Genomic DNA, 71,611 nt, shown 5'->3' with positions numbered 1-71,611 from the left:
TCTGTGGCTTTCTTTGAAAATGAGTATAAATGCCATTTCTGTAAATTATCCAAAGAAATCCTAAAAACTGTGGTAAATCATTATTATCTTATACATTGTGCTCTTCCAAATAGTTGGAAAAGAATGATAATTGAAAGAAAAGCTTGATTAATATCTGTTAGATAAAAAACATAATATCAATACGACTGTTGTTACATGTCAAGGAGCAAGCTAATTTTATTTTCAATTATATAAGTTGGTGATTTCTTTCTTCTAGACATGATAAAAGTTTGTGTATCTGTAGCTCAAAATTTTGTTTTTGCTCAACAGGGCAAATAGGTTATGCCATTGTTCCAATGATTGCAAGGGGAATCATGCTGGGCCCTGATCAGCCTGTGATTCTGCACTTGCTTGATATTGAACAGAAAATTGATGACTTGAATTTGCTAAGAATGGAATTGCTTGGTTCTGCCTTTCCTCTTTTAAAACGTATGTCTCTTATCTGTGAGAGCTAAACTGAGGTAGATAGAATTATTCTTTCCCTTGAGGTTTCTTAAATCTTGTCATGAATATGTTTCAACAGAAGTTGTTGCTACCATCGACAACGTTGAAGCTTGTAAAGATGTCAATATTGCTATTATGATTGCTGGATACTCACGAAAGGATGGTTTAGACACCAAGGATTTGATGTCAAAAAATGTATCTATTTACAAGGATGTAGCTTCGGTCTTGGAGCAGCATGCTGCTGCGGATTGCAAGGTAAGAAACCCCATAAATGTGCTTCAATGTTTAGGTATAAGATTCTTGGGACACCCATCTCTGACAATGGTTTGATTTATATTTTTTGCTGAATGACACTGGTTTAGAATCTTATTTGTTCACATTACATAGATTTGAATTATTTGCATCTGTAGCTCCATTTACTTTAAAAGTCATGAAATCGGATGTTCAAGATGTTTTGAAGTAAAAATACTTTCTATTCCTTGTAGGTGGGATGGCACTTATCCATGCACAAAGTGCTTGAGAGTTTAGGGAAGGGGTTTGAGTTGCAAGATCAGCATCATATTAATGCATATATTTTTTACCATCTAAAAAAAAAACTTACTTCTTTTTCCAAAAAAAAAATAAGAGATTGGTTTCAAAATGAGTCTGTTAGATCATTGTGTTTATATATGAAGGTGCAAGAAAAAATTAGCAATATTATCATTATATGTGGACACATATTGTTAGCAGGAAACTTTCCAGTTATGATGATGAAAATAAAGTCCTTGGCATCAACGTTTGAAAAGAAGGGCATGGGTCCAACAACCAATGTGTTGGGAATAAAAGTTATAATGAATAAAGATGAAAAACTCTTATATCAAGATTAGGAAAATTACTTGGAGAAAGGTGCTCAAATGATTTAACATGGATGATTCCAAATTGCATCTGTCAATAAAAGAACTATCCAACTAAATGACAATCCAATTGTGCCTTTTTGAGTTTGTTTCCAACTTATTTATAATTAAATCAAGTGAAACCAAATTTCTAAATGTTGATGCCTTTTCATTGCTTTTATTATGCAGGTGCTAGTTGTTACCAACCCAGCAAACACCAATGCACTCATCTTGAAAGATTTTGCTCCTTCAATTCCAGAGAAAAACATCACGTGTCTAACACGACTTGATCATAACATAGCATTAAGCCTAATAGCTGAGAAGGTAAAGGTTCCTGTTAGCGATGTCAAGAACGTAATCATATGGGGCAATCACGATGCAAAACAATATCCAGACATCAATCATGCAACTGTCACCATAAAAAATGAAGAGAAACCTGTTAAAGAATGCATTTCTGACGATCATTGGTAGGTTAAGATATCCAACATGTTTACTTATTGCCACTTCACATGTTTAAATTATTAGCAGACATAGGTTGATAAACTACCTTTTTGACTTTCTAAGTGGGAGGTACAGCAGACATAGGGGTCAGAACTCAGGCCATTTACTCTAATGCTATAATAAACTAGCACTTTATCCCAAAAATTTAAAATATTAGAAAATGATGAATTTAATTATTTAACCATTATTCTAACACAGCTGATTGCTAATTCTTATTAACATTCATAATTTTGGTAATTGTAGGAATCCTTCTCCTGTTTAAAGTCTTTGGTTGTATTTGATATGCATTTGCGCCTATTCATCTCTGCAGTATGTTCAAAAAATAAACTGTTGCATCTTCGTGGGCTACGATAGCCAAAGAAAATGTTAAAGATGCTGTGACCTTACAATCGTTGTTACACCTTGAAGAATGTGAAATTTGGTGAAGCATCTTCGTGGTGGTAAAAAGAGATTGCATCATTGCCAATCTTAAGGGAGACGAAAGATAAAATGATTCAGAGGATGGGGGGAGCAATCAGAGAAAGATCAGTTTACAGAAACTGATACGAAAACTTTTTGAAGATGAAGGTGAGCCACAGTCTAGAGAAGTTACTCAAAGTCCTTGGCAAACAAGCGTACAACCACAGGATACTAGAGGAGGATTGATCTAGAATAGAAAAGGAAGAAATCCCATAAATACGAAGGTTGACAATGTAACAAAAACTTTATTCCAAGCGTGCAAATGCAGCAATTGCAGAGGATAACAACATAAAAGAGCTGTCAACATATGAAGAAGCATCTCAAAGTGAAGAATGTATAAAAGCAATGGAAGAAAAAATTCACATACTAAAGAAGGATCAAACTTGAGACATTGTGGTAAAGCCCAAGGATGTGAAACTCATTCTTGCAAATGGGCGTTAAAGGTAAAGACTCATGCATATGGATTGGTAGGGGGATACAAGGCTCAACTCATAGTTTGAGGATTCTCTCGATAATATGGGCTAGACTATAATGAAATGTTTAGCCCAGTTGCAAAGACAACCATTGTACGTGTCGTGTTAGCACTTAACAAGTAAATCTTGGAAGCTATGGCAGACGGATGTAAAGAATGCTTGCCTGCATGGAATATTGGATTGAGAAATAAAATTAAGTAACCAAAAGGATTTGAGAGCAAAGTCCAACCAAACTATGTACGTAAGTTAAGAAAAGCTCTTTACGGATTTAACGAGTGCTAAAGGCATGGTATGGTAAGATTGCAGAAGTCTAATTTAGAAGTTTATCTTTGGGTACTTCTATCACTTGTTGCTCCCTTTTACTCCGTACCCTCTTCAAGAGAAGTAGAGATTGATCATCTATGAAGACAAAAAGTGCCCCAGGGAAATTATGGTTCTCCTTAAGTTATCATTCATATTTTAGGCAATAATCTATCAACTAGTTTGTACATGTTAGAATTATGGTTAAACAATTAAACTCAGCATTTCTTAATAGCTTAAACTTTTAATAAAATTGGTAATTTATCCAAGTATCAAAACAAATGGTTAGGAGTTCGGACACTATCACCACTTTACATTCTGTTTAAACAGTCAAAACTTGTGCCCAAGGATCCCAATCTTTTTTTATACTTGACCTGGTCTTGAACCCTGTTAGGACCTAGATTTAACATTGAAGAGTTATTAAACTCCAATGTTTTAGGTTGAAGTAGGGTACAGTAGTTTCCATGTTGAAATTTTAGGTTGCAACCCTTTGCAGGGTGATGTTGACAAGCTTCACATCTCTATGCATCCTTGTCTTCTCTTTACTTCGCTTCACTCCCAATAAGTCTCCATTTTTTTTCGTTTGTCATAGGTTAAAAACCGAGTTCATCACCAATGTGCAGCAGCGTGGCGCAGCCTTTAACAGATCTCAGAAAGCAAAAAAATGTGCACTGTCTTGTGCAAGTGCAGCTTGTGATCATATACATGATTGGGTTTATGGTACTCCCAAGGTTGATTCTCCTTCATCTCAAATAGCATTTGATCATGCAGAATTTATTTGCTTTTATATTCTGTTTTTTATTTTTTTATTTTATTAGTTATTAACTTTTGAAATTTTCCCTTTGTCTTTGGAATTCAGGGAAAATGGGTTTCCATGGGAGTGTATTCTGATGGTTCTTATGGGATCCCAAAGGATATTATTTACTCTTTTCCTGTTAAATGTGAGAAAGGGAAATGGTCAATTGTGCAGGGTAAGTTCTGTGGCTTCTATATGTTGTAAATGTTGCATCTTCTTTCCTTGAGAGTAGAACTTTCACTTCCAATGTTTCAGAAGCTAGAAATCACTATAACCTGCGGAGGAATATATGTTGTTTGTCAATTATTTCTTAGATCTAAGTAATGGTTTAATTTTAGCAAACGTACGTAGTTGTTGAAGAGAGAAGGATATATTTTTTGAATACTATGGACTAAAACAATGAATGCACAGAGCTCAGCGCTCCCAATCACCAATGAGCAATCGATGATGACTAAAACGAGGCTAAGTATTATAATTGAAGATTCATGAACGAGTATTTATAACTATGAGAACCTACTGCACTTTTGTGTCAACATTTTTTATTCCAAAATGTTTGTGAAATGGTCCAGATTTTATGTTATTACTTGCTTCAGTGCCTCAATGTTGTCAAGGAGCCTTATAGCTCAACTAGCATTTTTTGGTGTTTTCAATTGAAACATTCAGGGTTCAAATTCCTTCTCCCCTATTATAACTATCAAATCATTAAAAAGAAAAAAAAGTGCATTCAATGTTTGGAACTTATTTATGCAATGGCAGGGCTCACAATCGATGCACTTACAAGGGAAAAGATGGATGTAGCAGCAAAAGATCTCAAGGAAGAAATATCAATGGCCAAGTCATGCCTGGACTAAGAATGAACCCATCTTTTCTTGGAGAATAATGAAGAAGACTCAATAAATACATGAAAAAAAAAAAAAAAGGAGTTCCAATTTCCATTCTTAATTTTTGTACAGCTTTTATCTGTCAGTTACTAGCTTTGAAAAAATGGCATAACAGGATGTGTCGTCGTGATTTTATTTATTTAAAAGTCGCAGACTCACGCAATGTGTAGAAATATATAATTACTAGCCGCGAACCCGCGCTTTGCAGGTGATAATTATTTTATAGTGGTTTTATTATTTTTTTTTTTACAATTTAAACTAATTTAATAAAGAGTAAAGTATTTCGTAATCATATTTTTATTTATTATAAGAACAATCATAAATATAAATTTTGTCGTACCAAAATGAAAACAATACAATTTTTCTCAAAAATTCAAAAGGCAAGTTAACGAAAATATTCATTTTTTAATTAAAGTTATTTATAACATTTTGTGAATCATTAAAAAGAATATAAAATTTGAAAATTATTCTTTTAGTTTTAAACAAACTTTCTCAAACCTTATTTTTTTTGCCTACAATCTAAAACACTGAAAAATGTAACTAAGAAAATTAATAAAACTTAACAATGATTAATTGGGCCAATTAGGGAAAAAATTTGTTATAATTTCATCCACCCAAAACATATTATCAAATAAACAATTATTAGCAAGATCTAAGAATTAAATTTCTATATATGCATTGTTATAAAATAATAGTAATGATTAAAATAAAATTGCAAAAGCTAAAATTTGCTATCCATCCGATTATTTTGTTTGGTTAACCTTTACTTTTCTCTAAATAAATGGCATTATAGTGTACTTCTAATACAACTATTAAGAGTACTTTCTCCACACCACCGCGCACCCTTAGTGTAGTAGTCACTCTACAAGTATAAATACTTGTGGGGTGTGGGGGCAAGGGTCAGGGTTCAAGTCTCTAGAAGGGAGCTTCACACATATATACACTTAGACTAGGCTAGAGTAGAAATTTTATCTTGTGTCCCAAAAAAAAAGTACTTTCTCCACCACAAAGGACTAAAGAATAAACAAAAATTTGTAAAGTCTCATAGTTTAACATCTAAATTGAGCACTATAAAAAATCATGCTATGTAATAGAAGAAATATCAATTTACAACAAATAACAAATTATCCAAATTATGTTATGTAATAGAATAATATTGTATTTTTATATGCTATATTTAATTATTTATAACGCAATAGAATAACATTTAACAATCAAAGAGAACAAAAAAAAATTTAAAAACAAAACTAAATCGTATTAACCCAAAGTAGAGTTTTAAAGAATATAAAAAAATTATCAACCTAGAGCAAATATGCAAGAAAAATAAAAAAATCCACCAAAATTTTGAGAGAGAGAGAGAGAGAGAAACAACCTTTTTGTTGTGAGGGAAAATTATGTATAGATTGGAAGAGGTAGCGACAAATTTATAGTAAAAGAGTGTGAATAAGAAAAGACAAAAATAAAGGAAGATGAGGAGAAAGAGAAAAAATGATATTAATTTAAAAAGTAGTGGGGAGATGAAAAGGTAAGGGAGAGAGAAAGGTTGGAGAAGTATAAATATTTAAAAAATAAATAAATGTTAAAAACAATTATAGGAAAATTGGAAAAACGAAAAAGAAAAAAAAAGGATAATGACGTGGAAGTTGATGTAGCTCAATTGGAGCATAGTAACAATAAATGCTACACCTCAGTTTTTAGAAATATATAGATTTTGAAATGTGGTATAGTGTATAATTTATTCTCTAAATTTTATTGTAAATAATTTGTTCTCCCTAAAAATTAAACAATTTCTAAAAGTAATTTCTATCTCTCTATTTTTACAAATATATGGTTTTATTATTTTTTGTGTTTTTTATTGATATTGTTCATTTTTGAAGTGGTCTATATTTTTCTAATTATTATTATTATACATTATATTTTTCTAATTTATTTTGGTACAATCAAAATTTTGAAGTTTTAAATTTATCATTCTCTTAAAGAGATTATCATGATAATCAAAACTTATCACATAATTACAACTAAGATTACTTAAATAATTTATAGGCACAATTAAATATATAGACAAGAAGATTGTGTTTTGATATAAACTAAAATTCTCACTTCCAAACTAATAATTAACTCAAACAAAAATCAATCCAAAACTATAGAGGTAGAAAGAGGACTTGTGATGAGGAACTCAAAAAATATAATACCAAAATGTATCAACCTAAAGTAGAGATGTTAACTAACATAAAAAAAATCATCAACCTAAAGTAGAGAGAGAGAGAGAGAGAGAGAGAGAGAGAGAGAGAGAGAGAGCATAATGGGCCGAATGGACCAAATTGGACAGAATGGACAGAATTGAACTAAATTGGACCAAATGGACAAAAGCAGACCAAATGGATCGAGTGGATTGAATTAGACCGAATGGACTGAAGTGGACTAAAATGGACCCAATGGACTGAAATACTACACTACAATGATGTGGCTCAATAGGAACGTATAAATACTATACTTCAACTTTTAAATACTATACATAGGTCCAGTTAACAGATGTCATTAAGCCATTTGTTAATATATCATTTTAGGAGTTTTGATACCAAAGAGAGAGAGAGATTTATTTTTCATGTATTTGCAAACTTGAAGACAACTTCACCAAACACCTTCCCAATAATTAAAATTGTCACCAATCATATGTTTTCATTCACTTCAATATTGTAGGACCCTTTTTTTTAAAAAAGGTTCCTTAAGCCTAAGCCCAATACAATCCTGTGGGTTTGTTAAAGGGTTGGAGGAGTTGTGAGATACTAAGGGAGGGAATTGAGCTCGGTCCCACTATGGCCAATTAGGTAGTTCTAACAAACCAATATGTGCACAAGTAGGTCCAAGAAATGCAACAATATAGATATACCCTAGATTGAAGTACAGCCCCCAAGTAATACTACAAATAAGGGGCACTATTTTTCTGGGAACTTGACCTAAGTTCTATACTCTCTCTATTATTGCCAATTTTCTCCCTTGCTCTTTGCTTTTCTTTCTTTTACTATTTCTCTTTTTCGTACTCTGCTTTTTTCTTGTTCCTCTTCTACGGTCAATTCCTCCCCTTTTATGCTAATCTTGGTTGGCCTAAAATTACTATTTTCTCCCTTCTTCTTAATCTTATCGTTTTCCCTTGGACCAAGGCCCTGTGTGCTTTTTTTCTCATCTTTGTTCTTGTTTCGTTTTCCTAGGAACCCATGTCTAAAAGTATTTTGATTGCTTTCCTTTCATGGAAGTTAACTTTCCTGGGCAATCCAAGTGTCAACCAAGGTCAACAAAAGGGGTTTCTGCTAAAGACTGAGAGAGGGGCATTTCAAAGGTTCCTTTGGGTTGATGGTGACTTCTCATATTGAGTTTCTTTCCTGGAAGTGGTGAAGATGCCCCTTTGAGATGGGTGAGCTTATAAAGCACCCAAGCATCTTTCTTTCTCCATCATTCTCCCTTTGGCCAAGGTCCTTCAAATTTCTCCCTTATGGCCTACTTGGTTTTTTATAGGCCAAAAACGTATTTAACCCCTTGTGATAGATTAAGTTGATTAATTAGCTAAGTTATTAATTAATCAAATTAACATGCAAAGCGCGTGGTAGCACAAACAAATCACCAATTAAACTAAGTATGCAGCAGAAATTAAATGACACGGTGATTTGTTTACGAATGGGGAAAACCTACATGGCAAAAATCCCACTGGGTGATTTTAAGGTCACCACTCCCGAAATTCCCCTATTATCACAACAAGCGGTTACAAGTAAAGGAATCTCAAGTACCTTACCAACCTACAGTTGAACCCTTACCCCAATACCTAATTAGACTTGTTCTATAGTGACAATTTCTCCTTTCAATGCACGACTCCCAAGTACGTGACTAACCAATTGCGCGGATCCCAGTACGCGACTTCAATCACCAACTAGAGAAGATTGTTGGCTACAAAGTTCTTTAATTCATCCACACGATGAAGATCAAGAAGATGCTTGGTTACAAAACCCTATTGTGCACATTACACAGCAACTTCTTCACAAGAGAGATGAACTAGGGCAAGAACTTTGTCTCTAGTCACAACTTGCTTGAACAAGGATTTTTCAATACTTGTGCAACTTATGAATACTTTGACGGCCCTTAAAATAATTATTTTATATGTCTAGGGTTAGGAGAAAAGAATGCCAAAAGACACATCCATGGATTCCAAGAAAATCATATCAGAATTCTAAAATTCATAATTCTCGATAGATAGAAGCTGTTGAGCACTTGTCGAGAAGCTGTCGAGTCTCGGGACTGGAACAGCTCTTTAAACCTTGACACATGCTAATTGTCGAGATAGCTGTCGAGTTTTAATGAACTTGTACTTTTCAGCTTGTTTCTTGGATAGACTTGATGACTTCAACACTTGATCTTGAAACACAGTTTCTTAAAGCATAAAACTCATCCTAAATCTACCCAATTACAAGTAAAGTGCGTTTTGTCAAACGATTAGCCAATTACATAAAAGAATGACATATGTTCTAAACAAGTGAAACACATATGTCCTAACAGTTTTCACCCCAAGCCCCAAGGTTTGTTGGGATCATTTGTCATTTTCAATCATTTTCTTTTTGGGGACTTGGTCTTTCATGGCCCTTTCCCTAGTGAACCCCTTTTGGGCTCCCTTATTTACTAGGTAGGTCTCATTTCAAGGACCTCTTCACTTGCACCCCTTTATAGGGTCATTTGCACCTTATTTTCAAGGTCATTTCTCTTCTTTCTTTCATTATTGGACTTTGGCCCCATTTTACTTAACTCTCCTGCCTATTTTGTAAAAGCATTTCCATGAGTCATGGGTCTTTCATATCCATGCAAGGCCCATGGTCTATTTCCTTGGGCTGGATGAGAGGCGGAGCTAGGGAGGGGCCATGGCCCCCTGACTTTTGAAAATTTCCAATAGTGGCAAAAAAATTATAAATAATCCAAAAATATACAAAAAGAAATTGACTTCCTAGCCCCCCTCCCCCCCGAGAATAAGATTTTGTGGGAAATAAATACTAGATTATTACTCCTAAATTTCAACTTTTAAAACTGATTTAGAAAAAACTCAAGAAAATTTTGAAAAAAATTTTCCAAAAAAAATGCAATTTGACCAACGTTTTTAGCCCATAACCTCTCTAAATACAAATAAAGAGATAACTTTAAAAAATTTCATATAAAAAATCCCTTCAAAATCCAAATACTCATAAGAAAATCCTTACATACCTCTCATAGCTACTGTTTACTAGAGAGAGAGAGAGAGAGAGAAAAAAAAAAAAAAAAAAAACCCTACACCTACACCTCATGTCGTTAGTTCAATTCTGCCAATGTTCCTTGCAGCCCGATGAGCTCCAATCAATGACCGGCAATCTGCAAATGAGGATGCGAATCTAGCCTCCGCTAGGCTCCTTTGGTATCTCTTCTATGTGTTTGTGTTATATGTTTTACTTTAAAACTATAGTAGTTTCCAACATCTTCTTTTCTTTGATTAAAAGCATCTGATTGTCTACAACTTGCTTGCACTAGTAACTTAGATTATTTTATTTTATTTTATATTAAATTATTCTATTTTATTTTATATCCTGATATGATAACAGTGGTTTTTCATATATATAATAATATTAAAAGTCTTGGGATACAATTTTTGTGTTATAGTTTTTGTTACGTCTCTAAATTTATCAATTGTGAATACTATAGAAAATGTAGTTAATTCATGTAAAAGTGACGATCCATCACTTATTGTCAACTACTTCATCAAGTTGTGGCAAATGTTTTAGTAGTACAAAATCTTTATTTATATATCACAATAGTTTAATGTGTAAACAATAAAGATATTGAGATAAATTGTTTGATAATATACACTGTACTCTTTAATAAAAAAAAATTAAAAAGATATATAGAATGCGTTTGGATCCAACTTATTATGGCTGCGTTTTGCTTATTTACGTTTTCTCCTCTTTTTTTTTCGTTTCTGCTACTGGGGGGACAAAACGCGTAGTGCGCGTACTATTCATATATTTTTTCAGCAATTTTTTATTAAAAATAGGTCCCGCAGTACTATTCACACATTTTTGCTACACTATTTTCAGTTTTCAACAATAAATTCTATTCAAACGGACCCATACTCAGATTAAAATTTAATATTTATGTTTTCAAAGTATTAATAATAATTTATAAGAAAATTTTAATAACATGAAAGATCGCTAAGAAATTAATTTAAAATTAATTATTACTAATTTGGAACTATGAAAGAATGTAGGATACAACTTTATATAGTTAAGGGTTAGACAAGTGAGCTTTATTATAATTAGCTTGGCCCCCCTAGCAAAAATTCCTAACTCCACCACTGGCTAGATTTGTTCCCTTAATTTTTTGGGTATCAACAAAGTTTATATCAATTGCTTCCAAGGTCCTTAATATAAAAATAGTAACTTGAAGATGGCTTCACCAAGCACCTTCCCAATAATTAATTTTGTCACTAATCCTATGTTTTCATTCATTTTTTAATCAGTCATTTAAAGTTTATATTAATTGCTTCCAAAGTCCTTAGTATAAAAACAGTACATCATATTAGGACGTACTTCATTGCCATTGGTAGTTGATCATTAATGTCATGCCCCGAACTCCTAGGGGTCCAAAGCATGAGAAAGACGTCTCCAAGTACCTGTAGATTTTTTTCCTTTTTTTGACAATTCAATCCACATAAATCATATCAAGTATCAACATCAAGAATTATCATGATAATTTCATTAAATATACTTTCAAAGTAAGTCAGAGCTCTAAACATTAATTACAAAACCATTGGTCACAAAAGAATAGAGGTCTAAATAAATAATTACATATCAACAGATTGTCCCATCAGTGGGAATAAAGTCACAACCACTATAACATACAAAAGAATGAGTCAAGCCTATTCAAATATGTACATCATCTAATGTCTCAATTACAAAAGTTCAGCCTCCATCAGTAATTAGTCTAACTACTGTTAGCCACTAAAAAAACAAAAGCTGTCTCAAAAAATTGTTGTCTACTCTGAAAAGTTTATAAAAATAATTGAATGAGACAGAGCCCAGTAAGCAGCATAATTAATGGAGATGGAGGAAATGCAAGTTTCATGATAATGAACAAATTACAGGCATGCTAATATTTGGGAATTTCCATTTGAATTTTGCAAAATAAATTTCCTTAACATCATGACAAGAATGATAGACATATTGTAGCACCAAGCTTCCCAAGTAACTATGAAACCACATATTATTCATTGTGAGCCATAAAATATCCAATACCATTTCAAAACTAGAAAACCTCACCCAAGATGCAACAAGGACCAACAAGGACGGAGTTATCACCCAGACATCATACCGCCACAAACAAGTTAGAGCCCAAACACACTAACATGATATGTACCTCTTTTGGCGTGTGGTCTATTGGCCTTGCCAAGCCTCACCCACACCCTCAAGGATTTACCTATCCCCTCCATGGGTAGCAGGAGATAACACGTCATGTAGTACCTCTTTTGCATGTGGTCTCTTGGCCCTGCCTAGCCTCACGCACACACTCAAGAATTTATCTCTTCCCCCATAGGCTACAGGGAATGACGTGTCACACAGTACCCTTTCGCATGTGATCTTTTGGCCCTATAGGCAGCAGCCTCACCCACAGTGTGAGTCTCCAACTTAGCTTGTTGTCACCAAGACGGGGTAATCACTAACATCATAGCACAAGAGCAAAGCCACATCAAAAGCTCGTAAGTTCAATGTATTCAAAATACATAGTTTACTTCCAAATAGTTTCATAAGGTATTACAACAACCAAATATCCACAATATTCTCAAAAGTATTTCTTGTCAAAAATGTTTTGCATCAATATTTCTCAAATAATACAAGACAAGATAAATAAGCACCTTTAAGTTTCCAATATACCATAAAGTCCATGAATTCCTTATCATAGAAGATGCTCATATTTTCCATTTCAACAATCCATGCATTTCCTCAAATGCAATACCAAATATGATGCATTTTTATATATAATAATAATATATAATAGGGTCACAACACAACACTTTTAAGAAGACATAGATCTGTGGGTTTCAGCTAGCTCAGCTGGTAAAATCTCTGATGATTGTATAAGAGATTTGGGGTTCAATCCCCGCCTACACCAAAAACTGATTGGTGTTTTGGTCTGATAATAAAGAGCTATTATTAGAAGCAGACACCATAGGTTGAAACTCTCTCTCAAAAAAAAAAAAAAAACATAGATCCATATATAATTTCCCAAAATATGTTTGACCCAAAAACGACATTTATGCAACATGATTATTTTCCAAAAACAAATCTCATTAAAAAGCTACTTACCTCGCAACCCGCAAATCCTAATTTTCCAAGCTTCAAATGAAATTAGCTAGAACCTCAAATAGTAGAGATGAGAGAGCCTAAGCTTTTCCTATGAAGTTTTCGGGTGATCCTTGCCGGAAAAATGAAGCATGTGGTGGTGTGGAGTGTAACGGTGGGAGAGTGAGGGTGAGGAGTGTGTGTGTGTTGCGTTGAGAGAAAATTAAAAGAAAAGAAGAACCAAGAATTAATGTGTGACCAGCCAAAGTGAGAAAAGAGATATTTGGAATTGAGTGGTACGGAGCAAATGGGATAGGGGGGGGGGGTCACGTGGTCTTAAACATCTGACCACCTTTTTTTTTTTTTTTTTTGGTATTGAGCTGGGCTATTACAATTACATAGTTAAATATTGAACAAAATTTGGCTCCAATCTGTCATAATGCACATGAGCAACATATCATATTTCTAGTGGGAGTTGAAGTCTAGTGAAGGTTGACACTTAAGACTCCAAACATGTATGAAGCTAAATATTTTTTCTTAAATATTATATTAAATGTTAATTAGTTTCTATTTTTTTTTTTTTTTAGAAGAGTCACATTTTTTTAATATATATAGATATATATATATATATATATATATATATATATATATATATTTGGTGTTAAATTTATGATGTTTAATGCATGATATGCACTTTATTATCGAGTCCAAATCTTCTATCTCACTTTTCCTGCTCCACTCTATTTTTACAAATAAAAACTTGACACATATACATATATTTAATTAAATTCTCTTTTTTTTTTTTCTTATTTTAGATACCTAAAATAAATAAAAACCAACACATCCCTAGACCGCCGTTAACTCCTTCTATTCTGTGTGAACACTATCGTTGGCCTACCTTAAAAAGAAGCCCACCTCACAGTTTCCTCAAGATCTACGACTTTGTCTATCAAACCAAGCCAAATTGCTTTTTTTTATTTGAATTGAAAATTAGAAAGCATAAACTTCTAGGCTTGCAATATGTTGTGATTCAAAATATAAGAAGGAAAAAGGAAAATTTTCGGTGCCTTGATAATTGAAGAGGAAAGCTACGGAATACTTACAAATAATTTATTTATTTTTTCAATAACATGATGTAATTAACCCACTTTCTCTGAGTCTTTTGGGTAAATATTGCTAAAAGTGAAGTTTTTTGGGGTTATAGTCACTGTTCCAAGTTATTTGGGAAAATGAGGAGAGAGAGTGAATTTCAGCAACAGTGTTGCCGAAATTCTCAAAAAAGTATGAGAGAGAAAATGAAAAATGAGGAGAGAGAAATTTAGGAATTTCAGCAACAGTGTTGCCGAAATTCCTTCTGCCCAACGCTGCCCGTTCAGTGAGTGCCCATGTGCAAGTGCCCAAAAGGAAAAAAAAAAAAAAAAAAAAAAAAGGTTTGTGGCAATCCCATTGCCGAAAATGGAGGGAAAAGGAAAAAAAATGAATTATGGCAATGAGATTGCCGAAATAGGGGGGAAAGGAAAAAAAAAAAGGAATTGTGGCAATGGTATTGCCGAAATAGAGGGAAAGAAAAAAAAAAAAAAGAATTATGGCAATGGGATTCCCGAAATAGGGGGGAAAGGAAAAAAAAAAAAAAAGAATAGTGGTCATGTAGTGCCAAAATAGGGAAAAAAAATGGTGGCCATGTAGTGCCGAAATAGGGAAGGAAAAAAAAAAAAAAAGGAATTGTGGCAATGGTATTGCCGAAATAGGGGGGAAAAGAAAAAGAAAAAAAAAGGGAGAATTGTGGCCATGGTGTTGCCGAAATAGGGGAAAGAAAAAAAATTGTGGCAATGCCATTGCCAAAAATGGGAAAAAAATTTAAAAAAAGGAAAATCAATTGTGGCAATGGCATTGCCGGGGGAAAACAACAAACTCAAGTACGCTGAGTGTTTGATTCTTGTCCGTCTGTCTAAAATAAATTCAAGTACCGTTTGATTCTTATTCAAAGTACATAAATTCTAAAACGTACATGAAAGAAAGTTATAGAAGAGAAAAAATGATTGATGTGTACTGTAAATAAAAAATAAAACTGAGATTTTTGTAGAGATTCTTTGCAGTGGCATTGCCGAAATAAAAGAAAAAAAAAACGTTCACAACATTTTTTTTTTTACAATATTTTTACAATAAATTATAGGTAGTTAGTTGTTATTGGTTCAAATTTGAACCCAACGCTAAGATACTTTTTGCCCTAACAATAACAACTAGTAACAACCTGACACTTATAATTTGTTGTGAAAATATTCACCTCTTCCTCTCATTCTTATTTTCTGCCTGAAATGATTCCATTCATCCTTCCCAATAAAACCATATCACGCCTAAAATTTGGTTTCAGAGATTCTTTTTACTTTTTATCTCTCCTCCCTGTGACAAGTCTCCTCACAAAGTTGATCTTTTTGGCTTTTTGTTTTTTTATGAACTGTGTTGTATTTGGTAAATATTTATTAATACAATTTAAAGTACATAGATATTCTTATTCAGATTCTTATCCATGCATGGGAGAAATTTATGGAAGAAAAAATGATTGATGTGCACGGTGTAAACAACAACAAAAAAAACTGAGGATTTTGCAGAGATTCTTTGTAGGATTTGCAGAGATTTATAAATGATTGATGTGCACTGTAAACAAAAAAAAACAAAGACACTTTGAGATTTTTTGCAGAGATGGTCCTTGCTGTATTTGGTCAATTTCTATTAGTACAGTTTAAAATCTAAGAATTTAACTTATACGAAACTTGCACCTTATTTAAACAACACTAATATTACTTTAGTTTTCACGTTTCTTATTTTCCACTCTTTTCCCCCTTAAAATTATATCAGCCTTCTTCTTCACTCTTATTCCCCTCATAATTCTATCAACCATTTTCAATCCATGCGTGCCATACATTCTACAAACAACTATAAGGAACAACACTTGCAAATACCTATCCGTGGTTATCATTTTACAAGGTGAGTTACATCTCTTTAAGTAGTTACTTTTCTTTTTATAATATTCATGTTGATATGTTTTAGGGGCATAGCTAAGCATGAAAATTTTGTTTTTGTTAAATTATTTGTTCATGAAAATCTTGTTTTTGTATTATGTGTTTTGCAACAATAATTGATTTGTATGATATGTTTTAAATTATGGGTCTTGCCTAAAATTTCATATAGCAAAAATAAATTTCAAACTTGACATAAATTTTTCTTAAAAAAATTCTTACTTTGTTAGCCTAAAATATACATGTATGCTATAAGAAAACCCCCAAAAAAATAAGGTTAGTATATGCCCCTAAATCAAAAATCTAAGTTTTAGTTATAATAATAATAACAAAAATTATACGATATTATAAATATTTATCTATTATCGTAATGATGCATGAGAAATATAATCTGTCTTATTTTAGAAGAAGCAAAATGAAGAGAAACATAAAATAATTTACGTAACCATAACAGATCATTCTAAATAATTTTAACTACTATGATAGACAATAATAAATTATCAGTGAATCAATCCTCTTTAATAGAATTCTCTTAACTCTAGCTATTTAAACATTGAATATTTTTAATAGATTACCTTCTTGTATTGCATTTTAATGGTTGTGTAGTGTTAATATATTAATACTACTTTTATATTTTAGTGTGAATGACAGAAAAGTTGTTCATTTTTTTCATCCATTCTGGTGGAATAATTAAACATGGCGAAAATGGGGTTTATTTCCAAGGGCCACCTCCTTCTATGCTTTCATTAAGCAGAGGTGTGACATTTGAAGATCTATGTGATAGAGTAGCATCCACGCTTCATATAAACAGAAAAGATTCAAAACTTACTATTTGGTATAAATTTCATTTTCAATGTCATCCACATCCTGTGAATTACCAACAAGTTTTGGTAGAAGATGATAATGGTGTCAATGCAATATTTGATATGTTAGACTGCCAATATGGCTTTGCAGGTGCAGAGTTGTACGTGGGTGTGGAGCCCATAAGAAGCCACCAAGATGTTTTTCCCATTCGATAGGGCAACGAAGGACTGAGTGCACCATTCAGTTATTCACATGGAGGGCACTTTCATGATCCATATGCCACTCATACTGGTCATTATTCTGAAGATGTGGCTCGTTCCCCAATCAACATTGGTGGTGCTGACTATCATGCTCCATATACCCATGTTGCAACTGAGGACCAACATGCTCCTTATCGGCCAATGAACACCAATGATGTTAACTATGATAACCTAACTGAGCATGTTGCACCAGAGTTTGAAGCTCAGTATGACCAAACCGCCACTCAGAGAGCTGCTAATGATCCCAATGATACACACCGCATAGCTGCTACTACTGAAAATGCAGTCCATACATTATCAGAAAGGATGTGGGCCATGGATAGTAATAACCAACTTGATAACGACGAGGTCCTTGATGATGTTGGAGATGAACAGGAGCTTCCCAATGAACCTAATCATGAAAGCAGTCCAACAATGGCGTTCCATCAACCTTCATCGCTGAGCTTTTCACAGAACACGTGGGATAATATGATTGATTCAACCCCACCATTTGAAAAGCCCATTCAGAGTACTTGGGACCCTACCCAAGAGTTTTATGTGGGATTTCCTTTTGCTGATAAGGATGAACTACAAGCTGCTGTTAAACAATATCACATCAAGAGAAACCAAACATTTAGTGTAAAAGAGTCAGATCCAGCATGTTGGTCTGTACGTTGCAAAAATTGTTCTTGGCATCTTTGAGCATGCTTCCGGGCTATGCATGGGTTCTTTGAGGTTAGGAAATACAATGGTCCACACACATGTACGGAGTCCACGCTCACACAAGATCACGAGCAATTAGACATTCATATTATTGAGAAAGATTTGAGGGATATTGTCAAAGATGATCCAAACATAAGGATTTCTTCGCTTCAACAGAGTCTTTACAATAAGTACGAATACTGGCCTTCTTATTTTAAGGTGTGGGAGGCGAAACAGAAGGCAATTGGTAGAGCATTTGGTGATTGGGACAAATCTTACCAATTATTGCCAAAACGGTTGAAAGCTTTGACTGATTCAAACCCGGGCAGCAGGGTTATTTGGAGAACGGTACCTGCTACTGTGCCATATTCGAAAGAGTATTCTGGGCTTTTAGTCCATCAATTGAAGGTTTTCAACATTGTAGGCCAGTGATTAGTATAGATGGAACTTTCCTATATGGTAAGTATAGAGGTAAGTTATTGATTGCATCAACTTGGGATGGTGACAATAGACTTTTTCCACTTGCCTTTGCCATTGTGGATGAGGAATCTGATGATAGCTGGTATTGGTTTTTGCGTTGTATTCAGAATAATGTCACTAATCGAGATGAGTTATGTGTCATATATGATCGCCACCCTGGTATAATGTCAGCGATACGGGTTATATGTGAATCGACACGTTCGCATCATCGTTTTTGCCTTCGCCATGTAGCTAGCAATTTCAATCAAAAAATTGGGAATAAAAACTTGAAGGCTATGGTAATGTGGGCAGGCATGGAGAATCAGCTACGAAAGTATCAAATAACAAGGGATAGAATTACTCAATTAAATGCAGATGGTGATAAGTATTTAAGGAAATTACCAGTGCATAAATGGACATTATCACACGATGGTGGACATCGTTATGGGGCAATGACCACAACTTTGTCTGAAAGCTTCAATGGTGTTCTAAAGAGTGCTAGAAATCTGCCCATAACTGCGTTAGTCAAGCTTACATACCATTGATGTATAGCCTACTTTGCCGATCAGTATACTAAGGCACGCACAGAGATTGCAGCCAGTGAATGCATTACAGCCTATGCAAAGAATAAATTCAATAAATGGGAAAAAAAGGCACCAAAGCATTCAGTTACTGTGTTTAGTCATGAAGATGGTCTATTTGAAGTCAGAACACCAATAAACCCTTACTCTGCTTATAGGGGTAATTATCGTCATGAGGTAAATTTGAGGGAGAGCACTTGTACTTGTCAAAAATGGCAAGTTTATAAGATTCCATGCTCACATGTCATTACCGTGTGTAAATATCAAGGCATCTCTGCAATGCGATATATCGACCGCTACTACTGTTTGGAAGAACAAGTTGCTTGTTATGCACCTAGATTTTGGCATGGTTCCAGACAGTGTACATTGGAATGAGCCTGATTTCCCGGTCTTGTATCCTAATGTGAACTTGCGGCATGCAAATGGTCGACCAAGATCAACTCGGCTTCTAAATGAAATGGATTTAGGGACAGAGCATCAACCAAGGCCACTGTGCAGCCTCTGTATGCAAGAATACCATAACAGAAGAACATGCCCCACTCGAACTGTGGCTGACTCCACTAGTGGCCAAACTGAATGACCCAACATAAGTATTCAATCTACTTCAGTAGATTGGTTGGACTGTTTTTTTTTTTTTTTTAGGAGTTAGACCATATTGTTAGTTTGTATTATTTGATAGAACAAGTTGGTACTAATTCCATATGCTACAATGTTTTCTATCACTGCAAGTTTGATTGGGGCGTATGTTTATTTTTATTTTTATTTTTGTGTGTGCATGTGTGTGTGTGTGTATATATATTGCGTATTATAGTTTAGGGGTTCGATAACACCTTCAAATATATACTTTAATGGAGTGCTTGGGTCCTTTACCATGTCTGAAAACTTCAAATAAGGAAATAAATCAAAGGGCCACAATCTAAAGAGGAAAAATCATATTTGAGCACTAATCAGTATTTTAGACGTATCTCTCTCCTCAAAATTCCAATTGACTTAAGACTAGATGAGCTGGAACCGTGACTTAAATATCTACAACTTTTATGTTTTGAGTTTTTTGAAATTCACATTTTTTGAAGGCCGAAATTAACTCACAAATTACTGCTATAAATTTGGACGAAAATTAGACGGTGAAAGTTTTATTTTTCTTTGACACTTTTACAAGGGTTTGGAAGAGAGGTTGTGGATTGGAAAATTATATTAAATAGATGTATGATTAAATTAATTGGGCACTAATTTCAAATACCAAATATGTGTACACATTTCTTATTTTTGCAAAGATCTTACAGTTAGTAGTAAAACGTGATATATATACTATCTAGGCATAATATTTTTTGCTACAATGATGCATAAACAACGATAATACTTTAATATATTTTTAATAATTGATCAGTGATTTCCACGATGGGGTACATGAAGTTTTTGTTGTGTTCCACAACGTGGAGGATGCCTATTTACTCGTTGAGGGTACCTTCGTGCTTGCACAGGACTATTCCCCATGCGCCTTGGCTGTGTTTTAATATCAAAATCTGTTTGATAATTACCACCCTCATCACTTTCATTATCTGATGACACCTCCATATCTTCTGCATCTTTTGCATCTTCCCCACTATTCTCATCTGAGGCATCTTTCTCAGAGTCTATTACAGATGCCTCTTCCTCAGAGTTCGGAGCACATGTCCATGTATTTGGTGGTGTGCAGAAATCACCAACATGAGGGGATGGTTGGGAAGGTTGTTCATAACTAAACTGGCTATCTTGGCCATAATTGTATTGCCCAGAATAGTATGGAGGTGGCGATGGATGATAAGAGGGAGGTATTGAACTAGACTGGGGATAGTGGTCATAACTAAACAAACCCTCTAATCCTTGTCCTATGGAAGTGGATAATCCAATTTGTTGATATAAAGACATACAATACTCGTTGACATTAATTGGATTATACTCATTGAAGGTGGTAGGCTCATTATGGGCAGATGTGGATGGCCCAGCTTGGGTAGAGGTGGATGGTCCAGCTTGGGTAGACGTGGATGGTCCAGCTTCATCATTTCTACGTTGTCTACCCTATCTTCCTTGGTGCCTCTGTCGTCGCCCAAAGTGTGTCACCCTTTCAGTAGGGACGGAGGAAATATCTGCTTTCATCGATAACTTCACTCAAGTAAGGCCCTCTACTATTGCCGGAAGGACTTGTTGTGCAGTCAGGTCAGCCCTCCCTTGGTTTGCAACAGCCGAAGTTAACATATTATTAATTTCCGTTTGCTGCCACATAAAAAGAAAAAAAAATTATTAGTGCAGTATTATTGAAAATGCTAAAATAATAACCTGGTACATATGGGCAGCCGCTTCTGGTGTCATAAATAAGTGGCCATGTTGGTGGTACCATGTTGTGTAGTCCACATCTAGATGGAAATTTTCATCCCCAACTATATTTTGAGCTTGCTCGTTCCAAAGTCGGTAGTAATGTGCATGATGCCTACACCAATCAACATCAGCCTTTCCTGTCAACTTTACACAATGCACAGATTTATCAAAATTGTTAATAGGCCAATTTGGACATCTTTGCAACAATCCAAATTGTCTCATGACTCTCTCTGGATGGTAATACTCAACAATGTGGAAACATAATAATGGCGCTGTTGTAAGCCATATATGTTTTCCTACAAAACACCATGGATGCAAATAATTATCATATGGTGTCCAAATAACCTGCGATTTCAATTACAATAACTATGTTATAATCGATCAAGACAATAATATAACTAGTAAATTAACCATTGATGCATTGTGACAACATATATTACATGATCCTTATTATATGTGTTGTGATTAGAACGGTACACATATAGAACATGCGTTGGTGTGTGAGTAAAAGTTCTCCTGGTATCCCTCCTATACACAATTAATGATTGCCACTGATTTTAGGGTTTGGAAGTATCAAGGATAAACGCTACAGTATACAATATTGTATAGAAATAGAAAGTAAATATTATACCTGCAACCGTATGGGTCGTCACCATTTAAATTTATTGGAATTATTGGAATTGGGGTCAGATATGGAAGATGCTCCCATGCCCATAATTGTAATATGAAAACAGGATCTGCAACCTCCGTGGTTTTTTTAATAGAAGCAGTACACAACTCTTTATAAAGGAAAGTAAGTGTGGCACTACCCCAGCTATATTGCCCAGCTACACCAAAGTCTACGAATAGCTTGAGAAAGCAGCAATGCAATTTATTTTGGCTCTTATTTCCAAATTATAAAGCCAAGACCTGGAACATGTATGCCCTAGCATACTGTTGGGTTGTTACAACATTGGCACCCTCTAGTAGGTTTAAGAATGTATTCCTAACCCATGTTATTTTAAGGCTACCATATGTCAATGCAGTTTCAGGTGATGTCACTCCAAGTAAATTCTGACAAACTAGTCCCCATTCCATATTAGTGGGCCCGCACACTGCATTGCCATCAATAGGCAATCCTGTAATGATTGCTATATCTTGCAGAGTGATTGACATTTTACAATTTGGTAGGTGAAATGTATGGGTTTCAGATTGACACCGCTCCACCAAAGAAGTGATAAGACTCCAGTCAATATCTATATGTGGTAGGCGGGTAACATGGTATAGTCTACATTGATGCAAATATGGGGTGATACGCTCGCCTAACTGCCGGGGGGGTGCAAACCGTTGGGGTCGCACTCGTAACGTAGAAACCTGAATTTTTTTTAAAAATGTATAATGTTATATTGCTAATGTTGAAATTATTTTCATGTAAATTGAATAATTATAGATATTATTAGGATATTAATAAATTTGGATCTCGCAACGTACATTTCCTTCCATTGCATCATTAGAAATGTGATATTGTTGTTGGGTTGGCAGAGAATGATCGAATGACCCAGGTTCAAATATATCATACATTAAATGCTACAATGAGTTAAACCATATCTGAAGATGCGTTTTCACAGTATCTTTAATATATAAATACTGAGATTAAAAAATTACAATATCTGAAAGTATATTTTTTACAAATCATCTAGATAAAAAATTACAAACTAAGCAAATAATTTCCAATTAAATTAGAGGCTGAGAAGCTTACTACAATTGTGATACGAAGTGAAGGAATGTAAGAATTATAGAGTGATGCTTGCAAGAAAAGAAAGAAAGAAAAAAAAAAACATAATCAGATAATCATAAATATCTTCTAAGAACAAAAGAACAACAATAAAATATAATAACATTAATATAACCATACATAAAGCATATAATTAATTTTTATGTCAACTAAACTTTAAAGAAAATGAAACACAAATGAACAATTTATTGTACTAAATAAAAAAAATACACATAAATATCTTTATTATAAATCAACAAACATATTATGCAATATATTTTTTTTCCAAGTAATGATGTAATAACTGATAATAACAAAGTAAAATTGACTATAAAAAGATCACAATAATACAATTTATTACAATTTTTATGGTCATATACTACTAATAATAATAACAATAAATAATATTAAATAATTTCAAAATTAACAAAACATATACATAAATTTAATTAGATAGAGAGTTGAGATGGTTACGATAATTGTGATACCAACTGAAAGAGTAAGAATTATAGAGTGATACTTGCAAAAAAGAAAAACACAATTAGATAATAATAAATAAACACAAAATAACAACAATACTAAAAATATTTGTAGTCCTAACCATAAAAAATTTATTAATCTAAAATTTGAATAAAAACAACAACAACAATAATCATAATCGCTGAAGCAAAAAGCAAAAAAACTTACATTAACCCAAAACTTACAATTGTGTACACTGAAGCAAAACTGAAGAAAAACTGAACAATCAGATAGAAGTGTTTTGTAAGAAAACTTCAAGCAGAGATGAAAAATAGAAGTGTTTTATGAGAAGGAAGGGCTTGCCTTTTATTACAAAGATGTGAAATAAAAAACAAAAAAAATTCATTTGTCACGGAGGCTAACTGAGCCCCGGTCTTTTTGTTACATCAATTATATTTTTTGCAGAGATTCTTCTTCAAGTCTATTTTGATTCTTAGCAAAGTTTGATTCTTAGCAAAGAATCTCAGCAAAGAATCTTAGCAAAATTTTATTCAAGTATCGTTTGAGTCACATCAATATAAATTTTTTTCTATAACTTTCAAGTGGTAGAATTTATGTACTACTTGAATTTGTCTAAGCAGATAAGAATCCTTCTATTTCGGCAATGTCATTGCCACAATTGGTTTTCTTTTTTTTTTATATAATTTTTTTCACATTTTCGGCAATACCATTGCCACAATTCCTTTTTTTTTCCTCTTTTTCCCCCCTATTTCAGCAATACCATTGCCACCATTCCTTTTTTTTTTCCTACCTATTTCGGCAATCCCATTGCCATAATTCTTTTTTTTTTTCCCTTTCCCCCTATTTTGGCAATACCATTACCACAATTCCTTTTTTTTTTCTTTCCCCCCTATTTCGGCAATCCCATTGCCATAATTTTTTTTTTCTTCCCTATTTCGGCACTACATGGCCACCATTCTTTTTTTTTCTTTCCCCCCTATTTCGGCAATCCTATTGCCATAATTCTTTTTTTTTTTCTTTCCCCCCTATTTCAGCAATCGCATTGCCATAATTCTTTTTTTTTCTCTCTCTCTCTTTTCCCCTATTTCAGCAATCCTATTGCCATAATTCTTTTTCTTTTTTTTTCTTTCCCCCTATTTCGGCAATACCTTTGCCACAATTCCTTTCTTTTCTTTTTTTTTCCTTCCCTATTTCGGTACTACATGGCCACCATTCTTTTTTTTTTTTTTCCTTTCTCCCCTATTTCGGCAATTCCATTGCCATAATTTTTTTTTTTTTTTCCTTTTCCCTCCATTTTCGACAATGGGATTGCCACAAACCTTTTTTTTTTTCCCTTTTGGGCACTCGCGCATGGGCACTCACTGAACGGGCAGGGCTGGGCAGAAGGAATTTCGGCAATAGTGTTGCTGAAATTTCAAAATTTCTCTCTCCTCATTTTCCATTTTCTCTCTCATACTTTTCTTAGAATTTCGGCAACACTGTTGCCGAAATTCACTCTCTCCTCATTTTCCCAAATAACTTGGAACAATGACTATAACCCCAAAAAACTTCACTTTTAGCAATATTTACCCAAAAGACTCCACTTTCTCTTACAAATGTTTTTTTAATATTTTTAACTTTTTAGCACTCCTTTAAGGAGAAAATGGCCCATTAGCCCTAACGGTTGAAGAATATAGTTAGTAAGCACTTGTTTGGAAGAATTTGTAATACTAACATCTCGACTCTTATAGAGTCGATTTTCAGCCTATAAATCGACTCTTACATACCCGATTTACATGTTTTGATCAGATCTGATGTGGCGCTTTTCCACGTGGCGGCCACCTGGAAATCGACTCTTAGAGAGTCGATTTATATGCGAAGAATTAAATACTATTATATGCTGCCAGTTGGATGAACGGGAACTCCAAGTAGAAATCGAGTCTCATAGACTCGGTTTTTATAAAGGAAAATCGAGTCTCAGAGACTCGATTTTCAATGGTTGGTCTCCTTTCTGCCACGTGGTTAGGGCAGCTTCTTTTTATCATACCATACCTATTTTCTGGGTTCTGCCGTTTGCCACACCTAAAAACCCAGCAGCTCTCTCTTCCTCTGTCACTCTCTCTCTCTCTCACTCTCATAGAAAACTTCAAATCAAACTCACCCTCCATTTACACATTCTCATGTCAAGTAAGGTTTTTATACACTCTCTCTAGTTGTTAGTTTTTTTTTTTTTTTTGAATAGTTGTTAGTTACATAGATGTAATGTTAGGGTTTTTTTATGGGTAATTGTTAGTTACATATATGTAATGTTAGGTTTTTTATGGGTACGTATCATTAGTTTTTTTGTTTGGTTTGTAATTTTTCTTTATATTTTTTATAGAATGATTTGAATATTTGTGCATTTAGTTTTTTTTTTTTTTTTAAATTTGCGTATGATTAATGAATTTTGTCTTTTGTTTAGAAACAAATGGTAATGATGGAGTATATATGTTAATGTGGGGTTTGTAGATGCATATGATGTAACAAGTTAGTGTATATATGCTAGGCTTTTTTTTTATTTTTTTTTTTATAAGAAGTAAGAAATATTTAAGATATATATTTGTATTGTTAGGCTTTTATCATGGCTATTTTTGTTGTTGTTTGGTTTAATATTTGTTATTATCTTTTTGTTAGAATGATTTGAAATTTTGTAGTGGGGGTAAGTGTTGTCTTTAGTTTTTTTATTTGTTTGAGTATGAAATAATAATGATTGAGTGTGTTTGTATGTGATGTGGAGTGAGTATATGCAAATGTGGGGTGTGTTGGATGTAAGAAGTTGTAATTTTCCTACTTTGAGTACATAAAAATGTTTTGTAATTGTGTTAAAATATGTCACTAACATATTACCCTTGACTAATAGGTTCACAATCTCTGAAGAATATTGACATAAATGTATACTACGGTGGTCCCCTTTTCAATCCTGAACAGATTGACGGATTCGCATTTCAAGGGCCGAGTATCGAATGCTATTACATGATGATACGTCGTAAGTTGAAGACATTGAATGATTTGAAGATGAAAATAATGAAAGAACTGAGTTTGAGCCCTACTTGTTATGACATAAATATTATTTATCGTTACCCACAAGAAGTCCTCCATGAGCGGATAAATTACAAGTACATGGCGATCAAAGAAGATAAACATGTAAAGGTCATGTTTAATAGAATCCATAAAATGCCCCAAGTAAATGCTGCTGAGTTGTACGTAAGTTCCGAGCCGCTCGCGGAAGTTGATGTCGAGGAGTTGCAGCAACAAACAACTACATCTTTGCAATTAGACGATGGATGCACTACAATGGGAGGTTACACATTCCCATCTCAAGATTATGCTGCCAATACTAGTGAAACACTTCAACCTCAAGAGACATATTTAGGGGTGGAGGACGAAGATCATTTTGTGAATAATGATGAAAATCTCGATGATATGGATGAGTACGAAGAGAGGATTGAGCGAGGCGACTTTGAGAAGGATGTGGATGACCATGAACTTGCTTCCAATTTTGAAGAGGAAAATATGGAGTGCCATGATGAAGGTGATGCGGACGATGATATTGGTGTCCAGCATGTTACAAATACGACCACTACCTACACACCTCCTGCCGAGTCATTCTCCGCAAATACTTGGAAAAATATGGTTGATCCTTCACGTCTTCAAATACCATTTGTTTCTACTTGGGAAGATGGGATGCATTTTAATAAAGGGTTGACTTTTGCAAATAAAGAGGCGGTGAAGCGTGCATTGATAATATACGCAGCAAAGGATAATAGAAATTTTATAATCCGGAGGTCGACCAAAACTAAATTGTGCGCCGCGTGCATTGACACCAACTGCAAGTGGTACGTTGGGGCATTCATGAAGGCTAAATTAAATGGTCTGTGGATTGTCACGTCTTATGTGGGTCCACACAGTTGTATACCCTTTGGCCTGCAAAGAGACGGTAAAATGATGGATTCTAATTTTGTTGCATCAGAAATTGTGGGGAAATTGCGAGAAAATCACACTGCTCGTATTGATGAGCTCTGGGGCCACATAGATACTAAGTATAATCATAAGCTCTCTTACTATAAGGTATGGGATGCAAAACAAAAGGCAATTGCTAAGATATTTGGAGATCGGGAGGAGTCTTACCAAAGGTTGCGAAAGTTGTTGTTGGCATACTTGGATCAGGATTCGGGTACCCAGTACAGCTATTGGACCATACCTAGCCCCATAGATGGTACTACGTTACTGCGCTATGTATTTTGGGCATTCGCTCCATGCATTGCTGCATTTAGATATTGCAGGTCAGTGATCAGTATTGATGGGACTCATTTGTATGGTAAATATTGAGGGGTGTTGATGATTGCAATGGTAATGGATGCTAACCAAAAGGTTTTGCCTCTCGCCTTTGCTGTTGTGGACAAGGAGTCAGGGGCTAGTTGGGGGTGGTTTTTAGAGTGTCTTAGGAATTCGATAGGGCATGTGATACCTAACGAGGGCATTTGCATTATTTCTGACCGACATAAAGGTATCAAATGCGCCATTGCAGAGTGGCCTTTAGGTGATGATGGAAAGTTACAGGTACATCACCGATATTGCCTTCGACATGTTGCTAGCAACTTCAACACACACTTTGATGACCCGACTCTAAAGGCATTGGCCTTGAAAGCTGGATATGTGACTCATGACGCTAAATTTAAGTCCATAATGCAAACTATTAAGGATGTCGAGATTAATGCACTGAGGAGGGTAGACCCTGATGATCCCCATCTTGAACGCTATATGCCATACACATATCTAATGAGTGAGGATGTGGAGAAATGGACCCAGTCACATGATGGTGGAAGACGTTACGGGGCAATGACAACCAATATCTCTGAGTGCTTTAATGGGGTACTTAAAGGTGCCCGCGGTTTGCCCATTGCTGCAATGGTTGAGTTCACTTGGTGCAAACTTATTGCATATTTCCATGATCGACATAAACAAATTACTTCTGATCGCTCTCAAGGTAAGGTGTGGAGTGATTATGCAATGGGGATCTATAACACAAATTTGCAGAAAACTTCAGGACACACTGTGCGGGAATTTAATCATGAAACTGGTGTATATCAAGTGGTTACCCCGTACAACGACCATAGAGGTGGAGGGGGAAACCACAATCATGAAGTGCGCGTATTTGCTAGAACATGTGGTTGTGGAAAGTGGCAAAACATTAAGATCCCTTGTTCACATGCAATTAAAGTTTTGCAACAATTGCATCTCAATGCGACCAGCTATATTGACCCATGTTACAGTTTGGAGAACGCCATTCACACATATTCACATCAATTTGTGGTGCCAACGTCAGAGTCATTGTGGAGGGACGTTCGCGGACCACGGTGGGTGCCTGACCCAAGTCTGTTGCGGGCCAAAGGTTGCCCTGTGAAGTCAAGAATAAGAAATGAAATGGATGGGGTACGGCGAAAACGGGGAAGCCGGAACCCAGATTCGGACTTGAGGGAGATTCAACCGAGGCAGCGATGCGGAGTGTGTCATGAAGAGGGGCATAACCGCAGAAGATGTCCCAATTCCCTTGGGGGTTCGACAAGCGGTTCCCGTGGGGCTTCGACAGGCGGTAGTGCTACAAACTAGGCAAGTGCCTTTGTTGTTTTGATATAATATGCTCAGAATCTTATTTGGTTTTTGTTCTTCGCATTTAGGAACTAACAACTGCATTTTAATGTTTTTCAGGCGAGCGGAGGCTCGATTTTGGAATGGCATTATACGTGGGAGTTGTAGTTATCTTCGGTATGGACAAGTGCTACGCGACCATGTTGTATCAGTATGGACAAGTGTTAGGCAACTATGTAACATGGGTTGTATCGATTTAGTTGTTATTTTGTTTATTACTGAATGTTGTTGTAATTGAAGTAGTAGCTATCCATTGTACTCGTTACATTAGTTGCGTTGTGCAGCTTTTGCCTATAATGCCAGCAACCGTACTACTTTGGCATTAGTAGCACTTACTTTAGCAAGTTCAACCACAGGGGCCTTGTTTGAAGCAACGATAGCTAGTTATCAAATTGTATGCCGGATGTACTCTGGTTAAATTTGTATGGTCTGTAGCTAAGAGGGCAACTATACTGCCCATGCCCAGTAACTATTTTAATCAAATTTCTTGCATTCAATGTACTCTTCAATTAATGTTTGTATACATTGCCCATGTGATGTGTTCTGGATTTGGTTTACAGTTGCAGGGGGGAAGGGAAAAAAATTTCTGGTATACTGCTGCAGGGCATGCCAAGGCCTTGGCTGCGTGCCTTGGCCTTAGCTGCTGCGTGCCCATGCCTTGGCCTTGGCAGCACGCCCATGGGGGCTGCCTTGGCCTTGGCTGCATGCCCTGCCTTGGCCTTGGCAGCACGCCCATGGGGGCTGCCTTGGCCTCGGCTGCACGCTATGCGCCTTGGCCTTGGCTGCTGCATGCACATGGGGGCTGCCTAGGGCCTGGCTGCCTTGGCCTTGTGCATGCCTTGGCCTTGGCAGCGTGCCCATGGGGGCTACCTTGGCCTTGGCAGCACGCCCATGGGGGCTGCCTTGGCCTTGGCTGCATGCCCTGGCCTTGGCCTTGGCAGCACGCCCATGGGGGCTGCCAAGGCAGAAAGGCCCTAGGCAGCCCCCATGTGCATGCAGCAGCCAAGGCCAAGGCGCATGGCAGGCGCAGCGTGCCCATGGGGGCTACCTTGGCCTTGGCAGCACGCCCATGGGGGCTACCTTGGCCTTGGCTGCATGCCCTACCTTGGCCTTGGCAGCACGCCCATAGGGGCTGCCTTGGCCTCGGCTGCACGCCATGCGCGTTAGCCTTGGCTGCTGCATGCACATGGGGGCTGCCTAGGGCCTGGCTGCCTTGGCCTTGTGCATGCCTTGGCCTTGGCAACGTACCCATGGGGGCTACCTTGGCCTTGGCGGCACGCCCGTAGGGCTGCCCCGAGGCCGGGCCCCAGGCGGCCCCGTGTACATGCAGCAGCCAAGGCCAAGGCGCATGGCGTGCGCAGCGTGCCCATGGGGGCTACCTTGGCCTTGGCAGCACGCCCATGGGGGCTGCCTTGGCCTTGGCTGCATGCCCTGCCTTGGCCTTGGCAGCACGCCCATAGGGGCTGCCTTGGCCTCGGCTGCACGCCATGCGCCTTGGCCTTGGCTGCTGCATGCACATGGGGGCTGCCTAGGGCCTGGCTGCCTTGGCCTTGTGCATGCCTTAGCCTTGGCAGCGTGCCCATGAGGGCTACCTTGGCCTTGGCAGCACGCCCATGGCTGCCTTGGCCTTGGCTACGTGGGCCTTGGCCTTGGCAGCTCGCCCGTGGGGGCTGCCTTGGCCTTGGCTGCTTGCCTAGGAAGACTAACAAAAAAAAAACAACCCAGTAGAAATCGAGTCTGTAAAACTCGATTTCTAGTGCAAATCGAGTTACAAAAACTCGATTTGTATACAACTTATTTACGAAAATACCACTGAGATTGAAATCGAGTGTCAGAGACTCGATTTCCACTGGGAATTTTTCCAGTGGCAATTGCCCGTAAATATTTTTCAACTCTCTGCCTGGCGTACTCGCTGGTAGGGAACTCGAGTTCCACTGATGGAAATCGAGTGTCTAATACTCGATTTGTATACGACTTATTTACGAAAATACCACTGAGATAGAAATCGAGTGTCAGAGACTCGATTTCCACTGGGAATTTTCCCCAGTGGCATTTAATCGTAAATATTTTTGAACTCTCTGCCTGGCGGACTCGCTGGTAGGGAGGTCGAGTACTGCATATAACTCGAGTTTCTAACACTCGATTTACAATGTAAATCGAGTGTTTAATACTCGATTTATGTAACTTATTTTTTTAATTTTTTTTTAATCGCAGAACTATAAAAAGATGATGTAACGAAATTCTGCGAAATTCTATGTAAAGAAATGGAGGTGATGTGGAATCTGGTGCATGTCAAAAGAGTGTTCAAAAATAAAAAGGTTTTCTCAACACCTTGAAAATTGTTTAAAAAAGAATTATAGGAAAAAAATAATTTATGCACCTTAAAAAAAATGGAATTTGTAGAATATATGGTTGTTCACACTTAAACTTTTATTGCCAAGACTCCAGATAACAATGAAGTATGACAATTACAAAATATCGAAGTATGAAATTCCCAAATAAAAATTTGTTAGCGAGTATTTTTTTTTATGCATTTCAGGTGATGTTCACCAACAGGAAGGAGATAGGTGAACTCCTAGAAGGCTTAGTCATTAGCAACAAGGATACCAAGGTTCCCAATTTTCCCCAGGTATTTTAGATCTAATGTTTATATGTACTTGCATTTTGTTAGTGTTTTTTTTTTTTTTCCCCAGAAATTATAGCCTTGTAGCACTTGCATATTTTTGCAGAAGATACATCTCTTATGGGGTGAGAATGATCAGATTTTCAACCTGAAGCTTGCCCAAAACATGAAAGCGTAGGTCTAATAACTCCCTATTGAGATCACAACACTAAATTTGGGCTATTTAGATACATGACATCCCCCCCACCCCTCTCTCCCACTTTTTTTACAAATAGAAGTTCTAATTTTGATTTGTAAATGTATTTTTAAAGGGGAAAAGAACAACTAGTAGATTAAATTAAAGGAGATTGACAGTAGTACTTCTACCTATCTACCTATAGATTGTATAGTGGATGGATCCAGCACAATGCAAAATACTACATTAATTGGAGGGATGATGTACAGTTATTGATTAGAATGAAGTTTTCTAATTTTATGCTCTCTCAATCTTTTCCCATGGAACAAATGGTAGTGTAATTAGTTATTTGTGTACACAAATAATCAATTCTGCAATGATTTTAGATGAGTTTTACTCTGCTATTGCTACCATGTAGACTAACAGGGTTGATGATTGATTATTCAAGAAATATAGATATATATTTTCACTGCAACATAGCTTGTAATTTAAATTGATGCTTTTGTGGTAACAACCCATATATTCTTTTTCATGATTTGGATATATATCTTTTATTGTGCAATGGAGGTTGTCTACATGGTAAAAATGTCTCACAAAAGTTAAATCTATTATCTTTTAATCTTATTATTAGATTTTCATATAACCTGACTTCACAATGTGTTATAACTTTTTGCTACGTAAGCAGTATTACAAACCCCACAGCCACTTGCGTGTGGCTTATTACTTGCATAATATCCTTGTTTAAGAAACAAGAATAATTTGTACTTGGTAAACATCCTCGTATTTCTGACAACATTAGTTCAACAAGAATATAGTACTTGGTAAATAATTTGTGAGGACTTGCTTATTTCCTGTACTCGGTTAATATTTTTCTGACTTTGTTTCACCCCTGCAGTACAGCTTTTGAGGCCTTCAGCTGGGATGATCAGACTAAAGCTCGGCATAGGAAAGGTGTTGACTTCCATTTTGTTGACTTGTGCTATCATGCTCTCTCATTTGCTGTTAGTCCTGCAATTTCTTTGAGTGGCTTCCACACAACCTTTCTCCTGCACATAGATTAGGAAGTTAACATAATATTCTCTGGTTAAGGTGTAGGAAGACTGTAGCAAATAACTATTGCAGAAAGTCCAGAACTCAAGTGTTGTTGAGGATAGGCTTTGGTTTAATTTGGCCAAAACACCACCTTTGTACATGCAAAACAAACGACTTATAGGTATGGATAGCCTACCAGTTTCCGCACTCGGCAATAACCCTGACTTTAGGCCTTAGGGTGGGAAGCAAAGCGAGAAACTGCAATTCTGACTTCGACAGAACCTGTGAATAAAGGTATGCAATGCAGGAAACTATAAGTTTTGATTGCATTCTTTGTTGAGCTTCTTGTTAATCATATTCTGACCTGCGAGAACCTGCTTCTTGTTGAGCTTCTTCCCACGCCTTCTAGAGTCTAAATCCACAAGCTTGCCCAATACATCTCTTATAAATTTATCTCACTACAAACCTCCCGAATAAGCAACGCAAATCTGCCCTCACATATTCTGACCCTTATGCAGTCGCTCTCTGTCAACTGCCCATTAGTGGGAATTCCAGGAATCCTCAAATATATGTCAATAAAATTCTGAACAGAACTGCAAAACTTTTCTGCATCAAGAATCTTCAAAATATCTTGATAAGCCACCTGTTGTTGATTGGAAACAACAGAAGCCTGTCAGGGGCAAACAATACTAAGGTCAAGCCACCCAAAAACAATACAAAAACAAACACTTACTTGCTTATTACTCTTCAATACAAACAATGAGCTCTCAGGGGAAAGCACAGGATCAAAGTCATTTCGAATTTTGAGCTGCAACATGGTGTAGCAGCAAATTCAGCTCTCAAAACTCACAAATTAGTACTAAAAAGTGAAGTGTGTTACTGTCAAAGATTGGTCCAGAGCTAACATGATTTTATTTCCCCCAAAAGTCAAAGTGATTTTCGGATATCAGGATGCAATGCATAAACCCCTTCAAAAATGATCTGTTCAAATTAAACAAATAAGATTTTCTTGTTGAAAGAGAAATCAAAACAAGATAAACTAGCATAACTCCATAATTTTTAAACTTCTACTTAAGGATTTCAATTTAAGCAATATCAAATATCCATACCAAAACTGAAAACTGTGACACGTATTAGACAATGATTCTCCTGCAGAAAAATTGTTTGACCAGCAATATTATGGCTAGAAAAGTACAAAGCAAAACTATCTTCCTCAAGGACATTTTATGCCTTCTTCACACCCTCAGATAGCTTCTTCATATACTAACGTGTACACAATTAATCAGAAGCACAGGAAATTGGAAGCAACTATATTGACAAGGAGAAACCACAAAATTCACAAATCCTTGAAAGCTATCTGATATGGGACCACAAGTGAATAAGAAAAAAAAATCATATTTTACATTTTGAATCATGTGGGGTGGGTGTTAATATGGTAATGTTGATTCCAGAACGGAAACTACTTGCCCCTTTAACTTCCCTATTTACTTCTGCACTCTTATCACTATCTCTTGCCTGCCTTTTCTTTCAGTCTTTCTGCTGTTCTCTGCTTCCTTTTTATATTTTTTTGTATCTTTCATGATCAAGAAGCAAGGAAGACCATTCGGTGCTCCAATACAGTCAATTTCTCTTCTCTCTTCTTTTAATGTCAAAAGGCTTTGAAGAAAAACTTGCACCCTTCCTTTCTTGTCATCTCTATCTTTACGCATTAGTAGTTTAAAATAAAAATAAAAGTTCTTATCTTTATCTGATGAACATAAACCTTCAAGTCAGATAAGGTAGCTTAGACAGGCAGCCTTAAGCTCCTGATAAACTGAATCCCTTATGATATTCATGCCAACTCACACAATGAACTGCACTAACAAACACACACACACACACACACACACACAGAGTAACATTAAGATACCACTACTGTGAACAATCTACAATGAGTTTGATAACATACCACTCCACAATCTTCAGAAACTTCAAGTTCCTTGAAGCCACTCCGAGCACCAGTCTCCAAGTCAAATATGGGTACTTTTGTTCTTCGACCATTTCTTATGTCACCAATATTCTGCCAGTGAACCATAAGAATGCTAACACAAATAATAATTGAAATGGGAATGAATTCCAAACCCAAAATAAACACACACACACTAGTAAAGGCTCAAAAAGAGAAGGAAACACCAGTTTTTGATCAACATACTGGTTCTTGAGCTTTAGATTCTTGCCGTTGCATTGCCAAAAGATTACTTTCAAGTTCAACAATTCTGGGATTTGTCTGACATTATTAAAGAGACCATTAATCAAATGATAAGTTATGTACACAGAAGATTAAAAGACATTCGTTTTATAAAAAAATACATAAGATAAAAAGACAATGAAATACAAAACATCCAGTCGGACCATGACATGAGTTCAAATCATTTAACTCACAGAAACAGAAACTTAACAAACTGAGATCAGTTCGAAGAAACTAATTTTTCGATTCATTATTTTAATCTTTAGTCTACTTACAAGGAAACATATCTAAAATCACAAACCTCAACATTTTCATCCCTTGTACATTATTACGGCAAATCAAAGCTAAATCCTCATATATGAAACCAGTTCCATCTGTATGTATACAAGGTTTCTCAGGTTTTTCATAGACAACTTTACCATCTCGATCCTGCAGTTAACCCATAGAGGAAAAAGGGAAAAAAATGCATATTGAAGAGAAATGGATAAGAAAAAAAATTTGAATTTAACCAGATTCATAGTAGACAAGAAATTTCATTGAAAAGATAATTCTAAGATCATACCATGCAAAGTACATCTTCAATTGTTTGGATATTAACAGATGCTAAATCAACTTCTACCTTTGTAGTCTTGGACAAGATCAGAGAAAACCTGACTTCACAGTAAAAGTAACTTTCAAATCATTATAAAAAATTCTTAGATATGGCTCTCAAAAGACTCATTGGATTGTCAACATACCTAGCCATATAATTGGCCACACTAGGCAATCGATGTGCATGCATGAATGAAGACCTTGCTTCATAAACCTTTTCAATTGACTCCATACGAATGAAAAAACACTTGACAAATGAAGAAGTTGGGTCTTTTTTCTTTCCTTCTTTGCCTCCATCCTTAAACACTAATCAATATAAAGAAAACATAAATTACACTAGATCTTTTAACAAGTCAAAATTGAAAAGACACATGTTCTATTGGTTAACATGTCACTGGCAACAAAACGATTAACTTGAATGATGTAAGAAGCATGAACTATATTGGATGATGAATGTAAAAGAACTTGAATGAAGGCAGCAAGAACTATCCATTTGAATCTTGCCTCAAGGGAAAAGAGCTTGTCAAACAAAACCACAGTAATTGTGGAAAAGTTATACATGTGTCAAAGTTGCTTACAAATCAATTGTACTTTCTAGAATTCTTTTCACACTAGCTGCACATCCTCCACACGTCATTCCCTGCCATACACACACAACACAGAAACACAACCAATAATAAACATAAGACAAATATATGAAGTATGTGCCTATATAACATAGAAATCTGTGTCTCAGTTCAGTGTCTAATTACCTTTTTGGAACCTTACGCCGTCGCGTATAATGAGGAGGAGGTCTTGCATGTCTTTCGTCAGATGCCTCAGGCCCAGCATTGTGTCCATGTTTGTGCCCTCCTGTCCCACAAGGAGGTGCCTTTGCTATGCGTTTCGGCCGACCTCCTGCCTCTGCAGGTAACCCAACAGGCTGCTCAACGTGAACATGGGGTGGGTCAATGCCCGAAGAAGGGCCAGTGGATGTACTGTGGGAGGGTGGCTGCGGGTGCATGTCAGGAGGGGTTAGATCAAGACCCAGGTCGAAGGAAGGAATGGGTGACAGCTCAGGAAATGACCGTGGGGTGGGTGGACGGATGTCAGACCCAGGACATGGATGTGGAGTGGGTGAAGGGATGGTGGTGGGGCTAGAGGATGGATGTGGGATGGGTGAGGGGATGGTGGGGCTAGGGGATGGATGTGGGATGGGTGAGGGGATGGATTTGGGGTGGATGGGTGGGGATCGGGGGTAGGGACAACTCTCGGGGTAGCAACAGACGAACGAGACCCACGTCCGACAAGAGCTCTGCTTGTGCTTGGGCTTTGAGTAGGCGCTGCCGCAGGAGTAGCTGCCTCCTCATTCGGGGCCTCAGGGATAGGAGGTTGTACACAGCCAATCTCCTGCACTGCATTTAGCACATCAGTAATGTCCTTGTGGTCCTCGGTGCCCACTGGGTGACGCCTCAACAAACGGGCATATCCTTCAATCTGACATGAAAAAACCAGGTATATTAGTAATGCAATACCAGGTATATTAGTAATTCAATCGATAATAAAATAAACATTGGTTTCGAATTGGTTCTGGTAGTAATAATTGCAAGTTATAGAGTAGACAAAATGCTAATTAAAAATTCAACAGATAGAAAAGTTACCATTATAATCAATCTAGCACCGAGGACATTAATGAACCTCCGAGTTACCCTTTTGTACCAACCGAAGTACTCGTGTTGTGGAGGCATATCACCAAGCACTGCCTCACAACGCTGTTGAAGGCGATTACCCCACTCTGTAATATGCGCAGCACGTTTCCGCATCCAATCAACGCCAACCTTCCCCCTCAAATCAATGGCATGAAGCGCTGTATCGGTGTCAACATTACGGGGAATTCTTGGATCATCCCGAATTGACGAACGACACGATCCGGTGTATGTTTCTCTACTAGGTGGAAACATACAAGTGGCACCGTTGCCGTCCACACGGCCCTCCCTGCAACGCACCACGGCGGAAGGTCCTCGAATTCAGCTTCATACGGCTGCCACACCACCTACGACAGCCAAAAAACAAGCAACACATTAGGCGACAATGTTTATATGTCAAAGTTCACCAAACCTATATCTTGTTCCTAAACATATTAAATAAGGCATTTTCATACCTGGCCTGGCAACATTGAAGCTATTTGCTAGCGGTACCTGTCCAGAAAGATGTGGGCGGGCCTGTTTTTCTTGTTTGGGACACAACCACCTACAACCCAGAACAAGGGAGCATATTAACCGATATAATTTAGGAAATTTGACACAAAATTATAGTGTATAACCTCTATTTCAAATTGTTTAATATAGACTTAAATAATTCCTAGAAGCTTTTAAAATAAATAAATTGAAGTTACATGACGTGTATGAGGTAGAAACTTACTTCAGGGACAGTGAACCACGAACTGGAGGACCATAAGCATCCACTGGCATGCCATTAGTGACTGTCGGGCACAAATATGGGAACCTGGCCCATGCCCAATACTGGACTAACAGCAAACACCCACCAATCTGATTAGCTTTCTTATCGCTTGCCCTGCATAACTCTTGGTACAACCATGCAAGGCAAGCACTTCCCCAGCTATACCTTCGTGGGTTGCGAAGGTCTTCCAACTGCTGCACCCACATTAGATGCACCCTATCGCCGGATTTGTCCATGAAGATTGTGTCCCCTAGTAGCACTAGGATGTAGCATCGTGCGTACTTATGCAACTGATCCTCTGTGGCATTAGGCGGCAATGGATTGGCAACAGCTTCCAAAAGCCGTTGGATGAGAATCCTCTGGCCATGAAGTTCCTTTCTCTGATTATTTACAGGTTGGAAGCCAAGGAATTCGTCACACACATTCTCCCATTCTTTTTGCGTGCTCCCTGTAATGACCTCGCCGTCAACAGGAAGCCCGAGAAGAACCTCCACATCTTGCAATGTGATGGTGACCTCACCATGTGGCATGTGGAAGGTGTGAGTCTCCTGCCGCCATCGCTCCACTAAGGCCGTTATCAGGCCGTGGTCAATCTCTCTACCCGAGGTCCTGAGGAGTCCCTCCAAACCAAGTGCCTTAATGATGTCAACGACTCGGTCGTCCACCATTGGCTCTCGGTCGGAGAACTCTTCAGTGCGGACACGGCATTTAAGGGACCCTGGATCCTGCACAGAACAAAACCATGGATTAATATATGACAGCAAGTGCGTGTACATTGTATGAATCAAATACATGCAATTCGTTAAATATTTAGTGTTGTGCTTTACCTGCCCATTCCAAATAGCTTCTGACCGATGGTTGGCCTGCAACGTCAACACCGACTGGTCAATGGGGCCAGGCTGTGCGTGGTCAATCTGTCCAGCATTTGCAGCAGCCCTACTGCACAATAATGATAAGCAATTAGCACGTAATAGACATTGAAAACAAAAAGAAAAACAAATGAATATTAATTGGTGCTGCACTTGGAATTGATTTTAATTTTTACAATGAATCAATCATTCTTAATTAAATGGAAGTTGTTCCTATATTTTATTGAAAAAATCTAAGTACCATATAATTATTCATTGTCTTCTTACTATTTTTTTTTTCAATTAATTATGAAATTTTATTTTCTTGCTGTCTAAGTTGCTACTTATACTGTGGATTTCTGAAAGGGTATAGATTTGAGGCAATGTTGTTTTTGAGGATTTTTGTGTTTAAATCATAGTTACTTAAATTCAGAATGTTGTTGGGAAAAATGGGGCACACTATGGGTTCTTAGCCATAACAATTACTAGTCTTCCTTCATTCTGTCATTGTCTAGAATAGAGAAACATAGCAAATAGTTGACTTTGTTTTTCTAGTGCTCCATCACAAACTAATTCTGATAACACCAGTTCTTGTCTATTCAACATACAGGGCCTCAGGCTTATAGGGCTATCAGATTTTCTTTATAAGATATAAACCCTTAAGTTTGTTTAAATTTACTATTGCAATGTTAGTTGGCTATGTCCATGACATTATTAAAGAGAGAGAACTAGTCAAGTAGTCTATACTTGTACTATCCAAATGAGTTAACAAATTTATGGATTCATGCAACCCGAAGCATGATTATGAACTTTAGTAGTTACGTCTATCAATATATATGTACTTCAATTTATAAATTAACCCTCCCTCCATAATTTAGTAGGAAGTTTCCTTTGTAGTGTATTGTAAGAGTGAAATACAGTCTGTAGCATTTCATTAATTGTGGAGATGATACTAGTTAAGATAAGATCTGAGTTGGCAACAGGTCAGAACAAGATCTGAGTTGGATAAAAGCTTATCCAGTAATATTTGTTTATTAAATTGAGTCAAATTGGTTGGTTCTATTTCAATTCCAGTCCATGAAATTCAATTATTTAATTAACCAAAAGAAATGTGAATAAATTACTCATTCCTTAGTGAACCCCTCCATGCCTTGATTGGCCCTTCTTTACCTAAATTTCGAAGATGTTAACAAATAAAATTACTCTCAGGCCGTCAGAAGTAATGAAGTATGACACTAGTTCTACTTGGTGGGTCCTAGATGTTCTGTGTATAGATTATTTATAATTTAAATTGTCTTGCTGTACCTAAGTAAACTTGCCAAATTTTGATGTGTTACATTGAATGATATATTTTGTGTTTTGAATTCTTTAGTAACCTAATACACCTAGTAGGTGTCAATTGTTATAAACATAACCAGTAGTTTGATTCTGACTGACATTTCGAGATTTTGCCTTCTCACTTATAGATGGGCTCGGGATCATCGGGATGATGCAACCAATGGTGCCCACTCCACTGCAGAACAACACAATGAGAGAGAAACTTTATCTGCCACAGAGATGCAAGATCAGATGGATCAATTCACTTACATCATGCAGCAGAGGTTTCTGTTAGGGGAAGATCATGAACATTTAGATTATTCAAAAATAGATAATGATGAGACCCTGGATGATCACTGGCAAAGAGAAGCCAGCCATGATGCTGAAAGGGATAAGCTCAATAAGGAGGTTGATGATTTGAGAAAGGAAACTCCAAAGTCCTTTTGGAGGAAAGATCTTGCTGCTTTGGATGGGCAACTCGATGTATGACTGAAAAATTAACAATTCCTTGTGATGATTTATTTATTTTTGTGTCTTTCTGTTTCTTGACTGTTTAGTTTTATGTTATTTAGGAGCTTGAGAAAAGTGATGCTTAGTCAGAGGAGTTAAGAAAGAAAATGAGAGGCAAAGCAAGGGGTGAAGCTGCTATGAAGTCTACTAGACAAGCACCCAAGAACCCACAGAAGAACAATAATAAGAAGGCAAATAATGCAGAATCTACCCGAGGCTGAAGCTATATCCTTTTCACTAGTGCTATAATTCAACCTTTTAAATTTTCGATTGACTGAATCAACTTTCATGGAAAATCAACCCTGTAATTGTGACCGTCTGGTCATGAGAGAGAAAAGTGGAATCCCAGAAGATCAATTAAAAACGGACATCATGATAAGTTATCCTAAAATCAGGAATTCTGTGTCTTCCATATCAACAGTTAAAAACTACTTTTCAGTGCCCGACAAGTTTGTCTTAACAGAAGCACGTATTTCAGATAACACCAGGGGGCATTGCAGATGCGAAGGACTAAGCTTACGGCCCTTCTGCAGCTCCAAAGTAGCAATATAGTGGAATATACATTTTCCTAATATCTACTTACTGTAGTTTACTTTAAAGTTGTAAATCATGAATGCTATAACCTGTTGGTCTGATTCATGAAAGCATTGATGAGCTTTAGCTGCCCTGGACTATGCTTTAGATACATCTTAACTTCTTTGGTGAATATAGTAGCCATATTAAAAATCAATGGACTTCATTATTTCTTTTCAATGGTAATTGTGTGAACAGGAAACTGACCCCATGTTCAGAAATGGATATTATTGTCATAACGAATGTGACCGTAATAATTATCATCATCACAGCCTGATTCAAGAAGCGATAAAAATAGAGAAATAAATTGAATAGAAATCTACCACAATATCAGTCTTGAAGAGCAATCATATTATTTCATGTATCAAACATGTGAACAGAAATTTGTGAAGATCATATTACTCTCTATTCGACAATCAGTTCAATCATAATTTTCGAACAAAAACCACTAAGAAAAAATCACACAATTAAGAAAAACATACCTGAGAACTGAGTGAGAGTGGAGAGAGTGCTTGAAAGTGGAGAGAGTGCTTGAGAGTGGAGACTGAGTGAGTGACAGCTCAGGGGGCGAGTGAGAGAGGCGCGAGCGTGAGACGGTGAAGAGCTGTGAGACGGAGGAGAGCCGTGAGAGGGTGGAGAGCCGTGAGAGGGTGGAGCTGCGAGCGTGAGAAGGTGGAGAGAGGCGCAAGAGGGAGAGTGAGAGGGTGAGTGACAGAGAGTGAAGAGCCACGAGAGTGAGAGGGTGAGTGACAGAGAGTGGAGAGAGGCGCGAGAGAGAGGTCTGTGAGAGGCTAGACTTGGGTTAATTTTGAAAAACCCTATTAGAAATCGAGTCTCAAAGACTCGATTTCCAGGTGGATCAACTCACTTCAGTAGCTTCTTCCACGTGTTGTCCACGTCACCTGGGAACCGAGTATTTAAGAGTCGATATATAAATTGACTCTTATAAACTCGATTTCCAGGTGGCCGCCACGTGGAAAATCGCCACATCAGCTGTGATCAGACCATAGAAATCGAGCATATAAAAGTCGATTTATAGTCTCAAAACCGACTCTCTAAGAGTCGAGATGTTAGTATTGTATATACTTCTCAAACAGTGCCTACTAACTATATTCTTCCATAAATATGATTAATTGCCCATTTTCTCCCTCCTTTAATATATTTTATTTAATAACTGAGTCCATCTCAGCGAGTACAATTGCGGGTATTGCACCTGGGTATTGCACTTATATCTGAATCCGTATATCTTAGACATTAATGTCTAGACGTTTATTGCGAATTTCAGTCTGTAACGAAAACCCAAACCTTCACCCCCCCCCCCCCCCTCCCCCTCCCCCTCTCTCTCTCTCTCTCTCTCTTTCTCGCTCTCTCTGTTTGTGGCTTGAACTGCAACTGTGTTGCTGTGGGAATCAGACGCTGGCTTATGCTGCTTCGACATCTCTCGCTCTCTCTGTTCGTAGTCTCTGCCACCTCAAGTCTCTCCCTCTAAAGCTTGGTACTTTTTTTTATTTTTTTTATCTGGGTTTTTGTAATTCGTTTGTCCAATATGCATGTTTACTTCTTCTTTTTTTCTTGATTAGTGATACTATGCATTATAAATTTGGTTTGCAATTGTGGATTACTTTGTGGGTTTTGTTTTTTAGAGAGAGATTTAACAAAGCAATGTACTACATAGCTTTGCTATATTAATTCTTGGGTTTGATACTATGATCTTCCTCACTGTTGTGCCATTAGCTGAGAAGATAATTTATGTTCTGGGTGTTATTTATCTGTTCTTTAAAGTGCACTCCACATGCTTGATGAAATGTCTGAGTTGAGTTGAATTTTATGGGTAATTTAAATAGGTTGGATAAAGTTCTTGCATTGGGTTCAGCTTCTATCTGCAGACTGCAGATAGCCATTTGAATGATGGGAATATGAGGTGTTTCTCTTTTGAAATCCCATTTAGTAGGCTAGGAGCAATTTTGCCTAGGAAGGACTATTGTAACAGTAGATGGTTAACAGGTTGTGGGATGTAATGATAGTGTTGGGCTATTGGGGAAACACCACTTTTGCAACTTAAAAAGCTTTAAGAAATGTTTTTTTTTTTCTTTTTAGCCCAAGCAAGCTAGAATTCATAGACACGGACACGAACATGGGTAGGGGTACGATATGACAACACGAGCAATTTTTGAAAAATTATAACATGATATGGTAGATAGGACATAGGTACAACACCCCAAACTAAGTATCCGTGCATCCTAGAAGTAGTGGCTATTATATCATCTTCCCTATAAATAGGTTTAAGCTTCAACTTGGATTGGTGATTTATATGAAAGTGTAGGCGTAATAACACGTTCTTCTTCCATTTATCTCATGTTCACTTTGTTTTTTCATTTACCTTTTTTAAACTTACAATTTTCTATCTTAAATGGGGTACAAGTTTTCTTCTCTAGAATCAAACTAACAGTGTTGGGTAAGAAATTAAAGTTTTGAGAATAAGGTCCAACAGATTCAAGAACCCAAAATAAGGTTTGCTCTAAAATTTCTTGTGCAATTTTCAAATTAAATATGGCCTCTTAGTTGAAGATGAGAGTTGAAACTTTCAACCTATAAATTAGTTTCCCGAGTTCCACCACATTCATTTGCCATTCACCAATTATCATAATCTTAGTTTGCTTATTGCAATATGAGGACATAATGTCGTCTAGATTTACACTATTGGGCCTACATTCATTAACTATTCTGAAGAATTTTTCATCTGTCTTCCATATCATTACCACTGTATCCTTGCACATAATGATGATGATTTGAACCTTTTTCACTAATCTCATATAAAAAGGATTGTTCAAAGTGCCTACATATAAGAACTTTTGGAGTCACATTTACTTAGGTAGATGTCATAGGCTTAATTTTAAGAAGACACTATATTAAGAGCAGTTATATGTTTATATTGCGTAGTAATTCTTTTGCATTCTAAAATTATTAGTACTTATCAAAGCAAATGTAAGAGCACTTTTATATTAATGGATTTAATTATAAATTGCATTCATGTAGCTAAAGTTTTTTGTTATCATTTTCAAGTCATAGTACCTTCAAATAAACTAGATAGTTTTAATATTCATTTAAATATACCATGCATCACACAAGTTAGCGACTGGTACATTATATATAATCGTTACCAGTGACTGAAATGTTAGGGAATATAATTGTTCATAAATTATCCTTAGCAAGAGAACAAATCTGAGATATTATACATGTATCCATACAAGTTTCATCCTTTTTAAGCTTTGTTTATTTTAATATAAAGCATTTTCATCAAAGAATGGATTTGTAAACAAGTTCAAGCCTATCTTTAGGTTTGATTTAGAAACAGGCCAAGCTTAAATAATAACGTATTTATAAACAAGCTCTTAAATATAAAGGTCGATTGAAGTATATATAATATATTATTAGGCAGAAATACCTTTTAAGCTCCTATATTTTTTTTTTTGGAAGGGGGGGGGGGGTTGTAATTTTTCATTCTGGTCTTTATGTTTTTAATGCATTCAATTTGGTACTTGTTTTTCAAAAAATTTCATTTTGATCTTACTAATGAAAAGGTCCATTTTAGAATAAAAATTTTTAAAAATACAAAATAATGAATTTAAAAGGAAAAAAATGAATAAAAGAAATCGCCATCTTTTCTTGCACTTTCTTGGCGGCAACCAAACACAATATTAGAGAGAAAAATATACCTTGCTGTCATTGATACGAAGGAACAAAAGCGAAAGGTCTCATCTCCTCTCTTCTCCTCTGTTCTCGGCATTGCAAGGTAAAGCCCTATAAGAAATTGTATTGTAGAATAGTCTTTGTATTTTTTGTACATTTATTGTGGAATCTCCTTCATTTGAGTCTCTACTAGACCATTATCATATTCTCCATCCTCAACCAATGGTCAATATTCGATCTAGGGCTTGGAGGAGTTCTTCAATTGTTGGACTGATTGTGGAAGATTTATGGTCTGTGAGTTTTCTGACTATTCAAGGAACATGTTTTGCTTCGTCTTCCACCCCTTCCCTCTTATTTTTCTTAAACCTTGCTGACCTATATACACATTCAAGGTATCATTTTTGTGAGCTTTTGTGGCTACATTGTTAAGCATAATAGTTTTGGTGCAAACAGAGGATTTCATATTCCATTATGGAACTTAGGATTTTATTTGCAAAAGAAAAGCCTTTTCTTTCAATCTTTTGATCTGATTGTTTACCCAAAATCCTTGTTTTTGATTCTTACTTTCTTTCATTTACAATTCTCTTTCATATCCACTTCCTTCCTAGTGGGTTCTGTTAATTCTTGCGAAATTCACCTGGAGATTGGATGTTAGCCATTTTGAAGATCATTCTTTTGATAAATTGCCAAAGAGAATACTTGGTGCTGTTTCTCCACTCAGCAAACTATGACCTGAACATATGTGATTTTGGGCCAGCATGTTATTGATGCTTGAAGGTCCTAGTGTGGAGATAAGCATGTGAGTTTGTTTTTCTTGAGATTTGAAGCATGCCCCTTTGGTTTTTATCTCATTTCTATAATGGGTCTTGATCACAACATGGTTCTGAGCTTCAATTCTTTTGGCTTGGCTCTTGTGGTCAGTTTTATGAGATTGTGACATCAAGCTGTCCTCCACAATCGTATGGTGCTACAGATTTGGAAAGAGATTCTCATCTTTTCGCTGTGCATTTTCCTGCACTTACTGCATCTGTTGTGAGGTTCACAGGGGCTGGTGGTTGCTTGGTTGTTGGGACACTTACTTCTCTTTCTGCAGCCGTGGATGTTGCACTTTTTTTTTTGCTATGGTGATTTACTCAGTTTGCAGCTGGGTTTCATTGGTTTCTGTTGCCATTGGTATTGGCATGTCTTCTAAGAATTTGATGCCAGATTTTAGACTTATGGTTTGCTACCTCACTGCATTTGAAAGGTTCTGTCAATCCATGTCTAGTACTCTAGGCACTCTAGTATGTTTTGGAGCTATGGTGCTTGTCTATTTTAGAGCCCTGTTGCTCATCATATTTTTGGAGCCGTGGGGCTCACCTTTATGCAGAAAGTTCTGCATCATTTCTGGTTTTAGTAGAAAGTTCTGCATTGTATCAGGTTTCTGCAGCAAGTTCTGCATTGCTTCCGGATTTGTTTCTGGTTTTGTTGTTCTCCATCGATGTGTTGGTGTTTGTGGCAATACTTTGTTGGGTCTATTGTTCTCCAGCCAGTGTTGGTGTCTTTGCGGCTGTCATTCCAGTTTCCGTCATTGCCCTTTTTGGCATCTTTTGTCTGCGATCAGTGGCACCTCTCACTGGCACCTTCACGTTGCACTTGATCATGGCATCTTGGAGCTCACATTGAGCCTTTTACTTCTGCTATGCAGGATTTCGTCTTCTTCATCCAGATTCATGTGTGTACACTCCATCTTGACTCTTGAGGAGGCCTATTAGAAATTTATTGTGGATTTGTCTTTGTATTTTGTACATTTTATTTTAGTCTACACATTTTCCATATTTTCCACATGTGATTTTTTTAATTAGTTAGGAATTACCAAATTAGTTATTTTGTTAGTGATATTTTCTTAGGCTACCACTTGTATATATACTAGTGCTTTGATGTAATTTACACACGTTGATATACAAGCTAGGTTGCACGGACACCGACACGGATACGGTGCGGGGAAATTGTTGAAAAACAGGGGTACGACACGTCTAGGGTACGACGATTACTTAATTAATTAATATTTATATTTAGGTATTTTATAAAAAAAAATCTAGATATAATTTATATTTATTTTAGAATTTAAATTAACTAAGAACAGCAAAGAAGTACAATATCACTCATAAAATAGCAAATACTAAACAACAAAACAATTAGTCACTTACTAAACCCATATAGAAAAACCCATAAAATTAGAAATAGTCAATTACTAAACAACAATGTCAACAAAACAAATAGTTAAATTACTAAACCTATAATAGAAAACGTAGAAGGCTAAAACAGTAAAACCAATAAAAGAAAACGTGTAAGGCGTTGTACTTGATTTGTTGACCCCTTGTACACTCCCTGGGTGTCCCTTTTTGATATCAAAAGCTTATTACTTATCCAAAAAAAAAAAAGTGTAAGGCTAAATTGCAAAAACAATAAAACCCAACCAAAAAAGGAGAGAAAAGAACTGAGAAAGAAAGACCGGAAGAGTGACTTGCTCAACATCGACGGAGTTGTCAAAATCTTGCTTCTTTTTTTCTTTTTTTAAGATCTGCCGTGTCTAGGACATACCGGCATGTCGCGACCGTGTCTGGGCTGTACCCAGATTTTTAAAATAAAATAAAATAATTCTGGTTCGCATTGGGTACGGATTTGGGAAGTGTCTTACTATACCCGTGTCCGACATGTGTCGGACGCGGGTACTTGGCCAAAATAGGCGTATCCGTGCAACATAGAATACAAGAAGTTATTTATTTTACTCTATATTTTGACAAGCCCTAAGCTCAATTTTTAGCTTCACCAAACCAAAGCATGTATTAATTATTATGGTTGATGATCAGGCATTCAAGGTTCTAATTACATCTAATTGCAATTTTTTTTTTCTTTTCTTTTTTGTGTAAAACTGAAAAACCCTAATAAAAATTATGTCTTTTTGTTTCTCTTTTTTCTTTTTCTTTTCTAATTTTTTGTTGTCTATTCTTTGTATGTGTGTGTTTCTCTTTTTAGAATTTAAAAATGGATGAGACTATGAAGCAATTCCAAGAGGGCTTAATTGAGCTTGAAACTGAAGCTGAGCATCTTCTTTTAGCTCGCCATCAGGTATTTTTCTCAAACTCACTGCTTTGTTTTGGAACATTTTGTTTGGTTGCTAAGAAAGTGTGGGAAAATACAAAGACATTTGACATTTGAAGCTTGAGGGCAATTTCTATTCACTATTTTAAGAAAAGTCTGTTAATTTAGAACTCAAAATTGAAACATTAATGCTTAAGAACACAAAATTATAAATTTTTGCTGTTATTGGGGATCTGAGAAACAAAATTGCAAAGCTCAACTAAGTCCAATACAAGTTGTTTGGCTTGGTTGAGTTAATAACCCTATTTTTTATTTACTTGAAGAAAAAATTTTAATTTGTTGTTGTTGTTGTTTGGTTGTTTTTTCCCTCTTTGATTAAAGTTATGTTTACCTAAAGAAAGGGGAAGGGAAGGGAAAGGAAAGGAAAGGAATTAGAGAAGAAAATAATTCAAAATTCTTCCTTGGAAGTAAACAAAAATTTTCTCTTTAAAATAGGTGAGATTTGGAGAGAAAAATTGGTTGTAAGGTGGGCTATGACTTGTGGAGTTTTGTTTTCCAATCTTTTGGGATGCATAGGGTTTAGCAGAGAAAGTGATTGATTTATTGCTTGGTTGGAGAAAATGGGTGGTAAACATTCATCGGACATATGGAAAATGTTTCCTTCGAGTTTGATGTGAACTATATGGAGAGAACACAATAGGCATACATCCAAGGATGAGAAGAACACAGGAAATAAATTGCTTGTATTTTTTCTAGTTCCTTATTTGGTTGGTCTCTAGGCATGGGGTTTTACGAATAGGGATTCTATTGTTGCGTTTTTAGATACACTGCCTTTTGTATGTTATGGTATCCCACATTTTGTGTTATGGTGTCTTAGGTGGGAAAGGAACAGTAGATGCTTTGAGGGGATGGAACGGTTGATTCTTGAGATTAAATCTCTCCTCCTCCACTCCTTATTTGCTTGGTGTTCTGTTTTCACTTATTTTTCTTACTCGAATTTTTTTGTTATGCTTGATCATTCTAATTTCCGATCTTGATGTAATCCTTTCCATGTACAATCCTGGTGTACTTGGGGCTTTTGATTTATGAAATATCATTATTTATCAAAAAAAAAAAGATACACTGCCTTTTGTAGATAATTTTTTCATTTCTTGTAATTCTTTAGGCTCTTCGTGTTCATTTTACATGAAGTAGCCTCTTTTTAATAAATTATTACTACCAATTGTTAAAGATGAGAATAAAATAATATAGAGAAGTGGTGGCAAAACAAAGAGAAAACACAAGGGATTATGTGGTTTGGCCAACGGCCTACATCCACAAGATAAAGCTATGGTGGCTACATCTTTACTGTATTCTCAAGTGTTGATTACAATGAACCATAGTAGGGCTTATATAAGAGCTAGGGTTACTAGAATTGCATTAAAATTAAGAATTAAAGCTGGAATTACAGAGAATCTGGGGAAACAAAGTTTCTGTCCAGGTCTGAAACGAAATTAAATTCACATCAAAAACTGATTGTACTCTTACATAGCAAGCCTATTTATAATTTTTAACTATTAGGAAATAAAGTAGCTAATAGTTACATAAGTCAAAGCTGTAATTAAAGAGGATACATGGCAAATATGAGAAGTCAAAATAAGGGGCTGCTGGCTGCCCCAAGAGGTCAGAAAGGTAGGCTGGCTGTTTGGCTTGTAGAGGGTGGCTAGTTGTCAGTCCTAATGGTAGAGGGGGGGTTGGTTGGCTGGCCTAAGGATAGAGGGTGGCTGCATCAACAATATATTGGGCCTCTTGACCATTTTACATTAACATAAACTCAATGTCTTCAACACCTATAAAAAAAAAATTATTTCTTCTCTTTACTTTAAAGGAGGTAATAAAGCTTTTTATTTTTTTTCTTTCATTCTTTATTGTGCGTGTGTATGTGTGATGGATAAATCTTACTTTCTTTGTGAGGACATGAAGGGTTACTGATTCCTTTGATGAAAATGTAGCTAGTTGAAAATGATAGAGTGAGGAATGGGAATAGGGAGGCGCTTACTGCATTGAGGAAGAGGGCTCGGACGACAAAAACTAGCGTTCCATCTCCTTTTGAGTCAATAATGAGAGATATTGGGGGTCCCGAACCCAGGCCCTTGGTGAAGGAGGTATGTACCACCTGTGGCAACCATGACTCTAACGAGCGGACATGGATGATGTTCCCCGGGACTGATCTCATTGGTAGGATTCCATTTCATGCTTCTCATACCATCTTGGAGACAGGTTTTTCTCAAACCTTTCTTATTTATTGCAATTATGTGTTTAAGCTGCTTTTTAATATGGTAGTATAGATATACACACACTCATCACATACCAAATGAGGTGATTTAGTGAGGAGTTCCTAGGCTTACTAAGTTTTTGAGTATGTTGAAGAAATACAAAATTAACATACATCAGAAATGAAACTTTTGTTCTTTCTAGAATTTGTGCTCTTTTCTCATGAGGATGATTTTATAATATATATGTGTGTGCACGCGCGCACGCGTGTGTGTCCATATGAAAATTGTCTCTGTTACTCAAATATTACTCGCATACTACTGTAAGTAAGCCTCTTTCTATAAATATTAACTCAAGTCAAACAATAGCTCTATTCCAACTCTCTGGTAATCTAACCAAATTAAATTTTGAATTCCTCCATCTAGGACAAATAAATTAAAGTTTTTAAATTTAATTTCTCTGCGTTGTTTGTTCCCCTAGTAAACAATAACATTTGGATTCATTTGAGAAATGCAATAGAGAAGGCTTAAAATTTTAATTTGTTAGAGATACTTGTAAATATATAGAATAAGACCAATTAAGAAGCAATGACAGGCCTGATACTAATAGGTATTAGATTGACTGTTTTGGATTCTTGAACCCATATCTTGGAACTCAGAACCCTGTTTTGATAATCCACATGGTCAACTAAATTTGTCTAATGATAAGTTGATATCTGAAGTTAGTTACAAATATATATATATATATATATATATATATATATATATATATATATATATATATTGGGTGCATGTGTAGCTTACCAATAAAAAACTAGTTACAAATAAAGGAATAGCTAGATGTTTTATATGTTCAAGTATCAAACATTCCATGATAATGTCATTGTATTATTGGCTTGATATATTGGTTTTTATCCCTGATTTCAATCATGGGGATTGTTGTCAATTACATATCCAATAAAAATGGTGACTGTTGTCAAGGCTATTGTTTTGTTGGTCTTATAACAGTTCTTAACAGCTTACAATGCCCGGTTTGCAATTTGTGCTAGAAAAAGCATTGTGGCTCTTCCTATATGCATGCCATATGATCTTGGATGCAAGGTCGGATTGAGTTTATAACAGTTGGGTCACAAAATCAAGATTTTGTTCTGTCCTATTACAAACTGATATCTAGATGAATCTCCTTCTTGTGTTGTTGTAACATCTAATATTTATGATGTGGTGATGGAAAATTAATTTGTCACTACTTCGCAATTTTTTTATCCAAGATTTATTTTATTTTTTAGGGAAAATGTGTGAAGTTCGTTAGAATAATGGTTAAGTGATTTAATTCACCTCTTTCCTATAAGTTAATTTTTGGGGACTGGTGATAGTTTATCATTTATTAAGGCTCCACCTCCCCTTTAAAAATTAAAAATTCCATGTGTACTCACTTATTGAGGGAGAAATTGGGTCCGTACATTAGGGATTGTATTAGAATAATGATTATGTGACTAAATTCACTTATTTCTTATATGGTTAAACTTTTTGGGACTAGCAGTAGTTTATCGAAGTCCGATTGAAGCAAGATTCGTATGATTTTAAAGATAATAGTTATAAGAATTCTAGGCTTAAAACAATTTTTAACTTGGGTTTCTATTTTACAAGTTATGGTTAGTTTTATGAGGCAAGATCTTTCCCCCAAATTACTAGCTGGCATATTTTAAAATAAGCCACTTGCCATTGGGTCTTATGAGAATCACATGATTTTTTATTTGATAGGCTAGAATCACATGATTTTTTTAAAGACTTACAATGATTGCCTGTTAAGCCTATAATGTTTTTTTTTTTCCCAGTTCTCTCTCCAATCTCACTTTCCCTAAGTTGCAACTAATCTTTATCATTGTCAATCCCCATTTGCTAAGAATTCATCTAGTTAAAAATGCTGCACCTTTTCCAAATAAGATAACCGGTCTCTTCACGTTTCTAAGCAATGATATTGTTTTCTCGACATCGGAAACCAAAGGGATTGGATTTGAATTGTAAATGTGTATGAAGTTTTGACAATGGATAAGGCAGTCCAGCTAAGGAGGAGTTGGGGATGGGCTTGGGCCACGGAATAGGGAATTCAAGAGACTTGTGTGGCTTGGATTGAGAAGTTGGAGAAGGGCTTGATGGATTCAATGTGATTTAGCTATCACTATGATGACGGCTATTTAATTAAGGCCAACAAGCTCTGTATTTTGTGCACATAGATGAGAGATTTCCTAGTGAGGGAAGTGCACATGGGTGGGCTTGCAGGGAATTTTGGGTGCAATAAGACCATTGAGGAGCTAGAGCACAATTCTACTAGCCAAGCCTTAAGTGAGATGTTACCAAGATAATTGGCCAGAGTTGCTAATGTCAACTGGCCAAACACTAAGAAAAATGTTGGCCTTAACACCCCTTTACTGGTGCTAGATCGCCCTAGGTAGGATGTAAGCATGGATTTTGTGCTAGGTCTCTCTTGCACCCTTAGGAAGCATGACTTTGCTCTTGTGACTATGGATAAGTTATCCAAAATGGCCCAATCATTCCATATTCTGAGACCTCTAATGCCTCCAAGGTTGGCAAACTTTATTTCAACGAAATTGTCAAACTATATGGCCTCCCCAAAAACATAGTGTCTGATAGAGACATTGGGTTAATGAATTATTTTTAGAAAACTGTTTGGCCCATAGAAAGAAAAAAGTTGAAATTCTCTACGGCTTACCATCTTGCAACATATGGCCAGACTGAGGTTGTTAATAAGAACCTTGGGAACATTTTAAGGTGTCTTGCAGGTGAACATGCTAGGAACTTGTATTCTATTCTCCCTACGGCCTGATTTGCATGCAATGCTCTATCAATAGAATCATAGGCATGAGTTTGTTTGAGGTTGTGCATGGTTAGAAGGCTAGGAAACCTTTAGGTCTCCTCCCCATGTCCCCTCATGTTTGAGTGTCTGAGTCAACAAAGGCATGTCCATGACTTGCATCATGACATCAACAAATGTATTCAAGCAAGTAATAAACAATATAAAATTTAGGTTGATTCTCATCATCGACATTTAGAATTTAACAGATCAGATTATGTCATGGTTCATAATTTAGGCCTGAGCAGTTTCCTTTAGGAATAGTTAGGACATTGCAAGCTCGCAATGCTGGACCATTTAAGGTGCTAAAGCTAATTGGACCAAATGTGTATGTCATTGATATTAACACCACTCTTAGCATTATTATTATTATTATTATTTTTTAATAAGTAACAAAAGTTCATCAATCAAAAAAGAGAATACCCAGGTACACTAGAGGTGTTCTTGAGTAGCAGTACATCAAACTCGCAAATTACAAAAATTAAATCAAATAAATTAGAATAGGGAGGAGAAATTTAAGCAGTACTCCAATCCAGCAAAGAATGAAGGTGGGATTTAATCTCAAATATAGACCGTTCATTTCCCTCAAAGCATCTCACATTCCGTTCTTGCCAAAGGCACCACCTAACACAGTGAGGCACAACCCTCCGGAAGACGATATTTCTATGTGGGGAAAGAGAGGCGAGAGAAGAAAGCAAGAGCGAGAGTAACCCCTTACTTCAATTATTCCAAGAATAGGACTAACATTTTTTGCCAAATTACAAAACCGCATTTTTTTTTTCTGATGAATTTTCGTGAGGCTCTCACCTCAAGCACCTTACAGCCTTATTTAAGGTGCTCAACTTGGCTCTAAAGGCAAGCACTTTACTAAAGGCACCTCGCCTCACCTGATCGTCTAGGTGAGTGCCCAGCTCGTGTGTGACTGCACTGCTTTGAGGTTCAAGATGTGTTGATACATGTCTACAAGTATCTGGGGACTATCAAATATAACTTATTTCTTCAAAATTATTTTCCTGCCCAAATATATGATATTTTAAGAATTATTGGATGGGTATCATGGGTGACCAAATAGTATCAGTATCTTGGATATGCTGCTAATATAGCTCCGCATAGGAAAAGAATTCCACCTGAAAGGAGTGGATTCAAGGTAGTGGAACAATGTTGTGAAGTTGCACAGGAAAGGATTCTTAGGATTCCTCGATAACATTTAGCTGCATTTGCTTACAAACTGGGCAGCTAAAAACTGTTTTCAGTTTGGCAGTAAACCAGTCATCCAGGTGGCCCATGAGAAGGGATCAAGGACAGACTCTTCAAGAATCAAGAGTTGTTGAGATAATTAATTCTCCTTATTCTCAAATGGAACCTCCTTCCTTGTAAGAGCAAGGCTGAAGGTGAGGTAATGGGTTCAAGACGCAACTTTCTAATTAAAAAAATTATGAATTATCCACATACTTTTTTTTCTTCATTTATAATCTTACAAGTGGTTGTTTTGTAGAAAATAAAATTAGTTTTTCTATCCAATGGTTTATGTTATTGCTTAAGTTACTCAATGCTGCTGATAGTGTTTTGACCTTGATAGTCATTATTGTCAAGAAAAATGTTTCTTCACTTTATATATATATATATATATATATATATATATATATATATATATATATATATAAGTTAATTAATATATATATAAGTTAATTAATATTGTTGATAATCTGGGCCTTGTCCTTGTAATGTAGATCAAGCACAACTTGACTTTGATGCAAAAAGACTACAGAGCTATATGAAAGAGAAGTCCCTTTTGATATCAGAAAGAGGTGCCATTGCTGACAGGATCAGTCCAGGTGTACTCAAATCTCTCATAACCCTGTCAGACAAACCAAAGTAAGTGGTGATTTTGGAAATATAGCCTACGTCATGGCAATAACCTCACCTCTAGTCCCCCTGTGGAAATTACACTCATTTCTTCTCCATCTTACAATTGTAACATTCACATTTACCTGTTATGAAATTATGTATAGACTAGTTTTGAATGTTTTCTCCTAATGCTGTTCATGAGGGTTGCCAATTGCAGCATTTGACTCCATGTTAGTAATGATAGAAAATTTAGAAGTTAATGTTTGTTTGATCTTCCTTAATCTTCATGGTTATACTTCTTTTTTGGGTCCTACTTTGCGGTCACACTTTTGTTCAGAACACTTATGCTTGTCAGTGATCAGCATATCATACACACCTGGTAATAGTATTTTTATGACACACACTTGAATGTACCAGCCTTGTTCCTGAAATGCGCAGAAAAAACAGTGTATCATTACCTATTGTAGATGATACAAGTCAAGTTATACAAAATAATATGATGGTCCAAATGTTCCTGAAATGCGCAGAAAAAACAGTGTATCATTACCTATAGTAGATGATACAAGTCAAGTTATACAAAATAATATGATGGTCCAAATGTGGCCATCAAAGGTAAGATCTCCATTTCCTTTACATGTGTGCACACCATGATGAATGCTTCTTCACTGTTCTATGGCATAATACATGGAACCATGTTCCCATGTTTATAGTTAAGACTAGCTAGTAGTTAATAATACATGATGAATCTTAAGACCTCTAGCTTTTGTCTTGTTTCCTTTTTGTTTTGTTCCCTATGGCTTACTTCCTCCCTACTCAAATAAAGTGTTAAAAAGAAGAGTTTGGTGTCAGGTTGAGGGGCCTTGTAATTTTATACTTTTTCCTAGAAGTGTGGAAGTTTCGTGGGGACTGAACAAAAGGTTTGCACATATTGCCCTTGTGTTCTTGCTCGGTGGTCCCTTAACAAAAGGTTTGTTCTGGGTCTGATTAGCTAGCTGATGGGAAACTTCCCCTTCTGTTTCTCCTTTTCTTACCACTTTGTTTTACCCTCTTTCACTGTTAGTTTTTATTGGTATTAATAATTGATGTGCCTATAGATAGCAAGAAAAGTAATTTTAGGGTCTGTTTGGTTAGGTGTTTTGGGAGCCTAAAAGTGAGTTTTGAAAACTCAAAATTCCGTTTCGCAACAGTAATCTCTCATAGTTTTTTTACAAATGTCATTTTAAACCCAAAACATTGTTTTGCAACAACTTATACAAATACACCCATAATACAAGATTTGTAGATGGCCTATGTCAGTGTGCATTTTGCACAATAAGCTTGTTATTATTCATAAATTGAGATGTCTAACTAGTGGCTTTTTAAACTGAATGGCTTCATTTCCTATATTTTTAATTTGTAATCAAATGTAAATATATTCTACTTTAATTTTCTTGCTTGGTGACCCAATTCAATTATTTGTGTCTGAACTTGTGCCTTGAACATGTAGTGCTCGTCCATTACTGAAAAGGCATACAGAGGCTGTGGTAAAAGCTGAAATTTTCCGATTTAAAATTGGTACTATAGCAAGGAAGCTTTTCAATAAAAAAACTGGTAGGGGAGGTCGCTAAACTTCTGCAGTTCTCACCATCTAGAATCTATTTTAATGAAGTATATAAGCATATAATATTCGTTACAGACGCATATTCGACCTATAAGCATTTTTAAAAGCATTACATCTTTTTTCTTTTTTTTTCAGTAAATGTGTTATTTTACAAACCTCTCTCTCTCTCTCTCTCTCTCTCTCTCTCTGAGTACAAACTTTATCTATTGCAATCCAATTACCGCTTGGCATGTGTCCTAGACTTTTTGATTGCCAGATGAATGAAATAACTATTTTGAAGCAGAGGGATTAAAGAGGTATAAGAGAGTATCAATTCTAATTCAAATATATATATGGGCAAAACTTAGTTATAGTAATTAAGTGTTGTTCATTATATTCCGCCCTTAAGATTCAGTTATGTGGCAACACTTGACTAAAAGTACACTTCTATCTTATGAGAAAAAAAACCACATAACTAAATCTTAAGAGAAGAATTCTAAGAAACAATACTTAAGTACTGTATATAAATTTTGTTCTATGCACCATCTATGAAATCGAGACATTATATATGAGTAATTTTACCGCCACAAACTATTTTATAGTATTTTTATAAATTGTTGATATAGTCAATTATTACTAGTTCTCATTTAAACCCATCACTAACACCACTTACTTATTCTGATAAGTCAATGTAGGATTTAGTTTGCACCTGCACCCAATATTTTTGTGAAAAAGACAGTAACACAGGCACAACACTTGTCTTACAATAGCCAAGATGTCGGCCTCATATCCTGTTAGTGCACGTGACCCACAGGACTGAAGCTTACCCCTCAATGTGTAGAAAGCCCCATAACATTAAACGAACGTAGATAGACAAATTGATACCAACGAGGGAAACATACCATCCCCTAATGGTGTGATTCCAGCTAGTAAGATAGTAACCCAAAGGGAACTTGTGTTGTAAGTGGGTGGCAGGCTATTCTTGGTGTTAGTTGTAGTCAAAGATTGGCCCAAACATAAAATGCTAAACTTTGAGGGACACCTTCAAATTTATAAGTTTGAGAGTATTTAAATTTTACACTTTAAAATTCCAATACTTAGATTTTATCTCATATAGCTATATTTGGTTTGCATTAGTAGACCTATTCATATATTTTTCATTAATTCATACGTGTTTAGTTTGTCAAATAAAATGATGCCACATAATTTTGTAAAAAAATAAAATAAAATAACTTAAAATAATTAATATAAAAATAACGTCATTTTATTAGAGGAACTAAATACGAGTAATAAGTTTATGTGACACTTTATAGGAAATATATATGAGGGGATACAAATATAAATGAAATATAATTTAAATGGGTAAAATTCAAATTATGAAACTTAATGGTGTAAAATTTAAAGACCCACAAACTGTAGGGATCTAGTTTGAAATTTAGCCACCATAAAAAAAATTAGGACAAAGGAAAGAAACATAATTGGTAGTTTCATAAGGATGGCGACTTTTTATTGATGCTGGAAGTTTGCTTGTGCAATAGACGAATTAAAAGTCACGTGTAAAGTAAACAAAATATTATAAATATCAGCGAAATTGAATAACAAAATATAACATATTATTTAAGTTATCGATTGTTTTATCAAAACAAAAAAATAAATATGGTAGGATAATAAAATAGCTAAATAAATAATGAAATTTAATTTCTTTTAAAAAAATATTAACTTATAAAAATAGAATATAATCAAAATAGTAATTTGAATTTCATGTAACTTTGGCAATATAATTTCATATAGAGTAGAAATAGCTTCATTAAATTTTTTTTTTTTTAAATTTAGAGTTTATTAATACTATATATATATGGTATATGAATAATATAATATAAAATAAATAAATGAATTTTAATTTCTTTTAATTTTTAAACTTTAAATAATATGATTCTGACAATAGTAATTTAAAATTACAATTTCGAATCTAACCCTTTTTTTCCCCTGTTTCAAAATCTCAGTGAGGGAAAATTAGAAGTTTTTTTTTTTTTTTTTGTTAATAACTGTTTGGCACTATCAAATGGAATCCATTATTTATAAAATTACGGTGGAGCTAGGTAGGTACCCCAACTGTCCCTACTGTATATTTGCCGTTGAGTCTACAAAAAGTAATCCTACAAGGAGGTAATAAACCGCTGTTTGTATTCAATTTAATTAGGAAAAAAAAATCCATTGAAGTAATAAAAGTTAAGTAAATCTAGACACATACTAATATTTTATAATTGCTAATTTGATCTATTGTGACAAAAATGATGTTAGTAAAAAACTTATATGGAGTGATGTTGCTCTAATCTCAATTTAATTACCACCCTAACAAGTTGCAAAAAAAATTATTCTTAACATATCTATAAAAAGTTTGATGGGGAGGAGGGGACTAAGGTTGGTGATGGAGAGTTTTACATTATTTCTTATCGAAATGATATTCGAAAAAAAATTACTTGTCAAGAGTCTTATAATTCAATCACATTTCCTACCTTCAAAAATCAATCATAACAATCCTACTAAAGTGTGATCATGTAACTCATCTGTAGGGTAACAAATGTCCAAGAGAGACCTAAATAAGAGTCTAATGATTGGAAAGTCACCTTATTAAATAAAATTGGCAGAATTTAGGCACAATATTTAATTGCTATTATTTAAATTCTCTTCTTAAAATTCAACCATATAGTTACTTAACTTAAAATACTTTTTCATCAACAAAAAAAAAAAAAATCAATTGGTTAAACTTTACAAAAGAAATCTAAAAAATATTACTGAAATTACTGTAGGTAAGTTTTATCCAATAAAATTTACTGGTTGACTTTGAAAGCAACTCCATTTCAAAGAGAGGAAAATATATATAAAAAAATTCAAAAGGAAAAGAAAGACAGATGATATTGATTTGTGGTAGATGTGAACTGTGCAAGAGCTATCAATGCTCAGATTCTTTTAATTGAGCCAGCTGTTTGAGGCCCAATGTGGGATTGGCCCAAATTCTCTTGAAAATAATACACAGTAGGTCAAGTCTAAGCTCTTCTTCCCTTGTAAATAATACACAGTAGGTCAGAGTCTAAGCTCTTCTTCCCATTTTTCCACACCTAACGCATCTAGCCTCTCAATGATGAGCTGGGTGTGAGACCCTTAATTGTAGTAGTAGACCAATATATGTGTTTCATGTTGGTAAGTGACAAGTGTGCAGATTGCAACCCTTTTCAGAGGTAAAAATCTTCTTGTTGAGTGAAGCATCTTCTAGACCTAGAAATGGGAAAAAGTTTAAATCGTTGTACCTATGAATTAGCTTACTATGATTTTTACTTTTTTACACAATTACTTGATTTGCTTTGGGTTCTCTAGGGTCCTGCAGTACTATGCAAAGACCATAAGCTGCTGTACATATAGGACACAACAACCAAAGTACTAGAATTGTTTATCTTATGGGACAGTATTCATGGAATCTCAAACTCAACTGAATTCCTCACACAAGTTACTGGACCCCAAGTGCATAAAAAGTATAATAATAATAATAATAATAATAATAATAATAATAATAATAATAATAATGTAAAAGATAAACTTTAAAAATAAAAAAATTGGGAATAAAACTTATATTGGGCCCTCAAGAGAGTGAAGGACATTTTAGTATGTCAATAATTGAATCTGCAAATGAAATCTCTAAGTAAAGTAAAAGAAGATATGGAGTTCAATCCATCTCTCCCTCTCTCTCTCTCTCTCTCTCTCACAGAGATATATATTATTTATTTTTTTATTTTTTTATTATTATTATTATTTAAAGTTCTTACTTTTATTAATTCAAAAGTCTCTGACTAAGTGGTAGACATTCCGTACAGTTGAGTCAACGTCTGTGTCAGCCTTTCTCACCAAATGCCACCAGACTGTAATCAGATCACTTATTCAGCAGAAATAAAAAGAAGAAAAAAAAAAAAGTACTCACAATCAATTGGGACTTTCAGTCTTTCAGACTTGGTCTCCCCCAACACATTCCACACAGCCCATTGTAAACAAAACATCTATACTCGCTAGTAAGCATGTGTTTGGTATAACTTATTTTGATCTTCTTTTTTTTTTTTTGGCTAGGTTAGTTTGATGATGACTTTGATCTATTAGATACCTTATGGTCATGGTCAATATGATACCAAATCAAGAGAACAAACGCATGTTTGAAAGTCACACAAAATTTAAGGATTCTTTTTGTATTTTATTTCCTCTTCAAAACAGAGTGAATGACTTTTTTCTTTTTTTGTCTTGAATAAGAATGTATAAATTTTTTTTAAACAAAATTTTTTCTTCAAGCTACACTACAATTCTAATCTTACAAAACTAAACAAAAAGTAAATTGATTAAAGTAAACTCATGTTAATGCACATTTAAAATGATGTGCTTCATCAATATTTCTAAGGTTAGATATGTTAGTGTGCATGTGTGAGCATGCGCTAAGTAATTCAATTTTTTGAGGATGAAATTTTGGTTCTATGGACAGAATTTGTTGGTATTAGTTTATTTTTCACATCAAAAAAGAATCTAGAACCTTTTAAAAATTTATTTTTTTAAGATACAACTGTAATTTTACAAAATAAGTAAACTTATCTAAACTCACACTGAGAATGATATGTTTCATCGATATTTCTATAGTTAGAGAAGTTAGAATACTTGTATCAAATCGTGCTAAATGATATACAAGCCAAAATTTATTCAACTAATCTCAAAAATATCCTACATCAACTTATGCATTTATTGTGCAAAATGTATTCTTGCTACAATGTTTGTGCATTTTAGTTTTTTATTCTTTCTTTATATATTTCGAAGATGAAGGAAGATAGCGGATGTATAGTGATTGTGGTGTGTGGAGAGAGAGAGAGAGAGAGAATTAAAAATTTTAATATTTTAATGAAATAGAGTTTAAAATATATAATTTTATATGAGTGTTTCTCAAAAAAAAATGAGTATTTTAAAAAATACTTAGATTAATTTTTTTTTTAAGTAAGTTCTTATATTAAAATGGACAAAAAAAAAATTGTACAAGTTAATGTTGGATACTCTTATAGTGTGTGCGATCATGTGCTAGGGAATTCAATTTTTTATGAGGATGAAATTTCGGTTTTTTAAAGTTTTGTTTTATGGACAAAGAAAAATACTTGAATCCAATTACCCTTGTAGACTAGGACCTGTTTGGTTATATAATTTTAATATACATTTTCACATTTTAAACAATTTTACATACATTTTAATATACTTTTTTATTTACACATATATTAAAAATATTCAAATAATATTACCCAAACTCCAAAACATTTAGAACATATTTGGGGATTGAGAATTTGATGTCCCAACAAGGTGTGTGGCTGAATGTTGAAAAGTCTTTGGCCTGAATAAGAAAGCAGACTAATAAAAACTGCCCTAATAATGAAGACTCATAAAACATTCAGACAGGACAAATCCGAAACCAAAGATTTGTTGACCTAAATTATACACCTAGCTAGCCACCCTCGACCCAACAGTGCGGTAGCATAAGTACGTAGGGCATTATTTTATTGTCGTGGCTTCTACTCTTTCTTTTCCCTATTCCCAAAACCATCGAACAAAATTTGTGGTTAGGAATTTAGGTTTGAATTAATGGGTACTTGTTGGAATGAAGGGGGTTTAACAGAATTACTGTGGGTGATTTGATTACTACTTTATATGGGTTGTTAGGGTTGAATTAATTATTGCTTTGGTTCGATGCTTGATGGAAGGTTTTAAGAGAATTGTCGCGGGTGATTTAATTACTTTATATTGATAGTGACCCACTGCATTTGTTAAAATAAAAAAAATCACACCTCATTTTTAGTGCGATGGTCACCTCACAAATATAAATGTTTATAAGATATAGAGATAAGGATTAGAGTTCAAGTTTTCAGAAAGGAGTTTCACATACACATACACTTAAATTAGGCTAGAGTGAAAATTCTATCTTGTATAAAAAAAAAATTATTAAGATTACGTAATTCGGTTTAATGGTCTACATTCATAAAAAATCATTAAATATACACAAAGTTATAACGAGCCTTTTGAACAATTACATAAAATATTATAAAAAGAAAAATGCTAATAGATGCCCTTAGAACATTGGTTAACAATCTATTTAAAGAAAATTTTTATGAGAAAAAAAAAACAATTAATAATTTGACAACTTTTTTCATTTTCTAAAAAAGTAGTATCAGAACTTTCTTAAAATAGATTATTAATTATTTTTCTAAAGGTGCTCCTTAATATGATTTTAATATTATTATCTATAAAACAGAATGATTTTAATATTATGTTGCTTTAAGTTAAAGAGCCCGAAATCATTTCCATTTTGTCCCCTTGAATTCTAGGTGATTATAACTTCAATTTTAGGTTAGTACAATTTTTTTGGGGGGGGGGGTAGCCCCCTAGTTGATGGATTACTTAGAGAATTAACCAACTTGATTATTTAATTCAATTATGTCAAATATCAAATTAAATTGTAAACAATTTAAGCATGTGATGTCAAATTAAATAATATGTCACAGATCACACAAAATCAAACACAATGGAGACAACGATATGGTGACATAAGGCAAACCAATGGAAAAACCATTATAGGGAAAACCTTCCCCAATGAAACAAATTTACTATGATTAGAGAAGTTTTACATTCAGGGAAAAACCTTTTCCTAAACTCTATCAACTTGTAGACAGCTTACAGAGAAAATCTTTCACTGCACCACGGATTACACACCCGTGCTCACTACTAGAATCTTCGATCGACTTCAAGTTTTCTTCACAAAAACAAGTTTGTGGTAGGTATTGTGGCTTTAGCTTCTTCACCAACCAATCTTCACATCTACCTGAATATCTCTGGTATGATGAAATTGAGAGAAACTTAGTTACACAATCCTAGCCAAACAAATAGAGCTTTCTCTCCTCTAAAAACTCTCTTAGGTAAACTTATAATGTTTATTTTATACCCCAATAAGTAGGGGCTCACATCGGACTTAAAATAGACAAGTTATTAGGCATTTCACGTTAGTTTGTGTAATCTTGTGGGGTCAAGATTGGAGCCAAAAAAAAAAAAACTATGGGTTTTCTTGATAATTGGGTCTCCATCGATTGAGATTGGAATTGATCCGAAATCGAGATTCTTGATCAGTTGAGATTGGAATCAAGCAAGAGTCAAGATTCCAAAATGCTCAACTTTAGAAACTTTGGTTCTTCTTGAACTTGAATCTTGATCTTGTCTTGGACTTGAAATGGACTTCAAACGCGCCGAAGACTTACTAAGATTCCTATAAATTGATTATATTGTATCACGGTTTTTCAACCTAGTCTTATGGACTCAATAGTAAACCTTAAGGTTTCGAATTCAGGATGTTGACTTCAACCAAACCACGTATAAGTATTTGTCACAGGGCGACTTACCCTTAATGGTTACTAAATATATTATTAAGTAAACATCATTCACACTTTGGCATTTTTAAACATAATTGAAATATTAAATTTATCAATTTTAAATGATATGGTGATACTGGGAAAATACAAAAGATTATAATTATTATTATTATTATTGGTAAGCTCTAGTGTCATTTGGGGCCAGTGAAGGTGCATTGATATTATACTATAGTAAAAATCATATTAGCCTAAAAGGAATATCATAAAAGTTATAAATTATTTAAGAATCATGTAGCTCAACTGATATTTCTTGGTATTTTTAATAGAAACGTCAAATGTTCAAATTCTCTCTCTTCCATTGTAATTATTGAATTATCAACGAGGGAAAAAACTCAATATTAATTGAATTGTGGTACATGAAAATTAAGTTAATAAATAAGCTAATTAAACGTGTATGTAGGTATTTGGATGACTATATGATGTCGAAAAAATCATGTTCCCAATCCTTGCATTTGTAGCTTCTTCTATGGTTGTTGGTGATGGTTTCAAACTTGGCAAATCATTCTAGGGCTTCAGTACTATACCATTATATATTTATTTATTATTAACAAGCCGAAGAGAAAACAAAGAAGAGAAACAAAGCCCTTCCCTGGCTTGCTCTTTCACACATTCGAGCTCGTCTTTGCATACAAAATGACAACCATTTAAGCATGTCAAACAATTCTCAGGTAACATTAATTAACTTCATGATTACAATTGTAATAGGAAGTCCTAATTAAGCTTCTACTTTTGTTTAATTCCTTTCCACATTAACAACATTTGAGCCCATTAGGGTGACAATTGGTGCTTTTCCTTTTTGGCATGTATATTTAACTCGATTAGATTATGAGCAACAATATTTCTAGTCACAAATTAAAGATTTGTTTCACATCTCGTCCTTTTCACATTTATTTCAAACAAACCAGATATCATCTTTTTTTAATTGGATGTGTTAAACAAATTGAACCTTTGCTTATTTTGTATAAGATGTACAAAAGTATTTTTAAAACAACATTGACCTGCATATAATTGCTCACATGCATGTACCAGTACTGCATTAATATTGAGCTCAAAATTTATACAGACAGAATAAATGAACCTAAAGTTAAATTCTACCTTCTTCCCTCATCAATAATGATGGAACACTTTCGACAGTGTCTAAAAGAATTGCATTAGAACACACATCTTATGCCTGGCTGCACATGTCTTCAGTCTTCTTACTTTTATGGTATGAGAGCTAAATACAGAAAGAATTTATCTAAGCAAAAAAAGGGGCCTCATTATTGTTATTTCCCCCAAACAATATGACAAGCTAAAACGTTTATATATTTATTATTTACTTTTTTAGTCCAATGCAAGCAATCTACATAAAGATCTAGGGTAGTTTTTCTCTCCCCTTTTCCTTTCCTCTTTTAATAAATTAAAATAATATAATTATCAAAGAAAATTAATAGGATAAAGTTTAGCTACAAAATTAGTTGTAGTCTTAGGTTACAAAATTAGTTGTAGCCTTAGGCTACAAACTTATTTAATATCTTTTTATTGGAGATGAATTTTAACAAATCCACTATTGGATTACATCTTCTTCTTATATCCTTTATACTTGCAAAATTTCAAGAAAATTAAAGATCAATAACTGTGTTATCAATAAATTTTTTAAACCCTATATTTTAAGGTCATTTTCAAATTAAATCCTCAATTTTTAAAGGTTTTAATTTAAACCCTAAAATTTAAATCTTTTACGGGTTAAAATCCTATATTGAGCTTATTTTTGTTTTTTCATAATTTGAAAGTTATTAAAGGAAAATTTGAACCTTTAATGTTTCCATTAGAAGCATATTTAATCCAAAAAAATTCTTGACAACCAAAAACCACTTTGAAAGCAGGCTAATATATATCAAAATTACATGAAGGCCAAGATTTATACCTCTTTATAAGCAGGTCAATATTCTCCATGGTTAATGCCACATTCGTACAAAAAAAATGATAACCCTACTACAAATAATATGTAGTCCTCGTATAAAGAGTTTCATCTCTAACACAAATTTACTTTATTTATCAATGAGTTGCATTGAGGTCGATAGAGTGGTAAAAAAAAAGGGTGTGGCTTATACATTGTACGTGCAAGTTAGATTTGAGCTTATATAAGAGATGAAATAAGTTATTTAACAGTATACCTAAATGAAAAAGTTTATGAATGACAAAGGTATAAGCTTTGACATCACAAAGATTAGAGAATGAGAAAGTGATTGCGAGAATGGTAAATTTGACACAAGATATACGTGGAAAACCCTAAAAAAAATGGATGAAAAACTACGGTTTGAGCAAAAATGCTCCATTCTTGCGCTGTGCAGCTTTTGTATTATATGAAAAGAAGAGGTAACTTTTGTACAATAAGGGTGTTCTTCCTTAAAAGAGAGACATTGTTTTCTACCTTCCTATATTATTAACTTTCTACTCTCTTCTCAAAAGATCTACTTGGGTTCTTCCCCTAAAATTCCAACTGCATGTTCCTCTTATAATCTGAGAAATATGGTTGAGTACAAAGACAAGTGTCAAGTCATCATTTTCTATTTTTGAACATTTCCACAGCGGGGGTGCTATTTGGTGACTTAAGGAGAGAAAAAAAATGCCAACATGGCACTGTGGCATGCAAGTAGGTGACTCTGCTACTGCTTGAGGAACAACTCTTGAGCAATAAGAGGGACATCAGAAGTACTGTAGGTAATACACGTGTCTCTGAAGTGGTCCAACATGCACTCAGCCAAGGATAAGGTTTTGTAGCCAACGTTTCCTCTTCCTCTACTCACAGCCACTCCACATGTAAGGTCCAAATCCAGCCACATTGGCATTCTCTCATGCCTTGGCTAGTGTACTATATATATGTAACTGGAATCTCTTTTTATTTTATTGAGAAACTACCACATCACCCGCTAACTAAATAAATTGTGGAGATTAAAACTCACTACCAATTGCTATTGTATATTTAAAATAATAAGAGATGTTCAGTTAAAAACGTACTGGAAGTATACCAAACCCAAAAAAAAATTATTTGCATCTTTTTTTCTTTTTTGGCTAGATAAATAAGGGGAGGGGTTGATGGGTTCAAACCCAATGCCTAGCCATCACAAGAGCTGCTCTAACCACTGGGTATCCCTTGAACTCAAAAACAATTATGTACGATTAATGTACATCTCTAAAGAATATTAAATCAAATATGCATCAATAATTTATAAGAAGAGAAAACTGTAGTTACAAAAGCATAATAAGGAAAAAAAAAATGTGCAAGTTTAATAATTAAACTCACTTGTGGCCCGCTGTATACACGAACAAAGTTTCTCTCCAAACTAACTAATTTGGAAAGAAATTTTTCAAACTTCTCATATAACTCTTTTTTGGGTATGAATTTTGAAAATTTAACCGTTAAATTTCATGTTCTTTATATTCTTAACATGCATATCAAATTTCCTTCAAATAAAATATTATTTACTATTCGATCAATAAGCTTATTTTTTTTATACATAATTTGAGATTATAAAAGCTTGAAATTTTAACTTTTATTTGATAACATAGCGATAGATCGTTGATCTTCTTGAAATTTAGTATGCATGAAGGATATAATAAGAACATGCAATCTAACGGTTAAACTTTCAAAATTCACACTCAATATAAAGATATATGAGGAGTTTGAAAATTTTCTCTCCAAACTATTTTGGAAAAAAACTTTGTTCCTGTATACACATGGGCATATTTGAAAAGAACTACATTAATTTGATACATATGAAACATTCCTATCTTCATTAAAAGAAAAACAAAAAACAAACAAATGTTCATATCTAAATTTAATATTATTGGTAATTGTTCTTACATCTTTTTTAGGGACTCTTTAATAAACCTTGCAAGAATATCATTTAGTAGAGCTAGTACGCAAATTGCTCATTCTTATATTTTTTTACCTTTACAACTTACAAGGGGAAAAAAAAATATGCTAATATGTTAATCTATTTATAAATTTTTTTTTATACTAAGTTATTGTGATACAATGCATTTGCTAATGTTTACTAGGTTTTTAAATAAGTTCTCGAACTTAGCTGTTATGAATTTCTATTGAAAAAATACCATATAATATTAAAACATGGTAAAATTTTCATTTAAGTTCATGTTTGAGTTAATGATGAAATTTAGTAAAAAAATTTGGATTAGTTTCAAATGGGTTAATTAAAAGTAATTTTAAATATGTTTGAAGTGTTTTTAAATTGGGTTGAAGTGATTATTTTTTATAATTTGATAGTTGAGATTTGAATCTTAGATGTTTTAATTAGAAACACTATGAGATACCAATTAAGCTACATAACTTCTGATAAGTTTGAAGTGATTTTAATGTATTTGCAATAGTTTTAAATTGAATAAACAACACAAAATAAAAAGGTTTTATAATGAAATTTATATTTAACAGAAAACTAAAGAGGATTATTAACTTAACTATTGGTCTAGTTTCACTCTAATATCTTTTCAGGTCAATTTTATTTTCTTTTCTTTTTTTTCTTATTTAATTGAAAGATGGTCTTTATTAAAAAATTAAAACGAAAAATTATAAAATACCCCACCCACCCCCCCCCCCAACCCACAATTTAAAAAGAAAACAGAAAGTAATAGTGCAAAAGGTAATGAGAAAAGTAAGTTGTTTACTTTTTTTTTTTTTTTTGGATTAATTTTACTTGTTTATCTTTTGGGAGCAGAGAAATCAAAAGTTGAGTGTAATGATTGTTCCAAACCCATGTATTTCATGTCGGTTGAAATTAATGTTTTTCAAAATTTAATTTAAGTTAAAATGGTGAAATCATATCCCATTATATTTAACTTAAATCATATTTTTAAAATACAATTTATAGAGTATTTATAAATATATATACTAAGATTTAACCTAAAAAGATGAAATAAATATTATATTTACTACAAATTATAAATAATAAGTTATTATTAGTTCTAATTTAAATTTATTATTAAAATTATTTTTTTCACACTAAAAAAGTCAATAACAATATATTATTTAAAATTTATTGTGAAATATCATAAACATACCAATAACAACATGCTAATTAAAATTTTCATGCAACATCCATTCTTGATAATAACTCTTATTATTAAATTAAAATATCAATTAATTTTTCATATAAACTTATTTAACCATAAAAGAATTTATCAATTGAGATAACTGTAATATAAAAATATCTTACTTATAACCTTTCAAAAAATAATAATAAAAAAAAGGAAAAAAAAAGTCATAAAAAAAGGCACGATGATCTTCTGCGAAAACTGTTGAATTAGACAAAGGCAAAACAGATGGTGGGACCGAGCATTAATAACACACCGCGTGGCATTACAATCTGTGAGTACTTGCTTTGCAAGTAGCACAAAGTAGCAACCAAGCGCATACACACACTTCAAACTGGCTAGTCTCCTTCCTAACTAGTTGGACTGAACTGGAAAGAAAGAGAAAATATAAAAAGAAAACAAAAGAATGAGTCTGTAGTATTATATATATCTGTAGGCCCGTACCCTACACACACACACACTATTATTATCTACTACTTCCAACTATTTACACAGAATTTCATTGCAGTGGCTTTCCTCGCAATTATGTTACTATCACTTGGGTAACTCAGTAAATTGAAATTCCTCTCACTACAATACCTCCAATCAAACACTTCTCTCTCTCTCTCTCTCTCTCTCTCTCTGTGTGCCTCTGCACAAGCCGCCTCATAAACTCAGTCCCCCACAACCCCTATACTTTGGACTTGCTACTTTGCTAGTACTAACTCACCTAGAGAGCAAAGAAATAGCCAGAATGCCCAAAAGGGTCGGCTTTTAGAGAGTGTGTAGCGAGCTTTACACAAAGCAAAAAAAGAAAGAAGAAAGAACTTCATGTCCACGCCATTATAGTTTTCAGCAGAGACACACTCAAACTCATTAGGGTTTTAAAAAAAAGAAGAAGAAGAAGAAAGCTTTGATTTTGATCCCACTTCTTCACTCCCTTTTGGTTAGTTTTATTATTACACCATTATCTCTCTCTCTCTCTCTTTTTGTTTTTCATTTTCACTCACAAAGTCTGTATATGCAGGTCAAAAAAAAAATGCTGGACTACGAATGGAGCAACCCGAGTACAATGATGTTAACGGGCGAAGAAGAACCCGGCCCGGATTCCGACCATACCCGCCAAATCTTCGACCACTACACCCAACAACAACATCATCATCAGCAACAACAACCTTTTCACGACCACACTGGTTTCAACCTTCATCATCATCAACATCATCATCAAACCACAGCAACTAATACCGGTTTCTCTCACGCGCACGCGAATTTCAACCCGCACCAAACCCAAACCCAAACCCACTCGCAATTCCACTCACTGTACGATCCACGCGCTTACTCAAGCGCGTCTGCTGCTGCTGCTGCTTACAACCAGCAAGCTCCCCAGCTACTCTCCCTCGACCCCTTACCCGGCGCCGCCGTGGGGAGCGGCGCCGCCGGGTACCTCGTAGTCCCGAAGAGCGAGGACGCCTCGTCTCGTCCCCCAGTGGACTTCGTGTCCAGAATTGGCCTCAACCTCGGCGGCCGGACCTATTTCTCTTCCGCCGAGGACGAGTTCGTGAACCGGCTCTACCGCCGCGCTAGACCGGCCAACGAACCCGGTTCGGGCAACTCCCCTAGGTGTCAAGCTGAAGGGTGCAATGCCGATCTCACTCATGCCAAACACTACCACCGCCGCCACAAGGTCTGTGAGTTTCACTCCAAAGCCTCCACCGTACTCGCCGCCGGGTTGACTCAGCGATTCTGCCAGCAGTGTAGCAGGTTGTTTCATATTTACGGAAATACCCTCCCCCCCTGTTTTAACATTACACTATACCATTACCTACTACTACTACGAGGTTTTATAAGTTTTTATTACAATTACAATCTTAATGCACGAGATTACGATGATAATGTTTTTTTTTTTTAAGGACGAAACTGCCCCTGTGGATTGTTGCTCTGATCCAATGATTGCATAAACGTACAGAGTGGTAATCCCGAGGGCATTTTCGTCATTTTCCCGTTTTCTAATTCGAAATGACTGAAACGGAAACATCATGTTGTTCTGTCTCTGCTCAATTGCTAAACATGGTGGTTTTGAGGCACATTTGCAAAAGACGTACATGCCCCTGGAAGATGTAATAATCGTGAGCTGAATCTAATGATTGGAGCTTCCGTACATGTGGAAATCCCGAGGGCATTTGCGTCCACGAATTTCCGCAAATTTTTTTAAAGCAGTTTCCATTTA

The 71,611-nt window shown here is 35.2% G+C and overlaps 7 protein-coding genes and 1 long non-coding RNA gene across 9 annotated transcripts in view; 6 read left to right on the top strand and 2 right to left on the bottom strand.

The window, feature by feature from the left end:
• The window catches only part of LOC142617417 (malate dehydrogenase, cytoplasmic-like), a 5,861-nt gene extending 859 nt beyond the window's left edge, over positions 1 to 5,002 (top strand). Inside the window, exons 2-7 of the mRNA XM_075790289.1 lie at positions 310 to 468; positions 563 to 738; positions 1,545 to 1,822; positions 3,681 to 3,819; positions 3,948 to 4,059; positions 4,641 to 5,002. Of these exons, the coding sequence (XP_075646404.1) occupies positions 310 to 468; positions 563 to 738; positions 1,545 to 1,822; positions 3,681 to 3,819; positions 3,948 to 4,059; positions 4,641 to 4,735 (959 nt within the window). The 3' untranslated portion in view covers positions 4,736 to 5,002. The remainder of the gene's footprint in view (positions 1 to 309; positions 469 to 562; positions 739 to 1,544; positions 1,823 to 3,680; positions 3,820 to 3,947; positions 4,060 to 4,640) is intronic.
• A 12,882-nt stretch (positions 5,003 to 17,884) lies between these two features.
• On the top strand, positions 17,885 to 19,489 carry LOC142616617 (uncharacterized). The gene is made up of 4 exons (XM_075789434.1): positions 17,885 to 18,246; positions 18,294 to 18,811; positions 18,881 to 19,086; positions 19,178 to 19,489. The coding sequence occupies exons 1-4, from the start codon at positions 17,885 to 17,887 to the stop codon at positions 19,487 to 19,489; spliced, it is 1,398 nt and encodes a 465-aa protein (XP_075645549.1).
• Positions 19,490 to 27,460: 7,971 nt separating this feature from the next.
• Positions 27,461 to 31,965, top strand: LOC142616616 (uncharacterized). The gene is made up of 6 exons (XM_075789433.1): positions 27,461 to 27,731; positions 27,846 to 28,698; positions 28,789 to 29,108; positions 29,194 to 29,315; positions 31,704 to 31,793; positions 31,894 to 31,965. Exons 1-6 carry the CDS (start codon positions 27,461 to 27,463, stop codon positions 31,963 to 31,965), a joined length of 1,728 nt encoding a protein of 575 aa, XP_075645548.1.
• A 3,211-nt stretch (positions 31,966 to 35,176) lies between these two features.
• LOC142616615 (putative RNA-dependent RNA polymerase 5) lies at positions 35,177 to 36,373 on the bottom strand. The gene is made up of 5 exons (XM_075789432.1): positions 36,208 to 36,373; positions 35,959 to 36,118; positions 35,784 to 35,871; positions 35,546 to 35,650; positions 35,177 to 35,260 (listed from the first exon to the last, which is right to left on the bottom strand). The coding sequence occupies exons 1-5, from the start codon at positions 36,371 to 36,373 to the stop codon at positions 35,177 to 35,179; spliced, it is 603 nt and encodes a 200-aa protein (XP_075645547.1).
• Positions 36,374 to 37,824: 1,451 nt separating this feature from the next.
• On the bottom strand, positions 37,825 to 39,310 carry LOC142616614 (serine/threonine-protein phosphatase 7 long form homolog). The gene is made up of 5 exons (XM_075789431.1): positions 39,297 to 39,310; positions 39,079 to 39,190; positions 38,213 to 38,976; positions 37,953 to 38,041; positions 37,825 to 37,844 (listed from the first exon to the last, which is right to left on the bottom strand). Exons 1-5 carry the CDS (start codon positions 39,308 to 39,310, stop codon positions 37,825 to 37,827), a joined length of 999 nt encoding a protein of 332 aa, XP_075645546.1.
• Positions 39,311 to 40,200: 890 nt separating this feature from the next.
• LOC142617532 (uncharacterized) lies at positions 40,201 to 41,680 on the top strand. Its single transcript, XR_012840987.1, has 3 exons — positions 40,201 to 40,347; positions 40,566 to 40,899; positions 40,989 to 41,680. It is a non-coding gene; the product is annotated as an uncharacterized LOC142617532 (long non-coding RNA).
• A 1,059-nt stretch (positions 41,681 to 42,739) lies between these two features.
• LOC142614495 (uncharacterized) lies at positions 42,740 to 55,523 on the top strand. Of its 2 annotated transcripts, none has more exons than XM_075787017.1 (4): positions 42,740 to 42,994; positions 48,208 to 48,300; positions 50,265 to 50,532; positions 55,128 to 55,523. In XM_075787017.1, exons 2-4 carry the CDS (start codon positions 48,217 to 48,219, stop codon positions 55,274 to 55,276), a joined length of 501 nt encoding a protein of 166 aa, XP_075643132.1. In that variant the 5' UTR covers positions 42,740 to 42,994; positions 48,208 to 48,216; the 3' UTR covers positions 55,277 to 55,523. The 2 variants fall into 2 exon arrangements, with proteins under 2 accessions (XP_075643132.1, XP_075643131.1); XM_075787016.1 differs by lacking the exon at positions 42,740 to 42,994 and adding an exon at positions 46,028 to 46,903.
• Positions 55,524 to 69,924: 14,401 nt separating this feature from the next.
• The window catches only part of LOC142614990 (squamosa promoter-binding-like protein 8), a 2,747-nt gene continuing 1,060 nt past the window's right edge, over positions 69,925 to 71,611 (top strand). Inside the window, exons 1-2 of the mRNA XM_075787635.1 lie at positions 69,925 to 70,330; positions 70,412 to 71,145. Coding sequence (XP_075643750.1) covers positions 70,424 to 71,145 — 722 coding nt within the window. The 5' untranslated portion in view covers positions 69,925 to 70,330; positions 70,412 to 70,423. The remainder of the gene's footprint in view (positions 70,331 to 70,411; positions 71,146 to 71,611) is intronic.

Source organism: Castanea sativa, chromosome 11 (assembly GCF_040712315.1).
Source record: "Castanea sativa cultivar Marrone di Chiusa Pesio chromosome 11, ASM4071231v1".
Lineage (NCBI taxonomy): Eukaryota > Viridiplantae > Streptophyta > Magnoliopsida > Fagales > Fagaceae > Castanea > Castanea sativa.
This window is presented reverse-complemented; position numbering and strand designations above follow the sequence as displayed.

Coding starts and splice junctions, on each gene's coding strand:
- LOC142616616 (XM_075789433.1), top strand. CDS start 27,461: ATGGATTCTAATTTTGTTGCATCAGAAATTGTGGGGAAATTGCGAGAA. Junction 27,732..27,845: donor CATACCTAGCCCCATAGATG/GTACTACGTTAC, acceptor GTAAATATTGAG/GGGTGTTGATGATTGCAATG. Junction 29,316..31,703: donor TACGCGACCATGTTGTATCA/GTATGGACAAGT, acceptor TATGCATTTCAG/GTGATGTTCACCAACAGGAA.
- LOC142616614 (XM_075789431.1), bottom strand. Junction 38,042..38,212: donor CGTGGTTCACTGTCCCTGAA/GTAAGTTTCTAC, acceptor TCTGGGTTGTAG/GTGGTTGTGTCCCAAACAAG. Junction 37,845..37,952: donor CTTCAATGTTGCCAGGCCAG/GTATGAAAATGC, acceptor TGGCTGTCGTAG/GTGGTGTGGCAGCCGTATGA.
- LOC142616615 (XM_075789432.1), bottom strand. CDS start 36,373: ATGTATAACTTTTCCACAATTACTGTGGTTTTGTTTGACAAGCTCTTT. Junction 35,872..35,958: donor GTGGCCAATTATATGGCTAG/GTATGTTGACAA, acceptor CTGTGAAGTCAG/GTTTTCTCTGATCTTGTCCA. Junction 35,651..35,783: donor TTGAAGATGTACTTTGCATG/GTATGATCTTAG, acceptor GGTTAACTGCAG/GATCGAGATGGTAAAGTTGT.
- LOC142614495 (XM_075787016.1), top strand. CDS start 46,871: ATGCAGGATTTCGTCTTCTTCATCCAGATTCAT. Junction 48,301..50,264: donor TTCTTTTAGCTCGCCATCAG/GTATTTTTCTCA, acceptor ATGAAAATGTAG/CTAGTTGAAAATGATAGAGT. Junction 50,533..55,127: donor TCATACCATCTTGGAGACAG/GTTTTTCTCAAA, acceptor CTTGTAATGTAG/ATCAAGCACAACTTGACTTT.
- LOC142616617 (XM_075789434.1), top strand. CDS start 17,885: ATGCATGGGTTCTTTGAGGTTAGGAAATACAATGGTCCACACACATGT. Junction 18,812..18,880: donor TTTGTCTGAAAGCTTCAATG/GTGTTCTAAAGA, acceptor ATTGATGTATAG/CCTACTTTGCCGATCAGTAT. Junction 19,087..19,177: donor GGGGTAATTATCGTCATGAG/GTAAATTTGAGG, acceptor GTAAATATCAAG/GCATCTCTGCAATGCGATAT.